Source organism: Pagrus major, chromosome 1 (assembly GCF_040436345.1).
Source record: "Pagrus major chromosome 1, Pma_NU_1.0".
Lineage (NCBI taxonomy): Eukaryota > Metazoa > Chordata > Actinopteri > Spariformes > Sparidae > Pagrus > Pagrus major.
Genome location: NC_133215.1, coordinates 20,701,707 through 20,763,294, shown reverse-complemented (window position 1 = coordinate 20,763,294; position 61,588 = coordinate 20,701,707). Strand labels below are relative to the sequence as shown.

The 61,588-nt window shown below is 39.9% G+C and overlaps 6 protein-coding genes across 13 annotated transcripts; 2 read left to right on the top strand and 4 right to left on the bottom strand.

The window, feature by feature from the left end:
* Positions 1 to 1,134: 1,134 nt before the first annotated feature.
* Positions 1,135 to 12,509, bottom strand: rhot1b (ras homolog family member T1). Of its 3 annotated transcripts, none has more exons than XM_073478134.1 (20): positions 12,183 to 12,509; positions 11,513 to 11,571; positions 11,301 to 11,382; positions 11,140 to 11,183; positions 10,988 to 11,041; positions 10,811 to 10,863; positions 10,272 to 10,380; positions 8,957 to 9,058; positions 8,769 to 8,867; positions 8,562 to 8,670; positions 8,333 to 8,453; positions 7,282 to 7,366; positions 6,652 to 6,797; positions 5,984 to 6,084; positions 5,538 to 5,668; positions 5,217 to 5,300; positions 4,474 to 4,596; positions 4,177 to 4,379; positions 2,200 to 2,410; positions 1,135 to 1,518 (listed from the first exon to the last, which is right to left on the bottom strand). In XM_073478134.1, the coding sequence occupies exons 1-20, from the start codon at positions 12,217 to 12,219 to the stop codon at positions 1,399 to 1,401; spliced, it is 2,073 nt and encodes a 690-aa protein (XP_073334235.1). In that variant the 5' UTR covers positions 12,220 to 12,509; the 3' UTR covers positions 1,135 to 1,398. The 3 variants fall into 3 exon arrangements, with proteins under 3 accessions (XP_073334235.1, XP_073334219.1, XP_073334227.1); XM_073478118.1 differs by having other exon boundaries at positions 1,135 to 1,516; positions 2,288 to 2,410; XM_073478126.1 differs by lacking the exon at positions 2,200 to 2,410 and having other exon boundaries at positions 1,135 to 1,516.
* Positions 12,510 to 13,950: 1,441 nt separating this feature from the next.
* Positions 13,951 to 20,700, bottom strand: LOC141002939 (arf-GAP with dual PH domain-containing protein 1-like). Its single transcript, XM_073474377.1, has 12 exons — positions 20,674 to 20,700; positions 18,852 to 19,045; positions 18,187 to 18,317; positions 16,888 to 16,979; positions 16,540 to 16,628; positions 16,304 to 16,416; positions 16,063 to 16,209; positions 15,752 to 15,835; positions 15,107 to 15,169; positions 14,908 to 14,985; positions 14,341 to 14,569; positions 13,951 to 14,225 (listed from the first exon to the last, which is right to left on the bottom strand). The coding sequence occupies exons 2-12, from the start codon at positions 18,937 to 18,939 to the stop codon at positions 14,197 to 14,199; spliced, it is 1,143 nt and encodes a 380-aa protein (XP_073330478.1). The 5' UTR covers positions 18,940 to 19,045; positions 20,674 to 20,700; the 3' UTR covers positions 13,951 to 14,196.
* Positions 20,310 to 24,211, top strand: tefm (transcription elongation factor, mitochondrial). The gene is made up of 5 exons (XM_073474388.1): positions 20,310 to 20,442; positions 20,741 to 21,225; positions 22,440 to 22,589; positions 22,764 to 22,942; positions 23,116 to 24,211. The coding sequence occupies exons 1-5, from the start codon at positions 20,397 to 20,399 to the stop codon at positions 23,372 to 23,374; spliced, it is 1,119 nt and encodes a 372-aa protein (XP_073330489.1). The 5' UTR covers positions 20,310 to 20,396; the 3' UTR covers positions 23,375 to 24,211.
* atad5b (ATPase family AAA domain containing 5b) lies at positions 22,850 to 31,055 on the bottom strand. 3 transcript variants are annotated; one of them, XR_012179666.1, is made up of 16 exons: positions 30,311 to 31,055; positions 29,873 to 30,223; positions 29,696 to 29,792; positions 29,518 to 29,600; positions 29,179 to 29,327; positions 27,938 to 28,100; positions 27,442 to 27,716; positions 27,235 to 27,328; positions 27,090 to 27,154; positions 26,284 to 26,482; positions 26,063 to 26,187; positions 25,146 to 25,960; positions 24,765 to 24,923; positions 24,291 to 24,416; positions 23,085 to 23,260; positions 22,850 to 22,938 (listed from the first exon to the last, which is right to left on the bottom strand). XR_012179666.1 is itself a non-coding variant. In XM_073474354.1 (14 exons), exons 1-14 carry the CDS (start codon positions 30,894 to 30,896, stop codon positions 24,299 to 24,301), a joined length of 3,279 nt encoding a protein of 1,092 aa, XP_073330455.1. In that variant the 5' UTR covers positions 30,897 to 31,055; the 3' UTR covers positions 24,134 to 24,298. The 3 variants fall into 3 exon arrangements, 2 of the variants coding, with proteins under 2 accessions (XP_073330455.1, XP_073330466.1); XM_073474354.1 differs by lacking the exons at positions 22,850 to 22,938; positions 23,085 to 23,260 and having other exon boundaries at positions 24,134 to 24,416; XM_073474365.1 differs by lacking the exons at positions 22,850 to 22,938; positions 23,085 to 23,260 and having other exon boundaries at positions 24,134 to 24,416; positions 29,873 to 30,220.
* Positions 31,056 to 33,639: 2,584 nt separating this feature from the next.
* On the bottom strand, positions 33,640 to 45,154 carry suz12b (SUZ12 polycomb repressive complex 2 subunit b). 4 transcript variants are annotated; one of them, XM_073468807.1, is made up of 17 exons: positions 44,871 to 45,154; positions 44,481 to 44,625; positions 43,944 to 43,990; positions 43,800 to 43,864; positions 43,565 to 43,633; positions 43,348 to 43,397; positions 42,672 to 42,757; positions 42,356 to 42,587; positions 42,003 to 42,108; positions 41,807 to 41,912; positions 41,254 to 41,431; positions 39,994 to 40,082; positions 39,532 to 39,675; positions 38,162 to 38,319; positions 37,608 to 37,806; positions 35,703 to 35,794; positions 33,640 to 35,546 (listed from the first exon to the last, which is right to left on the bottom strand). In XM_073468807.1, the coding sequence occupies exons 1-17, from the start codon at positions 44,883 to 44,885 to the stop codon at positions 35,234 to 35,236; spliced, it is 2,094 nt and encodes a 697-aa protein (XP_073324908.1). In that variant the 5' UTR covers positions 44,886 to 45,154; the 3' UTR covers positions 33,640 to 35,233. The 4 variants fall into 4 exon arrangements, with proteins under 4 accessions (XP_073324908.1, XP_073324925.1, XP_073324917.1 ...); XM_073468824.1 differs by having other exon boundaries at positions 35,715 to 35,794; XM_073468816.1 differs by having other exon boundaries at positions 39,994 to 40,079.
* A 1,006-nt stretch (positions 45,155 to 46,160) lies between these two features.
* On the top strand, positions 46,161 to 55,395 carry utp6 (UTP6 small subunit processome component). The gene is made up of 19 exons (XM_073476732.1): positions 46,161 to 46,424; positions 47,496 to 47,580; positions 47,665 to 47,706; positions 47,825 to 47,917; positions 48,014 to 48,061; positions 48,154 to 48,217; positions 48,387 to 48,505; positions 48,652 to 48,729; positions 48,887 to 48,968; positions 49,250 to 49,331; positions 49,428 to 49,606; positions 49,918 to 49,997; positions 50,160 to 50,237; positions 51,162 to 51,341; positions 53,342 to 53,422; positions 53,813 to 53,922; positions 54,096 to 54,162; positions 54,318 to 54,390; positions 54,822 to 55,395. Exons 1-19 carry the CDS (start codon positions 46,333 to 46,335, stop codon positions 54,974 to 54,976), a joined length of 1,788 nt encoding a protein of 595 aa, XP_073332833.1. The 5' UTR covers positions 46,161 to 46,332; the 3' UTR covers positions 54,977 to 55,395.
* Positions 55,396 to 61,588: the final 6,193 nt, after the last annotated feature.

Here is a 61,588-nt window from a genome sequence, read left to right as displayed (position 1 = left end):
TATTGCATGTTGTGATCAGGAGAGCTGACTGGGAATCACAACAACAGTCAAATGAACATCAAACTTTGCTATGACTCAAGAGTCAACTATCCATTGTTCAGCACTCCTGTCAACAAACTTGACTATATCCCTTTATTATTGGGGACATGGTACTGTAATTTCTTTATATTCATTCAGTCTTAAAACACTGGAATGTGGTCAGAAATTCTGAAGCATGCAAACACAAAATGTACCGAGTGGCCGTACACGTGTAGATTTTCAATATCTGAGCACACAAGCACACACATACATGCACACACACACACACACGGGCAGACCAGCATGGGAAGACATGAGAGAAAGCAGCAGACCTGTCCACACATCCACTGATCAAACTCTGACCAGCTCAGATGTACAAACATTAAAAAAAGCAAGTGTGCGTCCAAGCTATGGCCATGAAAGGCAAACCAATTTCCATCAGTGTGAATAATCGACTCTGATGTTTGTACGAGTTCATGACCAGGCTGTTAAACTGATACCTTTGCATTCAGTGTTTTGAGGATGAATCAGACATGGCCCTTTTGGACGAAGACAAACAAATTTACAGTCTACTATGTTATATACACTATTTACATGTTGTTCGGCCTAATAAAAGCATTAATGCTGTAGCATACCTCACATATCACAATCCCCATATCAACTGACACCAAGTTGTTCATTTCAATCAGCAAGCAACCAAAAAATAGCTATATATATATATGTATATATATATATATATATATCTCTATATATGTATATATATATATATATATATATATATATATATATATATATATATATATATATATATATACATATATATATATATATATATATATACATACATATATACATATATACATATATATATACATATATACATATATAATATATATATATATATATATATATATATATATATATATATATATATATATATACATATACATATACATATATATATATATATATATATATATATATGTATGTATGTATACATATGACTCACTCATAGGTTACCACGGCTCCTTGGCAGCTTGCCCTCGTTTTCAATATAAATATAGATTTATTACTTTGCAAATACTTGCAGACAAACAGAAGAAGCAAATTCGCAATTCTGGTACAAAATAAATATTTTTTTCTCTTTTATTCCTAAGACAAGAAATTTACAGTGGAATGAAAATTAATGTTTGCTAAAGAAAGCTTTTACCTTTTTCCCCCACGCAAAAAAACAAATTGGGACCCATTAAACTACAAAACCATGATGGACCTTGGAGAAATGTTTCGTTTACTAAACATAATCAGGAAAGTTGTGACTGGTCAAAGTAGCTCTACATGTACCATGGATGTAAAGAGAGTAAGACCCAGCTTGGCCGAAGATCACCGTGGTTTGAGCAGCACTCTGTACATGGCGAAGCCCAGTACTGCAAACACCGTGGCGCCGACACTTGCTCTGAGCCAGAAGGTGGAGCTCTTCAGGTCAGCTTGGCTCACATGTCTGTAAAACAGAAAGAAGAGATGACTATAGAGAGAGTGATGGGAAGGACAGTAAAGAGTGAGATACATACAATCAAACTGCTTCTCTCACACTGATGTCTTTCAAAGTTTGAAACAAACATGATGATGGACGTGTCAGCGGTGAGAAATGTAGCTAAGAAGGATGATGTGAAAATAAGTAACATGAACATAAATAATATAAAGGCAGAAAAGGGATGGAGCCATGAAATGTGGAGAAGCTGAAGCAAGACAGCGAAACAGATGAGGGACATGCAGGATTATATTTATGATTTGAGACAACAAGACCAGAAATAAGCTACAACATCATCTGTTAGATGAGACAGCTGAGGCACAGTGACATGAGCACAGAAGGCAACAACAAGGAAGTTGGTACTGACCTAATGACAATGACAATAAGCTCAAAATAGTGCAAAGTATATGCTTTCAAGTCTAATACAGGAAGCTCACAAGCAATGCCAAAGAAAGCCGAAAAAATGGTTTCGTAAAGAAAAAGGACAAATTTAAAGGACTCTGATGGCATGAAACAGGAAAAAAGAAATGTAGCAGGAAATAATGAAGCAGAGTGATTTAGAAGTACGTAAAGAACAAAAACATCAAATAAAAAATACATTTTTATGATATAAAATACAAATTTGCAATAAAAAATGGCAAACAAAAAAATATGGGACAAGCTTGGGGTGACGATGGTGGCAAATCTGAGAGGTAATCAGAGGTTGAGAGGCTTGTAAAAAGGTGAAAAAGAAAAAAAGACCTTCTGAGTACAACAGCGTAGAGTTTGGCCCTGACCGTCTGCAGCATCTCAGAGTTGAGGAAGTTCTGACACAAGCAGAAGGTGCACCGGTTACAAGTGCACATGCAGCGCAACCGGGCGTGGCTGAGGAGAGATACAGGGAAGACAAACACCAACACACGGTTTACATACAGAAACACATCTGAAGAAGAGACGCAGGATAAGAGTTAAAAGATGCCACCACCACCACGAAATGAATAGTTTGTGCTTCATCACCTGAGAGAGAGAACCCATGACAGACAACGAAAACAGATTTTCGCAACAATAAACCTTACTTTTGACAATGACACTATTTGGAAGAGGGAATCAAGAACACCCTTAAAGGTTATTTTGACTGGATTATTCTTAGTACACAGTATTCAGAGGGAACTCGAAATAAAAGTTGACACATTTTTTCAAAGAAAAGAAACTCTTTTCCCACAGAAGGATGTTACAAATATTTGTCTGTACTCGATAACATCATTTGAGAGTTATTTAAATTCTGAATGCTAGAGTAGGAGTTGTAATTATGTATTATACTGTGTGTAATTATGTACAGTAACTGTGTGATGTGCAGAGAGGCACTGTGTGTGGTGAGGAGTGACTGCAGCAGTGTGAGCCTCTGGGAGAGATCAACATTACTGCTCTGCAGGGAAACCCATTTACCGACGGTGCAAAACACTGTGACATCAGCCTGAGAGCAACATGTGCAGGGGGCACTGAAGTGTATAAATGTAGACTGAAGTGTATTATGTCTGATACTGACACTTGCTGAAAGGAGGGACAACCCCACAGGGAGAGGGTTTATCCTGAGTGACAGAAATTACACACACTACAGCGTTGTATTTCAACTGCAAATTAAAGGAAAGGATGGACTGCGAAAAACAAAAAAAACATCCCATCTATGCCACGTTTCCAAGACATTCAATTCTGGCAGGAAATCCTCACAGCGTACAGGAAATACAGAGAACTAAAACTTTAAATTAATAATCAACCGTCTATTTAACAGCAGCAAACAAGCACTCAGTGACTGATCTACTTCATCACCTCAGGCCACGGGGAGAACAAAGCATAGATCAGATGATCCACAGCTGATGATTTACAAGAGTTGTTAGTCAGCTCAATTCTCCATAGATCCAGGGGGATGTAAAAACAAAGCTATAGTTTGTGAACTAAAAAATCTCCCATATCCAACGACCACACAGGCAATTAAAAAGCAGAGACATTGTGTAGTCTGTTGAAGGAAAAGATACAAGATTGTAGCCTGCAGTTACAAAACTGTATTCTTTTGTAACTTCAGATGACTAAGAAAAAAAAAAAAAAAATCTTTTTCTGGTGAGAGAGACAATTTGTACTAACCATTATATCGGAACATCATAGTTCATTCATTAACTCATAGGTTAATCAACAAAGTGATAATAAAAGCATGTTAGCTTAGTTGCCAGTTTATTAGGTACACCTAGCCCAAACTAATGCAGTGAAAAACATGAGTCCTGCAGTAAATGCAACCTTCGTGAAGGTTGTAATAGTCAGTTTTTGTTGAAACTGTTGATTAATATCAGAATAGGATTAATCACACCAGTGCGTATAATGCAATACAGTTCAACAGCACCACAAACTAAATCCTGGAAAATCATCACAGAGTCGAATCAACATACCCCTGAAACATTCTCAACTAAGAGTGAGAATTATAACCTTCATGGAGGTAGGATTTATTGCAGGACTGTTGTAATATGTTACAGGATCTATCATTTTACTATTTTGGATTTTTATCAATTTCACTTTTTATCTCAGCCTCCTGTTTTTGTTTCTTGGTGTCTCTGAGACTGTTGCAAGTATGAAAAATCCTGTTCAGGTGTCTCTGTACTTACGGGTACATGGCCATAGTGGTAAGTTTGGTGTAGATGTCTCTGCTGGGTGCTGCTGCAGTGTTGCAGGTAAAGGACTGGGGAGGAGGCATCTTGTGCCTCCTGCAAAACTCCAGAGGACTGCAGCCATACATCTGTTTGACCTCTGGCAGGTCTGACTTGGCTGCTATCATCATACATGGAGTCTTGCTGTCCATGAAGTATTGCTGAGATGGGGAAAGACAGTGAAGATGAATGATGGTGGTTAAAAAAGTAAACATTTGTGTTCTGATGTAATGTGAGCCATACACACAGTTGTACCTTGAAGACTTTGGCGCAGTATTCAAAGGAGTAAGGGTTGCTGACATCATAGACCAGGCAGACAATGTCGCAGGCCAGATCAGCATCAGACAGGTAGTCGAAGTCGGGGAACACTTCATGAAGCTGAGGAGAGGAGAGGAGATTTTTTAAATCCAAAAAATAATATAGAGATAAGATCAGCTGAGAGTTAGAAGAACACTGTGGAGTTTTAATCGTAGCTGAGGGTGCATATTGCTTGACCAAAAGCACTTCTTAATATATGCACATGGGATATGGATTACTGTAAATTTTATAATATGTTGTCCAATTGGCAGTAAAGATTGAAACATACTAGAGCATCACCATGGCAATTGTGCTCCATCTGTCTCTGAGTGTGGGAAAAAACAGTGTTTCTTTTCACAAAGTAAAAATGTGCATGCAATATCTGGTTGTGATGTGAGCCGGGGTATTAATGTGCTCAGGTCAATCAAAATAGAAAAGAGACAGGACAAAGACCAACTCTTACCAATCCCACAAACAAACGAAAGAAGGTGAAAGAAATCCATGTCTATGTCAGAAAGACAGTTGACAACCTCACATACAGTAAAACAGCATGCATATTTTAACTATAAATATAAATGATTGTTTTTTTTTTATAATTGGAAAAGAATAAATTGAACATAAAAAACATCATATTACTTAATTAGTCAAAATTGCATAAAAATAAATCCCAGTAAGTCAAGTAATATTACTTTCATACTCACAAGAAGGTATTTCTCCTGGCCGTAAACATAAGTTGTGCTGATGGCATAGTAGGATCTGTGTTCCTCTTTAACTGTTTTTTGGCGCTGAGAGAAGAAACAAATGTATGAAATGTAAAAGCAGAATATGATATGACACTGACTGTGATTCAAGCAGCAATGATCAGCCTATATTAAATAGCATACTATCCCATATAATGCAAGAATGAGATTTCAGACCTGGAATACCATAAAGGAATATTTTCCAACATTTGGAAGATTGTAAAATATCTTGTGACGTATCTGAGAGCAAAGTATGCATCAAAATGCGTCATTTCCGTTTACCATGAGGTTGCTACCCAGGAAGGCTTGGAGGAAGCCACTCTTGCCGCTGCCAATGTCTCCAAAGACGTTACAGCGGAAGACACTGCGCTGGGTCTGCTTCTTCTGCAGGTCAATCTTCTTAGCTCTGGTCACTGCAGGGGGGAAACCACACACGGGCATGCATCAGAGGATCAGTCAAGGCTGCTGTTGTACACGACACATGGTCTGCAGTCAGTCAGCAAAACAGATTTAAATGTTGCATCACCGCTGTTATGACAGCGCTGATTCACTGATGTGATTACCGATGGCATAAATTAACACAAGACAATGAGCTTATGATACTGAATAACACTCAAGGTTTTACCAATAGACTGTAAGAATGTGTATGAAAACTTCATTATGGCTTTTATATAAATCTATGGCTCATCTTAAATATAAATATGGAAAAAATGGAAAATTCTATTCACCTGTAATTCCTGCTGCGTGAGACTCCTGCTCAGCAATTATTGAGTAACCAAGGTAACCCAAATACTCCAGGCATCGCTGGACATCCAAATATGTTGTTAACCTTAAAGAGAAGCAAGTTGAAGGTAAAACAGATTAAATGGGAGATTCATTAAACACAGAAACCAACCTGACTGAGAAATTCAAATTTTTTTATACCTACTCAAACAGGGACACACTTGTACACTGGTTGAAGTTGAAAACAATTAACAAAATAGTTAATTATTAACCAATACATTTCAGTGAAAACCACTATGTTTAAAATGTTGACGTGATCACAGCATCTTTTCTGAGTTTTTACTGAAATTTTTAAAGATGCCATAAACAAGGTGAGTTGGTACAATTACACCAAATTACAAATTAATTTAAATGGAATAAGACATGTGAATAAAGTTTGTTGTTTGGAGTCACAGGTTCATGAAAAGTATTTAAGTTTGATAATAAGCCCTGATGATGGAATTAATTTTTGTTTGTTGAAAAATGAGATAACTGGCTGTCGTTTCAGCGCATTCAGCTCAGTGTCCATGTGTCAGACACTGCATCTTTTTTTGATATCACAACTAACAGGAGGCGCCAAAGTCAGTAAAGTTCAAATTGTATTCATACTGGTTTTAACCTAAAGGCGACTTACGTCCACTGGGAGAGATACCCCTGGTAGGTGATCCATCCCTGTTCATTAGTGCAAACTGTGTTATTGACATCTGGACCCCAGGGCATGTAGGGAAAAACATCAAACAGATCCGCCAGCTCCTCTGGTGACAAGGCACAGTCACGGTCCTGATAGACACAAACGTTGGTTATTATTGAGGATGGTAAACTACACCGAAATAAGTAAAATGGTGCTCAAGCCAGGAAACATTTAAGATGGGATTTAAAAGATGAATGTAAACTAAAAGAACTGTCCATGCTCAGTTTATTTCAAGAAGTCACTCAGTGCACAGCAGTCTGTCATTTCTACATGAGAAAACAAACATGACTGGTGCACACACTCACAGTTGGACACTAATCACTACGACAGAGACCAGATCATGGCGCTAGCTGCTGCTTTCACTCTTTGACACTCTTCCTAACCTCACAGCTAATCCTACTGTCAATCCCTCCTCAGTGACAAGCAGTCAAATAATGCCTCAGCAGGTGGTCACCGTTGGCCGTGGCAGTGTATTTTTATGTTGTGCTTTGCTACGTACTGAGCAGCTTCTAGTAAGTGCCTCTACGGGGCAGAGGCTAAGGTAAATACAGAGCTGGGTGGACAGGATTGTACCTTGTCATGTTTGTCAAAGACGCTCTGGAGGAAGAGGTAGGCATTGTGGTTGAGCTCTGTGGTGCAGTCTGGAGGAATTTTCAACCTAGAGAGAGTGAAATATTGCAAAGTAAATGTTATAATCAACAAGCCCGAGCACAAAACAAGATAAAAATTACTTAAATTCTAACAATCAATCCTTCCCTGCTAATGTCCTTAAGTCAACTACTCAATCTAGCATCCTAGAGTCCTAGTTTTTTCCCAGTTTTTTAAATTGGTTTTTGCTTAGATGCCTGAAGTAAGGTAACAGAAGCTTAAGTGATTTTCAAGTTTTGCTGCAAACAAGTGGCTAAATGAGACTAAATGACATTCTCAAGGACATTCAACGTCATCAAGCTGAACACAGAGACTCATCTACTCACTAGTCCGCCTTTACATGCAAACTATTGTAACAACAGTACAGTGTGTATACTATAGTGTAGTAGGAAGCTCTGTGGTGGTGACGTCGAAGTCATGCAACCATGGTTTAATTCGTTTATACTTCTAGTGATCACATTAAAACTTGGTGGTGATCATTTGCAAAGATTAACCTGCTGTATAAGCAAGACATATATTAGTATAAGCATAGTTAAATGCTAATAAATGCATAATAAAGTATGTTTTAACCAAAAAAGCTAAGTAACATAAAAATTAAGTTAGTTAAACCCAATAAATGTGTTTGTAGTGCTGTTATAAACAACTTAAACTCATTTAAGTTATTTATACGCGTTCTTAAGCAGTCTATAAACTGTTTATTATAATTGCTTACAAATGTCACTTTATCTAACAATAAACTGTTTATGACGCTATTATAACGTTTACGAAGGACTGTACTCTTATAAGGACATTACAAATAAATTAGCACTTATTACAAGGACCTTAATATGAAGCGTCACCATAACTTCAAAGTCATCCCTGCAGTACTCCATTTCAAGGGCTTATCAACACTGAAAGTTTGATCAAAACGAGTACAGGCAGAGCGACACGCTCACAGGATAGAGTTGTTGTTTAAATATTGAAGACTGAGACTCACGGAGGGAAGAGGTAGTCCTGATTTAACTCCAGGTCGTCATCATATCCAAATCTCCTCAGCACGGTCCACGTGGTTTCATGGCGGCCTCGCTGGATGAACAGGGTGTGGAGAAACAGGAAGCCTGGAGAAGAAGTATCACAGAAAAAAACAAACAAAGCAGTCATATTTATGCACATGCACATCTCTGTCACATTATTCCTGAGGAGGAGGCCAGTCCATCCACCCCTACCTTTCAGAGAGAGTCCGTTGTCGCACACTCCGTCGTTCAAATTCTTCCTCACCACGTTTTTTACATCCTCCAACGCCTGAGGCTCTAGCGGGGTGTTGAAGCACGTCCGCTGTGAGACGTAGGACAAAAACATTAAAGAAGGTACTTTGCCAAAAGTTACTTTAATCCAATTGTGAACTTTGTCAGCTATGACAGTCATCAGTTTACCTGGAAGAAGTTGAGCTCATTATCGTTGAGAATCCCATCATTGTCTAAGTCTGACACTTTGAAGATTCGAGTCAGGGCTTTGACACAAAGTGACTTCATCTGGGAATCAGAGAGGCAAACCAAAATTCAAATTGGATAACCAAAACAGTGATGCAGAACTCTTAGTATATTTTAAAGTATACTCTTACAGCTTTCTTCTCTGGGCAGTAGAGAGGACCTGTGGGGTGCAAAACTGCCTTTTGGGCATAATAGAACAGCTCTGAGATGTTCTTCAGGTTCTTCGCTGAACACTATAAACAACAAAAAAAGGAAGTTCAGCTTTACATACATGTATAATGTTTGTGAACCATACAGTGCAGCTCTATAACAGACTGTATACAGCCTTGTAGCATATACAAACCTTAATGCCTTTACAGTGTGACACTGACAAAGTAGGGCCATCCCTGTTTACCTTCCTGTCTGTGTGTGTGTTTGTGTCTGCATACACGCTATAGGTGTGTGTGTGTATAAGCCAAGTCAGGCCCAGACAGGGTATTAACACACAGGATCTGTCTGAGCGACGTGCCTGGTCTAATTAACAGGTCTGAAGAAAGACAAGTGCCGCACTGTTAGGTGATAGTAGTCGGTGTTAAAGAGCAACACATGCCGAGGACAACAGGTTAATGTATACGAACCAAGACAGCAATCAATATAATTGACGAGTTCATCTATAGGCTGCAGGCTTCCACAGTTTGGCAGTTCACAATCAAATTACTGACAAATAACAAATTACATTAGGTTATACTTTTTGTCATTAGACCAAGTACAAGTACTGAGGCAATGAAATACTGTTTAGCATTTAAAGGTGTAGTTTGTAAAATATGGTGAGAATTCAAAGGAAGCTCCAAAAATATAGGGGGCAGTATGTGACCAGAGTAACCAACAACTGCTGCTAAACAGCTACATAGTAATGTATGTACTGTATGTATAGAGACATATAAATAACAGTGAGGGACACATGTGAATACACTAAGTAAATGAAGACCCTAAGTTATATACAGCATATGCAGCAAATACCTGTAGACACACTTTGCATGAGTGACACATGTTCAGTTTGGTTGATAGTGAGGATCATAAACATGTAAGAGCAAAGGTTGTAAAGTCCTTTACTTATAGGAGTCACTGTACAAGACATAAAAAGACAGGAAGATCAAATAAAATACAGAGAATTTGGGCCATTTACATTGTCATCATATAAAAACCATTCAATGTTTTCCATCGACTTAAGTGTCTTAAATTGACTGATAAAACCCCTTAAAAAGCTGCAGACAGACACAAAAAATGACTGTCAACCTAAAAACTACACTGTTCCTGTTGGTTCTCAAACAGTTGACAGTTTCCACCGAACTGTTATTGTTGAACTGCTCTCATGTTCCTTCCCTTCTTTATGTTCTGTTTAATGAGTCGACAATTGAAGAAGATATTGATTTCCATTTGTGTATATGTCCCTGTTGACCCCCTCACCTCAACACAGGTCTCTATCTCACTGTACTGGTTCATAATGGGCAGAATGGTCTCCATGCTGCTGTGCTCCACCAGGTCCGACTTGTTCCCCACCAGGATCAGAGGAACCCTGGACAGAAAAAACGCACAAACACAGCACTGTATTAACACTAATAAATAACATAATATTTAAATGATGTAACGCAAGTATACATTTTATCAAAAGAGTACTTCCTTTTTCTGTATTTGAGTGTTTCCCCTAAAAGAAGCTGGGATTCTGAGAGAAAATCTCCCACTATAAAAAGGGAGAATGAGGCTGAATCTGCTCATGTGAAATGCTTCTCCTCCACCAGCCATCAGAGACATTTTCCACCCGGTGACTATAGGTCATCACCTCAATCACTAGTAGAAAAATCCAATGCCTGGCCTCTTGCTATAGAAAATAGTCTTTTACAGACTTTCCAACGAGTTGTGACTCCTGGAAACAGGCATCCCATATTTCACTGTCCAAAACTGCACTGACAAAGAAAACGCTGGACTATTTTTACACAAGTTCATACCTGCTGTCCTTGTCTGTGTTCTCATTAATGAGCGGGATCCAGTGGCTCATCACCTACGGAAAACAAAGGCAGAAAAGATTTAAAAAATTGACAGAAAAAGATGACAGTCTCACAAGTAATGCTGTGTAACTGCTATATAAACAAATTATGGAAATGCTAGCAGCAGAGGTAACTCACCTTTTCTATGGACTTCTTGTTGTTAACAGAGTAAACAATGCAAATCACATTTGCCTATGAGAGAGAGACACCGACACAGACATCCATTAGGCTTTTACCTGAACTCAGCACTTCTCTCATAGCTAACAGAAAAGCTTGACACCCTGACTGACCTTGGAGATCTCCTGAAACAACTGCTCATCTGTCTGCTCTGCCTCTGTGGGAGAAAGATAAGCGTGCTCCAGTTAAAACCAGGAAAGTGTTCTCCTTAATTTATCATTTTTTGTCAGGCCCTGCAGAGTCAAAAAAAAAAGCAATCACAGGCTTTAAGTACCTGAGTAGTCCACAATGTGTGTGGGAACTCTCTCCGGTGTGACATCTGCAGGTATGGTGATTTCCTCAGCACGGTAGGGAACCTGGGACGAACACAACTTGGCTTTTACTTACATGTTTACAGCTTCAATAATACAGTCAAATCAATGGCATTACATTCCACAAAGGTGGGGGATGGCTTTAACATCTGACATGGTAATTATTTCTCCGTACCACATCTGGGAACTCCTCGCTGACCAGGGACATGATGAGAGACGTCTTCCCCACTTTGGCTGTGGAGGGAGGAACAGATTAAATCTTTGATAGATCTTTGCATACACTCATTACAATTAGCCTAACATTAATATTTTATGTGTAATGAAATTAATGTTCATTGAGCTTACCAAGCTACTTATGGACATTACAACTAAACCCCAGGATATTCCAGGAATTCAGTGAGCACAGAAAAAGACAGGAAGCATGGTATCTATTTTTGACTACGTATCCCTGCAAGACTGCAATGATTTCAGTGATCTGTTTGGGAAAACATGGGACACTCAGCTTGCACAATCTAATCTGTCTTTCTATAAGTTAAGGCACGAACATCCATTAATACAGTGGTAGCCTATTTGCCTAGTCTATGTGCAGCATGCATTGTGATGTCTGACTTTGAGTTGTATAACGGGGATGAGAAAAGATCTACCTACAGTTTTAAAAAGCTACAGCAAAGACATTTGTATTCATTTTTACACAATCATCATCATCATCATCATGAGACCCTGGTGTGGTTGTCAGCATCACATGCCCAGCTGGTAGCATCAGTGCAGAGTGAGCACTGAGGGCTGACGCTGCAGGCATTCACTGCTCACCAACACAATGTAGCTTAAATGACAGCTTTACTTACGCTCCCCCACTAATAATATCCTCACGTCCTTGCGCATCCTCTCCGGCGTCGACAAACTCGGCAAACGGGTACGTGTGAAACATCTATGCTCCCGTCCGGATGGAGGATACAGCCAGCCAGCTCTCCTCGGCCTGGCTCGCTTGCTAACGACTACGTTCGCATTTCGGCTCCCGCTTACGCTGGTTCAGAACAGACGGTACACCGTAAATATGAGTACAAACCTTCAATACACGGGTCTCTAACGAGCTGTTATTGCTATATTCTACCTGTCAGGTTCAGAAAGTCACACAGTGCTACTGTTACGGTGTCCAACCTGCTAATCCTCACACAAACTTGACTGTTACGACGGCATTAGCGGGCGCTAGCAAGCGTGCTCTCCGCCACGCCCCTCTGATTCAGCTGACAGGGTGAGCAAAGATCGTGTATTGTGAAAGAGCTCACGTTGGATGAAAAGTTGCCTATGTGCCGAAGTACTCTTGTTGAGGGCATGCTCGGTCTTTTTAAAGTAAGAAATACAACGAAAAGTCCTGACTGAAAATACAGACTGAAAAGTTTAAGATTTTCAGACTCAGTTTCGTTGGTTGGTTAGCGCGATGACATTTCTGGTAGACGTTTTAACTTTTTGTGAGAGTGAGAGTTCCTGTTTTTCTTCTAAGTCGACAGCGCCTGTCAACACACACCACAGGCAAGACAACCAGGTCACATTTTATTTACTGTTTAGAAAAGTGCTATATCACACAATGAAAACACTGTGCTACAAAACAGCATTCATTTATTCTCTTAAGTCAAAGTATTAAAGTATTATCTACTTTACATATCAAAAATAAAAGTACTGTTTGGGCTGCAGAATGGCCCCTGTCATTGTAATGCTACTTATCATCTGATTATTTAACTATTATAACATTGCTGTAAATGTTGTAGCTCATCTAGTTCAAGCTAATTTTAAATACCATGCTTTTTGTTCCTGTCACCTAAATGGAGTTAAAATTAGCCTAGAGTATTTCCCTGCAAAATGTAGTGGAGTAGAAATATAAAATAGCTCAAAATAGAAATACTACAGTATAAATACATCAAAGTTGTAGTTAAGTACACTGCTTAATGGCTAAATTTTCATTTTTGGGTGAACTCATCCTTTAAGTAACTGTACTTTCCACCACTGAAGACAACTAACAGCAGCTATTTAGATACAGCAAAGCCTATGTATATTTATTATACAATATATATCGCACAACATGTGTTTTTAAGCACAAATTTATTTAGAGACATTCATTGTGTAAACCCAATATAAATTGAAATGATAAAGACCTAAAAAAGGGTTGACATTTCATATTAGGTGTTACCTTATGGACCTGATCTTTCAGTTCATAGTGTACTTTACACTAGTAACAAATTAGCGACATGGTTAACGCGGAGTCTTCAGGTCCCATATGGATCTGGGGGACCCGTAGTCTCCACTTGGCCTGGTTGGTAATGTACCCTTGCCAATCACAATAACATGACAAAGAAGACATCTAGATAGAGGCACCTCTGCAATGGCTGATATCATCCTCAATGGTTTCCTGTGATACATCACTACCTTTGTTCCTGAATAGGGATATAACTCTGGAATTTCAGGAATCACTTGTGTTTTATATTTATTAAACTTATGAAGAGTGTTCAGACAGACAGCTAAAATGAAACAGCGTGTGAGAGAGATGATGAAAATGTGCAAAACGTTTACATCAACAAACTTACCACAAATATGGCAAATTGTACATGCAATCTAGTCCTTATTTTCAATAAATACAATATTTGGTTGCAAAAAAATCTTTTATGACGCGTCACAACAATAAATTCATGATATACTGCTTCTCCAAGGTGTTATATTGTAATTACTGAAACTGTAGTCCGTGCAAAGTGAGAGCTTGTCTTCATCCCCACTGCCACGTTCAAGAGCATCTTTTGGAAGTAAGGCTTTCAGTCTCATATGTCCCAAAAGGATAGTTATTACATCCAGCAGGTAGAACTTTTCCAGTCATTTTCCCCGTCTCAAGTTGGCTTCGTCTGCAGTATATTAAAGAAAAAGTGTGTATTCACATATGGACTTCATGTTCATACCATCTGATAAACACAGGAAGCTGTACAGTACTATATCAAATATATAATAACATTATCTTACTAGCATAGTCCTCTGGGGTCATGGCTTGAGAGATGACCTTTGTAATGGCCTCCAACCACTCCCTCTGCTCCTGCTCCTGCTCACACATGAACACAAACTGTCTGCCTGGGGTCTGCAGCGTGATGCCACAGTGCCACCGGCCTCCCCTCGTGCTCCGGCCGCTGATCTCCGAAACAGAGTAGCTGTGGCTCTCTGTGCCAATGAAGACAGCACCCAACTCTGTGGCGTCCTGACAGTGAAAACAAAGGAAAGCATGACTTTAATTAATCTCAAACACTACTAATGGTGTCGCATTAGGCTAATATCTGCATCTGATTGAAACCTGGAAATGTTGTCCACTTATAAAATAATGCAATTTCTTTCATTGTATTTCTCATAACTGTGTTAGAAGCATTGCTTAATATTCAGGTTAATATTTTTTTTTTTTTAAATGTTTGTATGTTTTTATTTTCTTATTCTTTACACACCTTTCACAGACACACACACACACACACACACACACACACACACACACACACACACACACACACACTCTCTCTAGACACAGTGGCATTATGTGTTAATTACCAGTGGAGATTTAAAATATAGAAGCTTTCTGTTTCCTGAGCACAGTGTGAACCATCTCTTCTTGAATGGCTCCCGTTGCTGAAAACACACACAGACAACGGGACATATAGACCCAGAAAGAGAAAAAAAAAATGCACGAATGAATTTGACAGATACAACAAAAGTAAACAAATCCAATAAATTCAGATACTTAACAGACCGTGGGGCCAGTTTTCTCCATGTACCCCTCCTTCAGGCAATGTCTTGTTATCTGAGGTATTAGCTGTGTAAGGAAAGACAGGTGACGCTGTTAACTGAACAAAAAAACTGAACAAAAATTGCATTTAAAGGGTAACTCCACCAATTTTACACATTAAAGTGTGTTTACAGGTCTTGTGGAGTACTGCAGCATATGTGGAACAAGTAGTATAAAGCCTGTTGTGGCTCCAAAGGAAGGTACATTTGATCTGATAAATTGCCCCCAGTGATGTCACGCAGTGCTTAAATTGCATTGTGGGTAGTGTAGGCACCAGATTTTGAAAAGGAAAAAGAATGTGTCGAATAAAAAGGTTTTATCCGTGGTTCTGCCGTATTAGAGGGCAATGTTAGACCAGTGGGCTGCTTTTCAAAACCTGGCACCTAAATTACCCATAATGCAACTTTGCCACTGAGTGACATCACTTGAGGTAATTTATCAGATTACATGCAGCTTCCTCTGGAGCCACAAAAGGCTTTATTGTACCTTTATCACATATTCTGTAGTACGCCCCAAAACTTGTTAACACACTTTAATGTGTAAACGTGGTGGAGTTACCTGTGACTTTAACAATCCATCTGAGAATTATATTTTAAAAATGTGTCTCACGTCATTATCATGAAGAGTGGGATGTTTCTTCTGCAAGTATGCCAAGCGTGTTGCCCGGATAGCATTGAACAAGGATACAATTATCTACAAGGCATCAGATACAGAAGAGCACATCAGGAATACATAAAAAAATGGAACTGGAACTGGGAATAAAGGTTTTACTGGGTCTAGATCACATCATCATCTTTCTCAGCTCTAGCATTAAGTTTAGGTTGGAGACAGATGTTACAGGTTTTGTATGCCGCGTTTGCCAATTAAAGACATTTTTTCTATTAAAGCGGAAATACAAACACAATAGCACTCGAGCTCACCTGTCCATTCTCATGATAAACAAACAGATTCCTCATACGTTCGTCGTGCAGGTAGGAGATCTGCAGGCCGTGAGCGTGACTGATCTTCTCTGGCTGGAAAACTGCATTCAGGTCCTTCATGGGGATGACCGCTTTGGGGACCTTGGACTTTGAGGAAGCATTTCAAGGGATTAGAAACAAAGCTGGTATATGCTCATTTAACTTGCAGAGTAAATGATGATCAGGCGAAAGAACTACTCACATCCTCTTTGATGAAGTATCTGAGGGTGAAGTCTTTGTGGGACAGCAGGAAGACCCTCTTGAGATACTGCTTGTTGTCTTTGCCCTTCTTCCATAGTGTTGACTCAAACACGTCTGTGTTAGTAGCATCAAATGAATAAAAGAGATGAGGAGAAACTAAACTGCATCTTAAGCACAGAAATAAATGCGAAGTTCTGAATATTTTGCTGATGGGAAGAATATAATAAGGATACTCACCAGAACTATAGGCTTGCTGAAAGTGGGTGTTTTCTCCTGTGAATTCTTCTCTTTCATACTTTGCACGGATCCATTGGTCCTTAAGAACACTAAAAGCAAAGCAAAACGCTCATTACGCTTTCCTCATGGATAAAACACAAATGGTTAAGTACATACCAGCATCTGAAAAGATATGGACCTGATGAATTGATGAATGAGTCTGATTCATACTAGCACCTCCACCTCTGCACCCAGCGCTTGGTGTTTGTTCCTCTTTCTAAACCTCTCCACTCCCATTCACTAAATAGACTGTTTGTTGATTCTACATTTTCACTGAGCTAATGAGGTGAATGTGTTGCAGTCACTCACTTGCAGTCTTTTTGTTGCGGCCGGTAAAAGAAGGCGGGGACATACTTCTCATAAATGGCTTTGGCTGCAGAATTTCCCATCTTCTGCATGAACTGCAGCCACACAATTGAAATTCATTAACTTCAGTTTTGTTATTTGTAGATCCTCTGTCTTGTAGAGTGGAATACTCAAACACATCCCACATGAGATTATAAACAAAACATGTATCCATGTTGAGATCAGAGTGTACGCTTGAACAATTGCCCATGTGTACAGAATAAAGTATCACGGTGGACAGGTTAAGATTCAAAATTTCAGTGTTTTATCTGTGACAGACAACGCTAAAAATAAAGAAGAAGAACAATAACAATTAGAAAAGGAGACAGAAAAAAAAATATATAAAATACACATTAAAATATATATACACTGTAAATAAAAATGTTGAGAAAAAACTGTCTTCACAATTTATTTATTTTTTACATCAAACTCAAATTCTTAAGTTTTACATTTAACCAATAAAAAGTTTTGCCATCCTACAATCCTTTGTTAAGTTAACTTAATTTCAGGAACGAACACAAAAAAAAATATTGTTCACGGTGAGCTGTGAACAAGATTTGTCATTATTCGGATGCTTAAGGTTGCAATTAAAAATATTAAATCATTATTCACTTTAAAGGTGCAATATGTAAAAATTGGCCACTTGTTAAATTCATACTCAGGACAAAACAAATAGGGGGCAGCATGTAACCACAGTAAGCACTAATTGCTGCTAACTGTAGCTGCTGTTAGCTAATTAGCTCTGTTAGCCGTGCAGCTAGCTGTCTGGACTGTGAGCTTGGAGTCACCGGGGCAGTGTTGTTGCATACACCTCTAGTGCAGGAGCTTTGGAAAGGGACGCACTGAGGTTAGCTTGTTAGCATGTTAGCTTCAGTAGATATATCTTAAACATAATACATAGTCATCATGATCTCAACACTGTTATTTCTTCACATTCTGTAGATGACTGTAGTTAATTTCTTAGTGTTTTCAAATAAAATTCTTACGTAATGCACCTTTAAACTGGTGTTTTCTCAGCAATTTTAGAAATACTGATTTTATTTGTTTTGTTTCCAAAACTTAAAGATTTAAGTTTTTCTAAAGAAGAAAAGCTGTTAATGTCAACAAAAGATGGTCGAAAAAAATATAATTTGTTGGAGTTGGAGTTTGACTTAAAACTCAAACCAAATTTTCAAAATATAAAAACTTAAGGTGAACAAAAAATCAAAAACTGTTATAAGCTATCCGTATAAAATGAATACAAACTACAAACACAGGCTATACCTCTACTAGTGAATCCTCCCAGCGATCCAGACGTATGGATTTCACTTTGCTGACAGCGGGCAGATTACGATGCATCCCTGAGCAGTTCAGGCACACAAAGACACCAAGAGTGTAGGAGGCCCAGTCAGGATCTGTGAGCGTAGAAGCATATAACAACATCTATAACAACATCTACACTGTAAGAAGGAACTAAATACACTATGAACTTCACTGTATAAGCAGCAAATACACACCACAACACAATAAACTGGGAGTTAAATTTAAACATTTGACTTCTTGCTAGTCTTTCACTCTCACACAATGACTTTATTAGCTGTTCTCGTCAGTGATGGTGGCAGACAGGTAGAGGAGGAACAGTGAGATCATGCCACAGAATATAACAGCAGCCACTTCCCCTTATGAAAGTTGATTATAAAACGTGACTTAGTTATAAAACAATACTAATAAATAATAATAAAGTTCTGTTCACAAACACCACATGGCCTCATGACACAAGTTATTGTTTACCATTCTTTAAACTTTAATCAAGAAAACGTGTTAATTCTCACAGAAATCAGGTAGAATGGTCTTTGTCAAAACATGTACAGTTGTAAATCAGTCCAGAGATGTATATATCATTTTAAAATGAATGTACTGTGGCTATGAATCTTTGTCAGCATACTCACCGGGAGCTCCACAGTCAGCACACAAGTTGTTACCCGGCTGTCGCACCAAATCTAGCAGGATTTTGTTGTTTCTTTCAAGACTGGCCATAGGTGAAGGTAGTTTGCTTCAGTCAGACTAACAGTAGAGTCCCAGCAGAAGAGCTACTAGGTATTATCTCCATATTGGTTCTCCACACTGAATGGTACACAGAGCTCTGTAGCAGGTGAAAAACATATTTCTTCTCATTGGCCAGACGCCGAGCATTTCCTCTTACCAGCACAGCATCATGAAGTTTATTGTTCTGCACACAAACGCAGAGGTCCAGAAATAACATAGAAAGGAAGTGAAACAGACGTCACCATATAACAGGGTGATTGACTTGTATGTATAGCTCATAGAACTGGTTTTAGTGAAGTATTATCATGTTGGGGGAGGTACACTGTATATATCTGAGATGAAATGTTGATCAACTCAGCATATTTTGCAGTTAATTTACAAACAGGGTAGACCTGACAGAATCATTTCTTTATTATAATAGATAAATCAGTATTTTCTTCTTGTTCCCACACTTGAATGTTTGAGCTTGACTGTGTAGAATGACGTACGTGCAGAGTTTGACACCAGAAGGCTGTTTTCACATTCATGGTTCAAAGTGTACATTTTCTTTCTGCTCATAAAAAAAAAAATCTGACTTCAAGAGGCGTCGAGCCGACAGGGGAGGAAATGTATCAGAAAGATATTAGTCAAAGTCAAAGAGTGTTTTATAGACATCTTGTCTGGAGGGGATGTTTAAAAATGTTCTTGCTCATCATGATTACTTAGATGTATTTAAGTATGTGAAGATTTAGGGACTCTACACACTAATTATTATTAACAGTTTTTATTATTTTAAAATGTTTTTGCACTTGTTATAAAGGCAGGAAACCTCATACATACCTACTCACATAATACAATATACTGTACCTTTACTGTTTTACATGAACACGGATTTTGATGACCTTTTGATTCCTAGTATAGCTCTGTATATATTTCATACATTATATTATTTACAATCACAAAATAACTAAAGCTGTGGAATAAACTGTTGCAGCGTTAAAGGTGCAATCAATAGTTCCCTCTGAAATGTGGTGGAGTAGAAGAATAAAGTGTCATAAAATATAAATACTCAAATGAAGTACCTCATAGCTGCACTTATGACTTATGTATAGATCTTGAGAAAATATATGTATATGTATATGTATTTCAGTGGTGTTTCTAATATTTACTCCCTCACTGATACTAATAAGTTTTGTAAAGACAAGAAAATTGTAGTAGCTCAGTAATTAACTCAACACCATATGAATTAGTGCAATGACACTGTCTTACAGTAGGTGGCGACATACACACGTAAAGTCGGTTCGCCAGCAAACACAAAGTAGAACAAGAAGCAGTCCGGAACCAATCGCAGTTGTGTTGTGGTGCCACGCCGGTCAGTTGAAAACCGCCGGACCACAACGAAAGGGCGAAGTTTTTTCACCTGTATGATGTTGTAGCCAAAACGATCGTTAATTTATTTCTAATAAACGATGATGTGGTTCGCCAGGCGCTTCCTATCATCGGTGGTTTATAGAAGTAGGTGTTTGTTGTGAACTGGCTGTCTTATACTCACTTTTTGTAAAAAGTTGCATTCGCCGACTAATTTAGCAAGCTAATTTAACTAAGCTAACGTTACTTTTAAATGCTAACTTTTGCTGTTAGTGGTTATATAATTATTCCCATCTGTATTACACATTTTAGGTGAATTCAGGCAGCCTGATATCTACATGTTGTCAACATTAACGCACACCGGGGCCCTCTGCTCACGTGTTGTGGACTTGCAGTAGTTTTGAATTTGTCTGGACATCATCTCCCTCCTGTATTTCCTCTGCAGGTCAGTACTCAGGACAGCCTGGATTATTCCTTCGTCCTCAGCACTGCTCCCTCCCCGAGCTGGAGCTGCGGTATCTCCAGTGCACATGCTGCTGGCGGAGCCGGGTTCCCGTCGCTGGCTTTGAGACCCTGGACGCCGTCCTCACCTCCACCTCCGCGCCTTGCAAAGAGGACAACAGACCGCTGGATGAGTTTTACACCACCGCGCAACGAGATGTCATCCTCGAGCTGCTCAACAAGGCCGAGCCATCAGAGCTGGCCGGCGTCAAGCTCCTGAGAGGCCGCAAGTCGCTCAACATTGTGGAGTACAGGATTAAAAACGGACCTTTTAAAAGCCTGGAGAGTGTGGTGAATGTCCCGCTGCTGAAGCACAAGAGTGCTGTGACGGTCTTCAACTCCATCCTCAACCCGGTGAAGAAGGGGAAGAAAGTGAGGATTCAGTTGGCCAAGTTTATCAGGCCAGAGGTCGACAGGTCCTGGTTGGAGGTGAGGTTCTGATCACGTGCATCTGTTAATTGGTCAGAACTGCCACATTTTCACCCACCTATGTGAGAAAAAAAATGCTCATTGTCGAGTTTTAAACATGAACATAAGTGGGGTGGCCAAGGAGAGACTTTCTTTATCTTAAAGATTTAAGGTGCAGACTCTGTGTTCGCAAGGATCCACCTTGCATGAGGATGATGGAGATGCCTGATCAGCCTCACACTGCTGCTCTGCTGTCATATTTAGGTTATACAAGGCTTGTATTGCAGTGATCTGGATCTACTGAGATGATCAAAGGAGTCATTTTTACGGTTTAGTATTGCAATTCTATAAAGTTGCAGGACTTGACCCTGACCTATAGTCCCCATTAAAAATGCACCATCAAGTCTCTATTATAGTGGAATGAACAAATTATGCCTTCTTATATTGTGATGCATACATGCATTTTTTTCAAGATACACATTCAAAACTACTTCAACACTTCACGTTGCGTACACATATTTAAAGCGTCATCATATTGGCAGAAATGTTCATTTTGTGCCGATGCTGATTTTATTTATTATTTATCAGCTGATACAGATGAGAAGTGGATATTGTTGGGCATTCCCTAGTATAGGTTAAGTTCCTACATTTCCCACATAATCGTTATCTTTGCTTGTTACACCCATGCATTTCAAACTCTACGCCCGTTTGTAATGCAGGACTTGTGTTATTGCTAATAATTCAAACTTTCAAATAATGTGAAGTAGAGCGGGGCTTCCAGTAATCGGAAGGTCACTGGTTCGATCCTCGGATGCCCTGGCTGCATGTTGAAGTATCCTTGGGCAAGATACTGAACCCCGAATTGATCAGTGTGTGAATGGCTGAGCTTAGAATTATTGAGAAGCGCCTTGGATAGGAAGCTGTATCGGCCATGTGCCATCAGTGTATGAAAGGGTGAATGTGACATGTGTTAAGCACCTTGAGTAGTCAGTTGATGCAAATCCATTTAACTTCCTTTACAAAGCTCATGAACCACATAAACAAGTTTTCAAATGATGTGTTGACTCACATGTAAAATCTGTGTAGAGGAAGATGGTCCTGGATAATTTGAACTGACCTTTGATTGCATTAGATGCAGAGTTAATCTCATTTCAGTTGTCAAACTGTTAAATGTAAAAAGAGAAAGCAGGATAATTTACAGTGACCCCCTGTCTTGATTCTGTATGTTTGTTCAGGATGCCAAGTCCATTGTGTCACTAGTATGTGGGACTAATAAAATCGCCTGGACCCACCTGAACCGTGGGATGACAGTCCTGGACTGGCAACAGCTGGACTGTCCAAACTTCTTGAAGGGAACATACATGGCCCCTGCCTACTTGAGTGACGTGAGTATGACTGTCAGAGTCCATGTTATTACTGAAATCTTACACAGTGACCAGTTGAGTATAGAAACTGGAAAATGGCCATTGTCCTTGTGTTTTAACTTAACATTTGGGTTGAAGTCATGGTAAGGAATTTGAACCAAGAGCACAATTTATAATTTTCTTTTCTGCCCTCAGGTCTCCACAGTTGTGTCACTCCTCCCATCAGCTGACTTCTACATAATAGAGAAGTCCTCCATCTCAGTCCAGAATACGGCTCTGTTCCCCATCATGGCACACATGAGGACTGTGGAGGCCATGCTGTTCGCTCTGCTGGAGCCAAGAAACCCCCCACCCAAGGCCAACATTCCTCCTAGGTGGGGAAAAAGGGAATTAATGATAATTATGAAATGCACCAAAATACTGTACAACAAACATGACATTCATCTCGAAATGTTCTTGGCCTTTCACCCTTTTTGTGTCAACTGTCTTGAGGTCAGTGAAGGTTCACAAACTCACTTCTCTCCTCCATTTCTTCTTTCATTTGCAGAGTTTTGAACATGATGCGCACCGCTGTGGGACGTCACTTTGGACTCATGGTGGGCGAGTGTCGGACCAGCGGGGCACAGACAGTCCGTAAGCTGATGACCGAGTCGGTGACTCAGAAGCTCCCCAGGATAAACGTCCCTCCTGACCTATTGGTGAAGTACAGGAATTCATTCAAAATTGGCAAGGGAGGAGAGGAACTGTGTGACGCCCTGCTTCAGGCAGTCGCTTTTTACGAGCTGCTCAGTGAATCTTCCAGTTAGCCACCGCATGCCGGAGTGGCATTCTGAGCCCTTGTGGACTTTTAGCAAACGATTACCTCTTTGAACAGATTTGGTGCTGGTTGATTTAAGTTAGGGATGCACCGATTGTGAGACAATTACTTTTGCTGTCGTTTATTTTGTTGTTATTTATTCCCTGTTTTTTGCCTATAAACAATGAAACTATTATTATATAATTATATTATAATAAATAAATAGTTTTGAATTCCTAATTACATTACTTTGAAAGAGCACAAATTCAAAATTCGATCATACATATGTATCAAACTACGTTAAACGTTACCTTTTTAGCCTTCTACCCATTAATGATAAGACATTTCAGCACTTACATAGCCTTAAAAAAAAAAAAAAAAAAAAAACTGATAGCAGAGATTTCACGAGCCAGTATCCCATGAATGTGCCGGTGTTAAATTAATGTGACACAACAGACAGACATCGGTCAGTGCTATTTGTGCTATCGTATTTGCCGATAGTAGTAAACAAGGGAAAGAGTGGCAGATAAAATGGTGCATCCCTAATTTAAAGTATTGTCTGTTCTAATTGTTACATTAAACACTCTAAAATGTTTTTTTGGGTTAGTTAGCATGAGAGTTGCTGAAAAGTTTTGTCATTTCTGCCGTCAATGTTCGATATGGACACTTTCATAAAGTAATAGCTGTCTTCCATATTCTAGATGTCTCAGGATTTTCACTCCTGTTGCTTTGAGTTAAAAAGGTTTTATGAAATAAAATATAAACATAATTAAAAAGAATATAGAATATTTTATTCACTTTTCATGGTTGCAAGTACATGTAAATAAAACATGATTTCTCATCTGAACTGAATTAAATTCATTTTACAGTATTAAGTTGGAGGCAGTAGTCGGGTAAAATGGATTCACAGTAAAATAAATACTGACTGCTCATGCTAATGGACGTGAGGCTCTTCAGTGTTCCAGACTTTTCTCCAGGAGAAATCTTCTGCCAGGAGATGAACGGTCGACTTTGAGAGACCCAGGTGTTTGCTGCTGAGGTAGTTCAGACACCTAATGTGGAGGACAAATTATTAGATTTTAGTCAAAGTTTTTGTACAAATGTTGAGTATTAGTTGGATGTACAACATCGCATTAGTAGTCAAATTAGGGTTTAATACTTGGCAAAAACATTTCATCAAACATTCATTCAAATTGAAGAGTTAACTGATAAGTTAGATCAGGGCTTACGAAAAAAATGACTAAGGAGGCAGATTTAAGATACAACTACCATCATTGTCACACTGACTAACCTAATGCGACAGTGTTTTCATTTATTAAAAACAATGCTATCATTCTAAACGACATCAGTCGACCTCCTGAAGTGAAAGTGAATATAAATCTGTATCGTGTCTGTCTCACCGGACTGGTTCCTCTTTCTGCCGCTGTGCTCTCTGAAGGCGACAGATGTAGCGGAGGACCGGTATGTAGTCCACACTGACAGCTCGCCTGTTCCCCAGCACGTTAAAGGATTTACTGGAGAGCACCATCCTGCTCAGCTCATACCTCCTCTGGCACACTCTGCAGGGGACAAGCACGAGTATGACGTGTTTGAAAAACAGACAATCTTTGTTTTCTGCTTTATAATGACGTACACAACATCATGAGCTTTGGGTGCTTATGACTGGACTGCTGAAATATAATGCGACACAAAACTCCATCAGTTATTTAACAGAGTGAAATGCCGTTGACAGTTAATGATCTGAATCAGTATTCAGAGGATCAGAAGGAGAATCGGCTCACCTTGGTGCACATAGAGGTTGAAAACTAAAGCTGAGGCTTTTGGAAGATGCAGGTAACATCAGTCTCTCCACTAGCCTCCCCCATCTCGTGTCTCCCAGTTCCTGTCTGTATTTTTGGCCTTCAGTCCATGCCTCAAAAACTCTCCACAGGTACCTGTGAAACCCCAAGCCCTCGACAGCAGCCTGAATATCCAACAGCCTCTCCTGGCTCCAACCTCTGCCCTCCTTCTCCTCCTCCTCACTCATCTCATCCAACAAACCGTCCTTTATCTCAACTCCTGTCCAGACAAACGCCTCGGGTGTGCATGAGCCTGGAACAAGCGGCGCTGCAGCCGGCATTGTGGCATCGAGGTATGACATGAGGTCAAAGTAGTCAGTCAATGCATCCAAACAATCAGATTCCACTTTGGCTGCGTTTTGTTCAGTCCTGTCTCTTGAACAAGCGGCTTTTGAATGAGTCCTCTTTGACGATGATGATGTTCTTAGAGGAGCTTCTGTCACACTGGAAGATGATGTGATGTCACACTGCATGATATATTTCCTTCTGCTAAGCCTGGAGATCTTCCGAACAGATTTGCTGTCAGTGGTGGACGCCTTCGGGCTGACATTTCCATCCAGCTGCTGGATGTGAGGATCAGGGGTTGCCAGCTCACTGTGCGGCCCAGAACAAGTCCCCTCGTCCAGGAAGTGAACTGAAGTTTCCTTGATGGGTAGAAGGAGCTCCAGGTTGCAGTACAGAAGAGGCACACCTCGTCTCCAGCTCTCGGATAGCAGCCTCAGGAGCTTCATCATGTCTATTTCAGACCAGAACTGACACTGAAGAATTGAAGAAAGAAAATATTTACAGATTAAACAAATTTTCCTCGGAAAAAAAAGCTTAGAGTTCAAATTTACTAGATGAATCTGATCAATACTCACCTTTAGAAGGTTTAGCACTTGGTTTTGGGTCAAAGGTTGCAGACCCAGCATGCTAGCAGTGCAGCCTGTGTCACATTGAGGAAGCTGGGAGTCTACATCATCTCCTTTTTTAGTAACATCCGAGTCTAGGTAGGGAAATTGAGAAAATTCCTGCAAATCTGTATTGATATGAACATTGTCTATAAGGGGGCTTGATTGTGATTAATTTTTAAACAACTTACGCTGAACACCAATCAGCTCCTTAGTTAAATCTGCTCTCTGAGATGCCCGTCCTCCACCACTGTGCACCCAGAGCTGCAGCTGCAGCAGGCAGCGTCTGACGTCACCTCTAGACAGTCTGAGGAGGCCGCTGACGTCTTCCAACTCCAGTCGCACATTCTCCGCCAAGGCCACCAGCTGCAGGTAGCTGCAGACACTCACCTTGGAAATAGATTGACTGGGTCATTCTTTGCTCATATTTGCAACAAGCACAGTTTGTTGAAGTCACAAATGTACAAGACAAGTGTGAGCTGCTTCAGGAAACATGCGTGCAGGGGTTAGGTTCAATTACTTTGAAATGTAATCTTATCTGAATACTTCTGGATTACTCCAAAATCAAACATTGAAAATATTGCACCTTATACTAAAAGTAGCCACTGTTTGTTAATCAAATGCCACATGGAGGACTTTGCTGTTGTAACACAAGAGGATCACTTACTCAAAATGTTCAGCTTCCATTTTCAATTGAAATAAAAAGGAATAAAAACTCCAGTTATCGGTAAATCATCACTTGGGCATCATCAGCATTGGTTATCAAGAAAAAAGTTTCAAAATTTAAAAATTGATATATTTTAAAGATGTGATCAAAAATGTGAGCAAGTAGTCCTTGACAATGTGACCATAATCTAATTAAACATTTAACTCTGGGCTGATTATAGTTACTTATTTTTTGTAATTCTGACAATGTAATCCCAATTACATGTAATCTGTTACTACCCAACCATGTTCACAATGAAGTCCTACAGGGGTGTAGAGATAAAAAACTTACAGCTGATGGGGTTTTGAAAATGATTTCCTCCAAGCTGCAGTTGAATCTCTCTCTGAATGAGGGATCTGAGGAAGACATTTAATATGCATCAGAGCTCGTCCTCAGATCGATTGTTCTCAAAATGACACAGTGTGTGTGCGTTTACCATTGGTGGTCAGAACGACTGGCCTTTTAGTGGTTGTCATGAAAGTCTTGATGGCAGAGAGGAAACCAACATCAGCATCGAATATGACATCAACCTGTGGGAGCAGACAGTTTGCAAAAGGATCATCTCAGACTAAACTTGGGTTTCGTGTGGTTTCATATCTATTAAATTATATGTCTCAGAGTGTGTAGCTGCCGAATGGTTTACCTCTTCAAACAGAATGAGTGATGTGGCTGTCTTTTTGTTCTGTGCCACTGTTTGATCAGAGGCTGGCGAGGGGCTGCCCGATGTCTTGCAGTCTGGTTTTTCAGACGGTGACGGGCCACCGAAGTGTAAGTGATCTGCTTTGGCCTTCATCGTAAAGTAGTTGGCCAAAGTAATTGTGGCTGGATTAGCTTTTAGTTTGCGCCTGGAGCGACCAAAACTCTGGGCTGCTCTCTTTTTTGAAGTAGAGGTGACATTCTTTGGAGGCACTGTTTTTCCTGTTTAAGAAAATAATACAAAAGCCTTTAAAATGTGTTAATATGACACTGAAACCTCGATTACTGTCTAGAGATATACATTTAAACACTACACAAACCTGACAGTTTTCACGTTTTCTTTAATAATTTTTTAGCGTTTTCAGAAGACAGTCTTTGTTGCAAGCTTGTCTAAGTAAGCAAGTTTAAAAAAAAAAAAGTGATAGATTTGAACAATGTCCCACCAGATAAACTCTCAGATTTCGGAGTGGAGCTGTAGTTGTTGAAGTAAGTTGGTTTCAGTGGGTCCTTCCCCGACATCTCCACAAGGTGGGACTGCGTAGCCTCTTTCAGCTGTGACAGAATATGGCAACCACTGCGCTGTGAGGAGCAGTTCACCTCAAATACCTTTTGAAAAGGAAAAGAAAATTTAAAGGATAATTCCTCTTATTTAAGTGTGACGTCCAGGTGATTATTTGCCCTGAAAACACTCTTACTTACTCTGTGATTCCCACCTCTAACTGTGAGTTACATATATCTGTGTAGGGCTGAACAAATAATCAAAACATTACTGAAATTGCAATATGGCCAAGTGCAATATCCCAATCAATGGAGCTTTTTTTTGGTAAAGGTAAAATGTGTCATAACATACCATTATAAATAAAGCATCTTGGTGATACAGAGATACCGACCCACAAGTCATATTCTCCAGATCTAAGGGAACATGCTTGTTTGGAACACAACCCACTCAAAAATCATTTTTATATTTTTTTTTCTGCAAAAATCAAACACAAAAATTTCCACTCCCACTTAAAGCGGGACTCACATCACATTTGATATATCGGTCGAAATAACTGCATTATATTTTCTTTTTCCATATCATTCAGCCCCATTTCTATTTCTGTGTAGAACAAAAAACATGCATCCTCAAACTCTACAAACTTGTGGCGAAAGACACTCAAAGAGGGTTGCAGATTGAGGAGTGAATGCCAAACATGACCGCAGTTTCATCTCAAAGAAGAAAAATCATGACGGTCCCGGGTAAACCAGATATACGAGACGTCTGATATGACACGTCATGTGTGCACGGGCCATTAAATTTCTTAAAGCATACAGGCATCTGTCATTTTGTCAAGGGGTTAGTGGCGTAGACACTGATGTCAACAGTGATGAGTGAAATGTTTTCTGTTTCTTAGCATTTAATAACTGTTTCTAAAGCATTGTATTTCATTTTTCATTACTAACATTATTTCTAGAAGGCACATCGTTTTCAACATTCTAGGTTAGGGTCATATGAAGTATGAAACGTGGTCGTATATTTGGGAATACTTTTACACAGTTCTCAGTGGGGAGCTACTACAGAGATTTCACACACTGTCAGGAATCACTGTTTGGTACTTCACATTTCTGGCATATTTAAAGATATTTTATGGATGCAGATAATCAGCCTTTAGCATCATGGATTCAAGTCCAGTTTGAGTCCAACCTTGAAGCCAAGCTCCTGACAGCAGGCATACACTGCGGCCGTCTTTCCCACGCCTGGAGGTCCTGTAATCAGCATGGTGTTACACAATGTCTCCTCTCTGTCGTCCTCTGTCCCAGCCTCACCCTGGAAGTCTCCGCAGTCCCATGAGTCTGCACAGGAGGTCAGTTAAACAACCAAAAGGCCCCACACATGGAAGATTATGTGAAATCCTGAGTTGTTCAAATAAAACTTTAGTCATGCGGATACCCAAAAATAAGCAGCCAAAGTTACACATTTAAAACCCACATTAAAAATTTGACTCTGGGCTGAGATAAAAGTGAGACAAATGCCAGCTCATACCGTTGCTGTTTTCTTCTTGTTTCCTTTCATCCAGTTTTCTCTTCTCATCACGGTCAGCTCTTAGTTTCCATTGCTTCAACCATCTGAATTCCAGAGAAAAAACAAAAGATTTTGCTCACACTGATTTTAAGTCCAATATATCAGTGAGCGGTAAGGGAGCTACTTATTCAAAGCTCACTTTTGTAGTTTAGTCACAGAGGCCGAGTTGCCGATGATTTCGCTTGAATGCTGAGGGCTGTATTTGTCTGTCCAGAGAACATCCTCAAAACTGGAATCTAGACAAAAGAAAGGGGATCAAATCTTAAATCCTGCAATTCAGATGCAATAAAACACGTCATACATATAACATATTTACCTCTTTGGAGAATATTGGAAGTGTTGAGTGACTGGCTGTGATACTCTGTGTCCTTTATCACTTCACACTTCGGCTCACAGTTGATCACCAGGCCTGCTGGGATCCCACTCTGCTGCCTCAGTCTGTAAGAGCGACTTAGCTTGCTGCTTCCTGGCTGCTTCCTGGCCGTCAGGACAGTACTTCCCTGGACACCCTGTGCTGATATGTGACAGTGACCCACAGCAGCATCACCCTCAGGAATGATATGACTAGACCTCATGCGTTTGGGCTCGCACTCAGAGCTTTCATTCTCCCGCTTCCTCTTCTCTTTGAGGTGGTTCTGTGGGGAGCTTATCTTCAGGGCGTTTTCTGCTTAATAAGGGAGATAGAGCCATAACTAGTCAATGCCACCAAGCTTTTTTATGAGTACGTTAATAACAGACTGTTGCTCAATCTCACCTGAATCCTGCAGATTTGATTTCTTCTGCAAAGTGATGAACACTGCTCGGACAGGAAATGCGGGGTTAGATGTTCGGATGTCCTCCAGACAGCTGTGCAGAGCTGATGGCGACCACTTTCTCTCTGTCAGGTGAGAGGGCTGACTTCTCACCTGTTGCACACCCTCACTCTGAGGAGGGAGCACTGATTTCTGCAGCTTCTCTGCAGACTGATGCAGCTTCCCATCACTGCCGTGTTTACTCTTTCTATGCTGTGTTGCACGCAAGAAAATTGGCGCAATTTTAACGCCTTTTGCGCAAAAAGTCTGCTCCTGAAGTGGGTTGACCTTTATGTTGGAGAAGCCTCCAGCAGCAACATCTGACCCGTGTGTGTCTTTTGGAGCACGCGAGGTTGAATCTGGGACCTCACTGGAGAGGCTCGACCCTGACAACACCACCGTTATCACCTCGGCGGCTCTCGGCTGGTCTTTACTTGGACACGAAGCATCTTTACAAACCTTGCTCCGTTTGAGTTTGTTTAGCATCGTTAAAAACTTCAAGTTTAAAGACTTTCCGGAGGCAACTCGGCTTTGGCGCTTGGCTGTCATGCATGATGCGTCAGGTAACGTCAGTTCGACGTCAACTTTGGCAAAAGCGTCAGTTTTCTGTCATGTTTTCACACCGAGCGAGCTAACTGTGTATTTTAGCTAGCTGAGTTCAGGGTAAACATTACACATAAACACACCAAACCTGAACACTGTGGCGGGTTGTGCTGCGTCGTGAACGTGAACAGAAGTGACGTGACGTTTAAAACGAGCGCGAGGTTTGGTGTAGCCAAAGATCGTATGTGTACAGACAGATCACACGGAGGCGCTCGTACAGTTTAGCAAGTGAACCGAACTGATTGAAATATGAATTCATACGTGTTAAAGCTACACGTTACACAAGCTTGTTTATAAGTGTTGACGGCGTAGATTAACTTTAAAGATCATATAGGACATTTTTTCCTCTAAACCCACAAATAAAACACTTTTTTTTCTTTTTTTTTTTTTACCTCACCCAGAATTACGTGCAGAGTGGCATCCCTTGCTGGTGTAACCTGATCTGTACATTTTCCTTTCCTTTGCTGCTGCTGTTAACTGTATTACTTCATCTTTATAAATCATTTCATTCATATATTCAAACAACTGGTATCCAGTAGACCCGATCACTACAGTATGACAGCGTGCTAACAACACCAGTCACTTCTGGTTGACTTTCAGTTGATTTGCATCGTGGAGAAATGTGAAATCAGCAACCTTGTTTATTTCTGCTGTCATTTTCAGGTGTTACTTTAACATTTAAAGATAAATAGTTAAACATGAGGGTCGGACCTTTCTGATTTTTCTGCTTTTTTATTTTGGGTACTTTAGGTCTCCAAAAGGGTTTGAATGCAGGACTTGTAATAAAGTATTACGTTGTTGTATATATTTCTACATAAATGAAGGATCTGATTACTTTAAAAAAATACGTGTCAATTATATATATCAATAATTGATTTAAGATTTCAACAGTAATTGTCCTTTGCCAAACTGTAGCTACAGAAAATTATCTTTTTCTCATTATCTTCAAAACATATTTTAAAAAAAATTTTTCTTCCAAAAATTGGATTGTTTTCCAGTTTTCTTTCTTTTCTGTTGAGCATCCACCTAAAATAATCTGCCATGCATACAGTGATTCAACACGTGACAGATTATTTCTTCTTCTAATTCACAGAAGGTGCAAAAATACTCAGTTCCACACCCACACTCAAATGTCTTTTTGCTAAAAGTATTCTATGCAAATAAAAAAAACAACTATTTAACTTAATTTGTTTTCTCCAAGAAGCTAAGCCCAAAAGACCCTTCTCGGGGGTAAAGTTACAGTTTGTATGCAATTCCTGTCTTTATTTGAGCATTTATTCTTGGTTATGTCAACTTCTCCAAGGAATACTCCACTATTAAAATGATCAGTCATTGGACCCTCAGTTACTAAACCTACAAGAAGCTAAAGCACATCATATTGTTTTCAGGGTTTCCTGAATTTGGAACAGAATTCATTATATGTATAACTGCCCATCAGCCTTTACAAGTTGTTTGACCAATACAATACCCATTTTCCATAATGTAGTGATTTATATTTACATTGATTATTCTTCTTATTACAGATGTAGTGACTACTGGTAAAAAAACAAAGTTAAGTTTGTGTTTCAGTGTCCAGGCCATTAGCACATTACTGCAATGTAAAATGCTGGACATTGAGAGAGTATGTCAATATGAGGCATTAGTAGGAAAGGTGCCGTAGTGCAGGACTGTTAGGTGTCTTGTTGCCAGGGGCTTAAATTGGGATTTATGTCCTTTGAAAAGAACACTGCTTACTTGTAAGATTCATAGTGGTGAGACAACATTAAATATGAGTTAAACTAGGTGCGTGTCAATGCTTGCTTTTAGTAAAAATTAAATAATGGTGTCAGTGTTTTTTTTTTAGTTCCCTTGTTTGGTACTAGGAAGAAGATGATGGGATACAAACTGTGCTTTATTGCCACATATACAATGTGGACTTTATATTAAAGTATTTTCTGACACCTTTGGGGAATGGAAGATTCTCAGAAGGAGAAGATTTGGTAACAGAAATAAAGGGGACTCTATAAGGCAGAATAGTTTTGCGGGTTTCTTCCCTGCAGAAGAAAGGCAGATTAGAGTCCGCAATTATTTCTCTCTGAAGACACTTTTTGTATCTGGAAAATTTGCAGTATCTGCAGTCTGCATGTCTCCAGTGAATACCAAGAGAAAAGACAGATTAACCAAAACTCCATTTAGCATGTAATTTGTATTCCGTGTCACCTCCTGTGAACATTCATTATGAAAACAGGTCTGATCTTGAAGGCTCATTAGGACTGGACCTCAGCCACTGTGATGCACCCTTACATCTTATTTACATTATCATATGCAACACTTACTTCAGGAAACCTCAGCAAAATTTAAATTCACTGAACCATTTTTTATGAAGTTATTTCAGTGCCAAAGTAAAACATCTAACTTGAGCTTGTCCACTCTCGACCTTGAAAACCTCAGTTGACAAAATAGTCTCAATTCAAGGTTCACTCCCTCAATCTCCAGTACGACTGGTCAAGCTCAATCTGGTGATGAAGGCAGTATGATGTGGTCAAAAGCTCCAGAGGAAGTTAGCGAATTTCAGGTTACGATTGTATTATGACAAGCAGCAAACTGTTTTGCTCATCTTGATTCTGTCACTACAAAATACTGTAACACAACCTGAGGATGACCGTTTGGGGCATGAATTGTTAAACCACCAAAACATTGCACACACAAATGAGGTCAAATGTATTTTATTTCTTTAAATATAAAAATCCCCTTAGCCAGAGTGTACAGTTCATAATTTTTAAATGGGGTGTTTTGACAGTAATGGTGAATATGTCTCCCTTTTTCCAGATGAATACAGAAACCCTCCACAAATGCTGGAGGGAGGAAAATATATTGTAAAATTTGGTTGTCCACATGGGAAGTCTGATGAAATAATGAATGGTGATCACCGATTTATGTGCACACTACAAAACACAACTACCACTGCTTTATCAAAAAAAAAAAAACTTGTCATGGAATGAAACAAAAGAAAAATATGCAAAAAGTATGATGAAAAATTACAGAACTAAGAAAGACTGATGGAAATATTCCCCTTTGGCATAAACTGCACCTAATAGGACAGACAACTGACTTGGACCTGAAAACCAAACCTCCAATAAACAGCATATTGCTTTAAGAGACAGACTGCAATCTGTTAATTATTGGATTCATGACGGGGCACAGCTTAACATGTGATGTGATTACATGTATACACATTTCAGTCAGCTACTGATACTCACAACCCATGTTTAAAAAAACATCATGATCAAAAAACTGTTGACTTTTATATGTTGAATGCTTTGCACTCAACACAATACATGAAGTGATGTGCTGCTGGTTGTTTCAGTAAATCTTAGGGAAGAAAAAAAAAAAAAAGTCAAGTTGAGTTCCCTGGCTCTCCTTGAGCTATTATCAATGCAGGCCAAAAGGCTTAGGGGTGATGAAGTGGATGTTTTGAAGTTATTCTCTTCCAAAGGATCTAAAGGCTTTACAATAAAACACTATTGTCATGGCAAAATCTACCAGCAAAACCCACAATCCATTGTGGGGTCCTATCACAAGCTTCATATACTCTAGACAAGTGGGCTCCAAGTGTAGAATTTTAACTGTATGACCCTTCAAATTAAATGTCATTCACAACAGTGAAATCAAACCCACTGAAGTTTCTCCACTGATGACAGTGGAAAAGCTGCATTTAACATTTGGCGCAGCATGAATTGAAAAACAAAAACAAAAAAAGACAATTCAAGGTAAGCTTTCTAAATACAAACACCAAGTGCTAAAATAATCAGCTAAAAAGGATAAGTTCTCAACAAGGTTATTGTGTATGTGTACAAATAATCAAGAGTGACAATGTTACCAGTACAGTTTTAACTGTAGTCTTGATACAGTTGTCTTGAACAAGGACATACCAAAGACAGTCGTGCCACATCAGAAGACTCTCAGTTTGTTCACACTCTCACCCCCAAAGACAGATACTTCAGTGGCACCTACAAAATGCATATTAAGTAGGCTCAACTTGCATCATCCAGTCCTTAAACTCCTGGGTTGTGTAGATGTGGGTGATTCACTTTTATATTGTTCATATTTGGTTCAATTCTCAAGTTCCATAAACTTGTTTACCTTGTATACTGGTCTGCTTCAGGTCAGATCCTCCAGTGACCAGTTCTGCCACCTATCTAAGCACCAAAGGGTTGGTAAAGTTCATTGCAGAAGAAAAAAAAACAACCCAAATCAAAAATAAAAGAAAAAAAGACGACAATCATTGTTCCATCCATCCAACATCAGTCTGTTAGTGCGCTTTTTGTCCTCTTGCCCTGTTTACCCCCAGTGGAGGTGACGACGTTGCCGTTGCAGGCTCCTGCTGATACCAGAGTCTGGTCCGGTTGCTCCTCCTCTATGTCCGGGAGCTCCTCTTGGATCTGTCGCAGACGGGCCATGGCGCGGTCGATGGTGGCCGTGCTCACCAGGTTGAAGTCGTGCATGCTGACTAGATGCAGGAGGAAGTTGCGGCAAAGGTTGCGGCGGATTATGTGAGCACCACGGTTCTCAGCGAAGAGCATGATGGCCTGATTCATCTGGTTGTCTGCTATGAAACTGCAGGGGAAATGGAGAAGAGCTTGGCTTCAACTGTACATATGAGATATTACAAGTGAATTTCTAAATGCACTGGATTTGATTTATGATATTTCTTAAATAATCAAGGAATGCTGTTTGAGGATTGAGTAATGCCCAGCAGGTCGCAGTAGTTACCATTGAACGTACCCATGCTTCATAACGTGCAGGTTCCACAGCTTCATCACTTCCTTCTCTCCCTCATTGACATCTGTGAACTCATCCAGTTGCTGAAAGTAAAAAAAAACAAAAACAAAAAAAACAAATTATTATTTTTTTTAAATCCCCTTTGCAACATTATACAATTATAATGATGCATTACAAACACTTTTGGTAAAACCCCTCCACACTGAAGAGTAGCCAATTACCTCGGATGTATTAATGAGAAAAGCTACAACAACGGCACTTAGCAGTGTAATGCATTTCCTACTTCAATACTTGCATGGAGTTTGTTTTTGAGAGCAATGTAACAATTTTAATGTTAATCAATTCATTTTAGGCATTTTCTCTCGGTCCTGACGGCGAAGTGATAGAAATAACGGCAAGTAACGTAATCAGCTTCAGGAAATCAATACTGAAGTGATAAAAATATAAGCGCAGGCTGAAGAAGTGCTCCATGTAGCAACTGTTTATGCTCTGAGCACCTTTAAGTTATTTATGGGGAGCAGGGCTGACCCAAATTCTTTGACTCTTTGTTGCCATGGTAATTCGGCACCAAAATCAGTACTCCAAAGACTAAATTTGATGGTTTTCCTCTCATTTTAAGACCTCAGAAACAAAAACACACACAACCACTCGTACTCCAGAAGATTCTAAGACTTTGATTGTGCTTGTTTACAGGCCTCAGTCAAAGTTACCACAATTCTTCCTTTGATTGATTTCATTGCTGGGTTCTCGCTCTTTCCATTAGTGAAGTGATACAGTTGTTTGAAAAGTTCATGTCTATCTGAATCTATGATAGTTAATAACTACGCAAGATGCTGAGAAAGTAGCTCTCCAGTCAGTCAATCTCAAGGATGTATCTCTGCAAAGCATTATAATGTAAGCTTGAGTATACATTTGGTCACAAGGTCACCTGCATTATTGATCCAGTGAAACTGCCAAGATGTCTTTTTGCATATTGACAAGATGTAAAGTAGACCTTTCAGTTTTCCTTGTCCTCCTTATATACACACACACACACAACACCACAAACTCAAAATGGCAATCATTACAACGTACTTGAATTATTTACTCTCAAGTTAGCTTCAACAAAACTAAATGAAGGAACAGCAGCTGACAGCAGCTGACAGCATCATGTAGTCCAGTGTAGGGTGGACTGATTGGCCTAACCATTTCCTGTGGAGATGCACGACCGGCAATGACCAGCGAGTTGGACAATCAATTTCAGATATATCCAATCCTGTGCCGCCCATATTTACACACAATCCACACCCCCCTCCTGATCTCTTGCATCACTGTGGCATATGTCATAGTTTGTTTAAATACTTCAGCATGATGGCTGCATGGTTGCTTTTTCTGAACGCAGGTAGCAATGCCACTCTGTAGCCGTTTTTCAATGGGGTATAGCAGAGTGTTTATTCGTCTTATGGCCCAGTTAATATATCGACGGAAATAAGGCACAGCCTTCTTAAGGTTATCCAACGATGGTACATTGGCTAGCAAGATGCTTGGCAGAGGAGATGTAGAGATGTTGAGATGGATGCAGAGATGGTCTTGCTTGTCTATGTGGTCAGGACAGTAGCTGGTGTTTATCCCCTTCACCTTTTTCTCCATGTTAACATTTTAATACCTTTACTAGCCAGGTAGCAGAGTTGGCAGGAGGAGCATTTACAAAGTGTTGAGTTGACCATTCCCCTATCCTGATGAGTTACGCAATCATGTTATCATTATTCAATATTATAATTAAGACTAATATTTGCAAAACTACACTAGGTCCACACCTTCTAGAATGTCTGGTCTGAATTAAAGGCAAGTGGTTCGACACCTTAATTGAACAGTGAAGCCAGACACTTAAGGATACAATGAGTAATGGCTTCTCACCGTTGCAGTCTTCTCTCTGAGCCACTCTGGATCCCTTTCATCCTCACTGTCTAAATCCATTTCCTGGGGCCGCAGGGGCATGCAGCTGTCACTGTGGAAGTACAAACGGTTGTGTCCGCTGACATAGGTCCTCTGCTGCTCCAACTCTCCGTCCTCAGTTTCCAGGAATTCGGACAGACTTGGTTTGGTCCTCTTAGGCCTAGGGGAAGGGGGAGAGAAAACAAATCCTGCATATACACTATGTACAATGGAAATCTTTCATTATTTGTTAGATATTACATACCCTAATTCTTCATTTTATTCAATACCATTTTTCTGGTATATTCTCATATAAACCACACGTATTTTCAGGACCTTAAACAAAAAACTCTAAAACAACAAAATAAGGCCCTCAGGCTGAATAGGTTAAATATGATATACAATACAGCAAGTTTTGAGTAAAAATGACACTTTTCTATTCTCTGGTTAAAGTGTTTCCCGCAAGCCTAAAATGAGTTCATCACACACGCCTTTGAATGTGAATACCGCTTTTGAAACGGAGGTCGTAGGTTTACCTGCAAACCAGTATGTGAGTTACAGCCGTCCTCTTCACTGGGCCATTGCGGCTGAAAGCAAAGCCAGGTTGGCTGTGGATGTCTTGAGGGTTGCCAACGTACGAGCCGTCATAGCACTCATTGATGGACACGTCTATCCTTGCTCCTTTGGGGTGAGGCTGCAGGTTAAAAAAAAAAAAAGAAAGGAAAGAAAGAAAATTACTTTAATTTTCAAGGAAAGGGTTTCAGCAAAAACACAGAGGGCCAGGTGCTTATTCTGATCAAGGGGAATCTGGCACAATCTGTCAGGGTTAGAAATGTGATGTTTCAAGCTTGTTCAAACATTATGCTTTGGATAAAAGTACATATTCAGACAAAGAGGGTGCTCCACGCTAGGAGCATCATAAGAGCGCAGAGATGGAGAAAGACGGAGAACACAAAAAAAAGCATGTGGAAATATACTAGTTTTCATAGACCACTTGTTGAACAGTTGTTTTGGACTGGAACTCCTCGAAAGTTGAACAATTTACCATATTCCTTTCTGTATAGTGCGAGTATCCAAGTGGCATTTTCCAACACCATTTTTCTTGCACACACGCACATACTGAGAGAATAGGCAAGGTCATTCTGTTGACATGTGTGTCTTAAAGGGATAGTTCACTACATGGCACTTCATTCCCTCAACCGTGCATCTGTATTCCTACGCACAGGCAGAATGTAGTGCCAAAGGAAAAGACTGTTTAACGCCAAAGAAAAGACAAAAACTTATTCATCCTACCACCAAGTGTTGTCTGAAGACTAAGATGGCTTCATCTATTCTTCAAAATCACTTAAGAGCTGCTGCATTTTTCATTACAATTTAACTAGTGTTAATTCCTTAGTTCATCAAATTAGCGAAGCAGTGAAAACACAGATTATCCCTCACTGTGCAGTGACAAGTTGCTCAGTCGCTTCATCCACCAAGCTGTCTGTGTTTTGTTTTCTTTTACATGTTAAACTCTAGTCTACGCTGCGTGGCCTAACCCAGGTGTAGCAGTTTTAATGTCATGACAAGACAACATTGTTTGCATATTCTTCTTCTCCTTCAATGTATATTGGTGGATCACAAACCAACTTTAAAAGTGGTGCATACAACCACCTGTACTGTATCAGAGTGTGTAGATGTTGCACCAGTTAGGTCTATGAAAGAAATTTGGCTTTGTATTATCAGCTATAATTACATAAATCACTATTTCTGAGTGGTGCTGACTGAGATATGGTTTTACATGCAAACCAAAGCTCCTGCAGAGTGTCTTCAGTTATTTCATAATTGTAGACTTGCTTGAAATCAGGTGGTTTCTAAAGACACATGACTGTCAACCACACAGCTAAAGACAAACTCTATTACTTACCACATAGTTGAAGATGAAGCGGGAATGGGAGAGTTTGAGGTGTTTGAGCAGGCTGTAGAGTTTGCTGCAGTTCAGGGTACACCAGGGACAGTGAAGATCGTCTCTCGCTTCAGTTTGCTGCCGTGTGTTATTATTGTACAAAAACTGAACAAGGACAGATCGCATTAGTTACAAGCTAAACCAGAGAAGGTCAACCCTACCACAGATATAAATGGGTGATTTTAACAGTACTGCATAAGAGTCACTGACACATTTTGGTACACAAACCTTGAGGACCAAGTTCCAAAAACAGTTAATAATTTAAGCTATGTTTAACGTCTCAAAATGTGTCAGTTGCTCCAAACATTTTTGAAAACTAACAGGCCACAAAAACATTTTGCATTTCAGTCACCTCACCAACATTTTCTAGATAATCGGTGTCCCAGGCCCAGTTGTGTGGTTTCTTACTGTTGTGTGGTGTACCTGATAAAATATACGTAGCTTCTGCCGCGGCTCACATGGGACCTGCTCTTTCCTCGTCTGAATGTCTGTGCTGACTGACTCTTTCACTGCTGACGGGAACAGATGGAGAGATTATTTCTTGGAGAATCACCAAATCATGAATTTGACTTGAAACATTCAACATGTAATTGAGAAAAATGTAGAAGTTGCAACGTCAAGACTCGAAAAGACTGTTTTGAAAGCCCCTTTCAGACAAGGAATAGGCAAAATTGCTTGCTTCATCTACCTGTTGAAATGACTTTTTGCCATTCAAACATGGGTCTCTTATGAAAATGTTGCATTATGGTTCTGTGCAAAATAGGACCATTGGAGCAGCAATGTGCGTGCAATATTTGGCATTTGGTATACAAGAGAGACAAAAAGCCCCATTGCTTCCTTCCACAACAGTTGGAGGGAAGAATAGTGTTTACAGCATACATGGGTTGCATCAGCGTTGGATTTTAAAAATGTATTTTACAGCTGAATTAATGTCTCGCTGTGGTTTAATTAATTACCATCATGCATCATGATTGCTGGAAGGAGGCTCAGCCCCATTTCTCACTTTCCTAAGCAACCCTGTAGACACCATAATACTTTTTTTAAAAAATACATTTTTTGATTTATAAACATTTAGAATCTGCTTCCCATTTCACAAAGCCTGAACAAGGCCTGAACAAGACCCATTTACTCAGATTCAGTATGCAAGCATTTTGCTGGATATTCATACGCACACAATTCATGACTTCTTCAGAAATAAGCCTTATTCAAAGAGTAAAATGTTAAACTGCCAGTACATTCATGGAGTGAAGTGCATGTCTGAAAGGGACTTAACAGTTATGACTCACAGAGTGCCTTTTGCCAGTTTCAGCTACAAATAGACCATCCCACACCAACATCACAGTGGGTGAAAAAAAATCCAAAACCATGGCCCATTCAGCTTGGCTGAGAGATGGTGTTCAGTTTTTTGTTCAGTATTCTCTAGGAACACTTTTACAGTACTTTCAATAAAGGAGAAGATGGAATTGTAAACTGTTTATGTCCCCTCCGATCCTTCATCTATGAATGATTTCCGCCCCCTGCTCTTAAATGTTATACAGGATTAAATGTAAGTCAAGTTGTAATAAAAGGGATTCTGTGAAAACTAATAATATTGATACAAATCTTCCATAATGCAGCATATTTTTAAATCAGCCTCAAATTAAAACAAAATTTCAAGCTACCCTGCGGCCGTTTTTTACTTACCCATGAGTGCAGCTCGGTGGTTGCTGGTCCTAGTCTCCATGGGGCCGGAGCTGTCGGAGTTGCGGGTAGAAAGGGGTTTGGCCACGGGGGCTGTGGACTTTCCACTAGCATCGCCTGTCCAACGCAGCATGAACTGCAATGTGGGTCCCTGAGAAAATGTCTCAAATGGTGGCAGTCTCTGCGGGACAGTCGTAAAAAGTGATGGTCAGTGGCATGGTGGTGTGAAGAGGGTTAGGTTTAGAGCTGCTATGATTAGTCCGTTAATCGATCAAAAGAAAATGAATTACCAACAATTTTGACAATAAATTAATTGTTGAGTAAATTATTCAAGCAGAAATGTCAAACATTTCTTGGTTCTAGCTACTTGAATGTAAGGATTTGCTGATTTCTCTGTCATTTATGATAGTAAATGAAGAGTCTTTGGGTTTCAGACTGTTAGTTGACAACATTTGAGGATGCCACTTTTGGCTCTGGGAAATTGTGATGAGCATTTTTCCAATTGTTTGACTACAAACAAAATAACTGATGGGAAAATAATCGATAACCCTCCTACCTTTCCATCAAGAATAGTTTCCCATGTAGCCCGCTTCTTGCTAACAGGGCTGTCCTCCATCCCTTGCATTGACACTTCATACTCCCCATCCAGCAGCTGCAATCTCCTGCAGAAAACAAGTCACAAGCAAAGACTTTTAAAGGTGTAGTCAAAAGGGCGAAAAATTATTTCACTATTTCAATGATTAAAATCTTACCTATTCTTGTCAAAGACAGTCATCTGTGCAACATAGGTCTCTGTGGTCTCCCCCTCGTCTCTGTGGGATGAACTTCTCTTCTTTCTACTAGGAGTATCTGTTACATCTTCGAACAAAAGTGCAAAAATAGAGTGAGAAATTTCATAACCAACCCCTTACAGTTCCATCCAACACTAGTTTTTAGATGATGTGCCCAGAGAAAAACTGGCTCCTGGCAAATAGACACTTGCTGAGCTATCAGCCTCCCTATTCTGATCTCATAACAATATGCTCTGTTCAATCATTCGTCCCAATATAAAAAACTGTACTTAGACAAAAACGGAACACAAAGAGCTTTGAGGTGGATTTCCTACCGATGTTCTCGTTGGCCTCTCCATTAACCAGACCATTAGTATCCCTCCTCCCTGTGCGTGACACCCTGAACAGGAGTGAATAGGACTTGACCATGTGGCTGTTGCTGGGCTCAAACTCATTGCTGGAGACAAGTAAGGAAGGGTAGGAGCCAGGCTTGGTTTGGTTAGTGTCAGGATTCAAAGGCACCTGCTTTTTACCTGTAGGCACTTGCTTAATTGGGCAGCTGACATCCTGAAACAAAAAAAGTACCAAGATTTAATCAACAAACACGATCACTAAGAATGATAAGTGTGGCTCACTAATATTTTACTTTACCTTGCGTTTTTTATGGCAGACTTTGACAAGTAGCACCTCTAAGGACACGGAATTTTGTTCATTTTCTGAATTCTGAGATGGCTTTTCTGTGTTGCAACAACGAGAAGAGTTGAGTGTCATTTTTTCTGTCCATTTCGTGACACACAACAAAACATTCAAGTGAAGGACACGATATTTATTGTGTTCTCCATGTGACGTCATCTACATTCACTCCTCCAGTCACTAGTCTAGGTGTGTGTGTCTTACTCTGTTTTAATCTCACTCTGGATATGATGTTTACATGGAACACAAGAAACCTGGTTATTAATATCACCATTTACGATATTCTAAGTTTCTGATCATCTGTATGCAGTCATGTCTGGACTTCTCAGCAACTATGTTCTGTACTGACAACGAATAATCACTGCCTGGATAAGGTGATTACACACCACAGTATCACAGTTTCTGTTGGAGAACTAGAGGTAGAAACTAGGGTTTCCATTAAAGATACTAGTGTGCATGTAATTGCACTCAGTGACAACTATAATTGTTGTAACGCTTGATGCCAGTCAGAGCATGTCTATAAGTTTAAAAAAAAATCTACATGCAGCCAACTTTCTAAGCCTTTGTGAACATTTCCCTTTAAATATATTAAAAACACAAGTTAAGTACTTGGTAAAGAATAAAATCTGCTTACCATCCTTATGGAAGAACCCAGTGAAGGTTAACTGTAGATGTGAAGACAAACTAAAGAGGCAACAGAAAAATTCACGTGTGAAATTGGGTCATATCAAGTACTCTGACTGTTACTGTGAATGGTGAGAAAATTTGTCGATACAGTTCCTCTGGTATTTTGGTCCCTAAAAATTAGCCAGCAACAAAAAGACACATCATCTCTTGTAGAGATGTGTTACCTTGGAGAATCCTGCTCTCCCTTCATCTTCTCCACTGTCTGCAACATATCATCCACTTTGAACACTTTCCTGGGAGGAAGGATTCAAAGATGCACAGGTTAAACATGAATTAAACCTGTGACAGAACATGAACTATTGTTTAGATTAAAAAACAAACAAACAAAAAACAAAACAGCAGGTATTTGTCATCTCTGATCATAAATCATAGCTGTGAACACATCATCAGCTTTCATACCTTCTGGCATTTGTTCGACCATTTCTGTGAGACATGAAGGTGAGCGTCCTGTGCAAAAATATGGGCTGAAAACCAGGAAAAATATAATTAAACACTCATTTTGAGTAGGCCAGTATATGTATGTATGTGTAGTTATTTGCTCACTGCAATCAAGTTCCTTGTGCGGAGAAATCTGTATATCTGAGTTGGTTCTGTAGATAAAGACAAGTGTTATAGTGATGATTATTATGGACAAGTTTGGAAAGTGTGTTCGCTCAATAACTTTTAATGTAGGTACCTGCTGCCACTCAATTTCACCATATCAGTGACTGATAAATTAATCCAATTTATTGCCAACACATGGCAAAAGAGGAGTTGTTCACTGGTGGTATCAGATTTGACCAAACATCCAAGGCACACACTAAATAATACATGTGCTTTTTATTGATTTTAGTCTGATAACTGACACTTAAATACAGTGATCGTGAGAAAAGTTCAGATACAAACAAAATCTGTGGCTCCCCATTAAAATACCAGTTAAGCTGTGGAGGCCTGTCAGCCAAAAGCAAATACTGAAAACAAAATAAGTCACATTAAAGTTTAACTGGTAGCTAAATGCCGATTAAAAGAGTGAGAAAGTTCTCCTCGTGTTTACCAAAACAGACAAGCCGCATTACAAAGTGTCGAGTGGTGAAATCTCACTTTCAAAGGCCTGTAGGAACAGCTCATGGTCGGCCTGAATCTGCTCCATCTTCGGCTTCTTCACAGAGTTCATCATTGCTGATGAGGCGGGGTACACGGCGCCGTTAGCTTTGCAACTCGCCCCACTCATAATATGACCTGAGTTCTGCGATTGAGACGACAACACATGTTAACACTCAAATTATTACAGAACAAACGGTGGCAATACAACATGTTAGCTTAGCCAGTAGGCAAATACTCGCGTTAGCAGTCGAGCTAGCTAGCTCAGCTAAAAGCACAATGCTAACATGTTAGTTAGCTTGGTATTTCAGCGCAGTCTTCAGACTAGGATTAACGAAAACCCCACAATCGGCATGCGGTAGATATAGCGCACAAATAAAGGCTACCCACCCTGGCCGATGGCATTAATTTGTTAGCCTCGCTGCCTCCAGCACAAGCCTGGCAGACTCAACAGCAGAAACCCATGAAGATGAAGAGGAGGCGACGAGACGCTGGCTAGTTAGCTAGCACTGCTAGCATGGTTTACTAGAAAACAACCCGTCGTACGCCGGAGGTCCCCTCGCATTCAGCTGTCACAAATTTCGTTTAAAGTTGGAGAAGGTGGGAGTATTTTCAACCAAATTCTCGATTATCTATCTGTAATTTATTGTCGGTGTGGTTTCCTTCAATTTGTACTGAACAACAGAGTATTAGTCAGTTGTCAGCCAATGGGAGCCGGAGTAAGAGAATTCGGCGCTGTGATTGGCTGCTGACCTCCGGAGATGACATACAACCCGCTCTCGCTTTCTGCGATTTTGCGGGAAATCGAGTTTATCAGCAAAGACATCAAGACGATCCTGCTGCTCCAACCTTGTGTTTACTGTAAATCCCATTAAGCATGACATCGGTGTCCTTTCTCTGATTGTATGTTGTTAGAGGAAATTATTCCACAGTTTAAACAGCAAAACTGGTACTATGATCTGTAATAAATCAACGATACACAGTGAAGAGCTGAAAGTTAGGACTTTTGGGTTATTATCAGGGTGTGTGTGGGATTATTACATCTTCTATTTCTATTACTTTTAGGACTTTTTATGCTTCAAGTACAAGTACTCACTGATGAATGGACATCGACTTATTTTATGGTATACACAGCACGCCACTGATTACCAAAAAACAAAATACCATTTTGTAGTATTATTAAATATTTATCAAATGATATTGTCATACTTTTTGGTATTCACTGCGTCGTATTTTAAACAATCACTGAAACAACTTTACAACAGCATTGTTTGTGCATACTGTACAAACAACTTCAGTACAATAAAGTACATGGTGATTAAAGCACAATACTTAAATGACGATTTTTAAAGTTTGATAGCAAAACGGCAAATAATAATTAAGAGGAAGAACGATATTTCAATTCAGTGAAGGAAGTTAATTATGTGGTTAAGAGACCCTGTTTTCCACAAACAGAGCAGTAAATTAATTTCTCAAATAGTCTAAACTCCATTACAGTTTCCACATCAGCACATCTATATCCATTTTTGTATTTGACTAATAAATGTGTTATTTGATGCCACTAAACAACAGTGAAGTCAGTGTGACATGTTATCTGTACAGTAAATCACTGCATGAGCCAGTTTGAATTTGCTTTGGCATCACACATTTTGGACCGTGTTTCCTGACGGAAGCATTTGCAGACGGAACCGGAAGAGCGACCGGTATCACAACTTCCACACATGTGTGGAGGAGGATTTCTGCTCCATCGCCAACAGTCTCATGGTCAGCGTCGATTTAAAGTTGACATCAACATCTGTAATATCACAAGAACAACAGTCGGACCTGAGCCCGTAACGACCGCGTCGACAAGATGGCGGAGATCGTTCAGCAGCGGATAGAGGACAGGATCCCTGAGCTGGAGCAGCTGGAGAGAGTGGGACTGTTCACCAAGAAAGAAGTCAAGTAAGACCACTTCTAATGTACCAGCACTTTCCTGATGTCTTCACTCAAAAGAACAACACATCAGTATAACAAAGGACATCGTTGACATGAGATGTTTTGGCATTGGGTCATATTGTAGGCAGTAACATGGAGAGATGACAGAAAAAACATGACAAGAACATCCATTTTGTCATCGTAGTACCCCCTCGTTCACCTCAGTAGTACTTATGCAATATTTGTGGATCTTAAGGAAAAAGAAACCCTCATCAATTTCACAAAGAGTGCACTGTTTTCATAAAACTGTACGTCAAAGTTTTGATTCTATAGATTCAAAGTTTCTCTGTAAGAAACAGCCGAGTGAAATAACAGATCCTGTGTTGTGAAGAAAAATAAATACTGGAGCTGCTCCACAGTGGAATTTAACTAAGTTGTTCAAGTACAAGTACTGTACTTAAGGTCAAATGTGAGGTACTTGTACATTACCTGAGTATTACCTTTTCATGCCCCTTTCTACTTCCCTTCCACTCCATTCAGAGGAAATGATTGTGATCGCTACTATATACAAGTATGTGACAGCATAAGAAATGTTTGAAGAGCCTTTAAAATGTGATTTTGTATTTAGAAATTAAAATTTAGAGTAAAGCTGAAACAGTTAGCCAACTGTCAGAAAATCAATTGCCAACTATTTTGATCGTTTAAGTCAATTTTCATGCAAAACATTTCAATCTTCCAGCTTCAGGAATGTGAAGATTTGCCACTGTTCCATTGAATTACTCGAACTAACTGAGAAAATAATGAGCAGATTAATCCATAATGAAAACAATCAATCGTTGCAGTACTTTTACTTGCAACAGCATATTTTTGCAGTGTGGTATCAGTCCTTTTACTGAAGTAGAGGATCTTAATACTTATTCAACCACTGCTGAATAGTGGAACAGTCTAAAGCTAAATCTACAGAGCACCTATGAGTACATTTTCGGATCCACAGCTAGAATACTTCTACTTTATAATTCATGCACAGCTGGCTAATTTAAGTTTTGATTCTCAGATTAACATCTCAGGGAAATGTTGTTTTTTTTATCACTAATTTAGATCCATAATTAAGAGAGCGACGGCCCTGGAGTACAAGCTCCACAGGTTGATAGTAAACAAAGAGGACTTCATTGCATACGTTCAGGTAGAGTGCCATAATCTTGTTAACATTTACTTAAGTTTTTAAATATGTTTAAAACACTAACTTCAAGATGTTGTTTAATTACAGTATGAAATCAACGTTTTAGAGCTGGTCAAGAAGAGAAGAGCGGTGAGTGCAAAATTGTTTTATCATGCGTTCATTCAAAGTAAATGGAGTGAGTGGCCGGCAGCTTGAGTATCTTTCACTTGACACACGTCATTTGAATGTGCCTATCGTTCTTTTGCAGCACATACATTACCAGTTCAAAATCGAGGAGATTGAGTTCCCCATCATCAGCAGAATAAACAGCGTCTTCAGAAGAGCAACAAAAAAGTGGAAGGTACCGTATACAAAGCATTTATACTGTGTTTTTGTTGTGTATCAATGAAATCATTGCAATTTTTATCCATCATGCCGATGTCCTCTTTCCCCACAGGATGATGTGCAGCTGTGGCTCTCACATGTTGCTTTCTGTAAGAAATGGGTATGTGATGATGTTATCATTAGCTTTACATACAACTCAAACACGGTGTCTTTATGTGCGTATAATGATCTTCTTCTTCTTTTACTCATCAGGCCACCAAAGGCCAGATTAGCAAGGTGTTCTCGGCCATGCTCGCTATACATCCTGACAAGCCAGGTACAGAAGATTTTGCTTTTCATTTGTTGTAAATCTCATTTAAACCTACCACCGTCAACGCAATAATCCCAACCTCAGGGATGTAAAAAGTATATGCTCAGGCAAACTAGGAAGAGGTTGTCACCTACAAAAACAAGTTAATAGTAACTTTATGCTGCCTCGTCTGTAGCCCTGTGGATCATGGCTGCCAAGAGTGAGCTGGAGGATAGAAGTTCCTCTGAAAGTGCCCGACACTTGTTTTTGAGGGCGCTGCGCTTCCACCCAAACAACAAGAAAGTCTACCAGGAGGTAAAACAAGCAAAATATATCTTTATTTTTAACCCAAAGTTTGTCAGTATCTTGCATTTTTAGACAGTGAAACCCGGTACTAAGATTCTTACGTTTGCATGAAAATATACTGAAAAGTCATGAATTTTCCAACATTTCTGTGTTAGTACTTCCGTATGGAGCTGCTGCATTGTGAGAAACTGAGGAAGCAGCAGGCAGAGCTGGAGAAAGCTGAGATGGACCTGGTGAGTGTGTCACAAATTGAAAACAAACTGTGGGAAACACAAAAAGTCAATATATATACACAAATACACGCACACGCACACACACACACACACATCCATGCTCAAAAGCACTCACTTTTTATTCAGTGCTTAAATACCCGTTCTTCACTCCTTCCAGGGTGAATATGAGTTTTCTCCAGAGATCCTGAGTGGTAAACTGGCTGAGGTCGTGTACAAAGATGCTACAGGCAAAATCAAAGGTGGGCTTTTTAAAGATTTGATTTTCAGTTCTGTGCAAAAACATGAATATAAAAGAAAGTGGTAATATAACTTGCAGTTTTCTCCTATTTTCTTTATGTCTTTTAACAACTAAGGCTGGGTATTGCCAGTGCTTCTAACTGAAATGTGTCTGTAGCGTCGAGTAATGGAGACCAAACCACAGGCTTTTGTTTTTACATATTGTTTTTGAACTGTTCTTCTAACAACAGGAATTCCAAGGAGGTAATTTAACCTTTGTGTTACCGATCTTTTTGTCCGACAGAAGCAGAGTTCGTCATCTCACTCCTGAACATAGCAGCTATCTTTGACTTCACCAAAGAACTCCAGGACCTCATCCTGCAAGAGTGAGACACCAGCTAATTTCCCTTTCGCTCTGTCTCAACCACAGTCTGGGTTCTTTAACTCAAACTTCATACCCTCTCCCCTCCCCTCGTTTGCAGCTTACAGGCCAACTACACAGAAGACAGCCTGACGTGGGATTTCATGGCTAAGAGGGAGCTGGAGGCTCCAGCGGCAGGGGAGGAGCTGCAGACAGCCAAAGGCCGGGCGTCCGATATCAACCGGCGAGAGGAGCGCTGCTGCCAGGTCTATGAGGAGGGAGTCAAGAGCCTTAACACGGGTAGGAGCTCATTCATTCACAGAGACAATAGACGTGGTAATTTGGCCTTGATGAGACTCAAAACTTTGCTGTTTGAAATTTGATGAGTAGTTATAATTATCATTTTATTACAGGGTCCTGTGGATTTTATAAAGTATGAAAATAACCTAGAACGTTTAAAACAACAAAAGCCTTTAATTACAGTTGAGGTTTTGCCACTTTGCACTGACATCTTTATTCCCGCTGCATGTGCTCTAGAATAAAACACTGCCCGACAACTTTATGTGTCAGTATAAGACACCATCGCTGTGCTTGTGTGCTTTGTGCTCCAGAGCCCATGTGGACTTGCTATGCGGGCTTCTGCTTGGAAAGGCTGAAGAGGAAGACCAACGTCCAAGAGCTGAAGGAAAAGGTATCAGAATATTGATTCAGTTTGAAATGAACATATTGAATTCGTCTACTATGACAGTCTCTTTTGAGGACACAGAAAAATGTTAGTGGCTACAGTGTGTTTGGAGGTGGGTGTGTTTAATCGGTAAATCCTAACACGGCTTTCTGTGTTTGTGTATGGCAGAGGCAGGAGAGGCTGCTGGGAGTGCTGCAGCGCGCCCACGACTCCTCTCTGCTGAAGGAGAATTATTATAAGGACTGGGTAAGATAATGGCTTCATTAAACGTGTTACTGGAGACATAGGGGCCCTTAAGCCTTTATGATTCAGTCTCCTTTCATTTGAATAATGACTCGTCAAATGTCTGTTCACACAAGGCATGTTTGATGCGTTTGTTTGGACTGCGTGAGGACAGCACCAGTCAGAGTCCGAGGATACAAAAAACACAAATGTCTTTGAATGCACGTCAGTTTCAGTCGTCTTCATCAGGAGCGACAACTGTGGTACTCAAAACACACACAAAAAAGGGGATGTCCTGGTGGTTTAAAGCTCATGCTGTGCAGCCAACTTGGTTTTGAATCCAGCCAAAGACCCTTCAGGCTCTCCCTCTGTTTCCTTCCACACTTCCTGTTGTTCTCTGGTGTTTACCATCTAATTAAGAGGATGTAAGTCCATAAAATAACACAGAATACCCTCTTGACACCATCTTGCTCAAAACTTTCAGTTCTTCTCGTCACCTTTAACAGTAAAATACTGACAGCCAGACTAAAAAACTCAACTGAAGACCTAAAATGAACAAAGACAACCCATTCGAGTCATCATGTTTTGCTTTGAGTCCACATCCTGCCTTAACACCTCAATTTAAGTCAATTTGCAGCAGAAGGCCTCCACTTTCTCAGTCAATATAGCAGGCAATGAGGAATGTATTGCTCCAATTAACCACATTTACCATCAAAACGGAGATTTTCCCTTTTAACTTTAAAGTTAGTGTGGTCACAACTTGGGATGGAGTACCTGGGTTGATCTGCTGTGGCTCATTGTGGTGTCACTGGTGATTGGTCAATATGAATAGTGTTGCTTAGTCCTTATGTGGGTATTAATGTATTCATTCCTATATTATGTATTTAGTTGCATAAAAACAAGGAGAAATCTTCTTGATTTAACTTCCTCTCTGATTTTCTAATAAAGTTGCAGATCCTGCTCTCATCCGGGGATGCTGAGGGAGCGGCCAGCGTTGCCATGGTTGCCACGCAGCGCTGCAGCCAATCGGTGTCAATGTGGAGCCTGAGTCTGCAAACGCTTATGCAGCTGGGGAGTGGAGAAGTGGGCAGGCTATTCCAGGAGGCTCTCACACACATAAATCCCAAGGTGCACAGAGTTCACATACACTTTGACTCTACATCATTTGTTTGGTCATTTTCTCTGCTTAAACTGACACCACATCAGTCGTTCTCCTAAGATCCAAGTATAATTGTTCTCCTTGGAGATTGAGACACACACACGTGCCACCAGCACTGCTGTACAAGTGGGCCATCTCCTTGGCCCAATTAGTCTCTATTCCATTATATTAAGTTCCTCAAATTGCTTCCTCCACCCCTTTCTACATCATGAGGAAAGCTGAAGACATGTTTAAAAAAACAAAAAAGCAAGTCTTCAGTTATAAACAGAACATGGAAAAACAGATTAATATTATTATGATTATTGTAGATCATTTGTGTAATTGTTAGTTATTTGAGGCCAGAGTCATGTTTGAGCTTAATTTAACATGACGGGTAAATGAGTAGGATTAATGCTGAACCCTACACTCTTGACAGATTTATAAGCTTTGGATGGAGAATGAACTAATCCATAAAAAATCCCCTGCAACACCTCAAATATTCGAGGGTAGTCATAATGTTTTTCCTGATTATTAAGCTAGCACTGATGAGTAAAACATTCTGAACACAAAATCTATTTAAAAAAAGACTCATTTTCTCCTCACTTATTGTCTCCCTGACTCTCTCTCTTTCACATTGTTGGCAGTACATCACAGTATAATGCTGTCTGACTTTGAATGCCTTTACTCAGCCACAGGCCCTTTATAGGAGCGAGCAGAATAGCTGGTTATTGTTGTGGTGCGCGTTTCACAAGACTGTTGCCCTGAGAACTAGCTGTGTGAGGAGGATTACTAAACTGCTGCTGATTAGGCGAGTCCTTTCTCTCAAGACAAACACTCTAAGTGTTGGGAAATGGTGTAAACCCCCTGGGGGTTGTGTCTGGTATGCCGAGCTATAAAATGTTTTCTTATTGTACGTCACAGAAGTTTAGATAATTTAACAAACATAATGTAGATATTTTCTCTTAATTGTGTACTCATGCCCTTTCTAAAGGCATATTGAGCTGTCGGGGGTGGAGCGAGGTGATTAGTCATTCAGATGTTGCACTAGATGCTGACTCATTACTCATTTTTAAAATCTCTGCATGTAATGGGGGAAACAGAAGCTCAATCTGCAAGCGTAAGACTAAAGGTAGATGGAGATATTGTACGACTTTGACAATGCTGGAAGAAGTACACAGAATGTTTACTGAAGTAAAAGTACAAATATCACTGTTTCAAAATACTCCATTACAAGTTAAAGTCATGCATTCAAAATCCTACTTAAGTAAAAGTACAAAAGTATCATCAGTTGAATGTATTTAAAGCCTTTGACTGATATTTTTGTTAATACAGATGCATCAGTATGTAAGCAGCACCAACAGAAGCTCCTCTCTCCCGCAGAAAACACTGCTCCTGAAACACCTTGTCGGGATTCTCGCCTTTAATTCCGCGACTTTGTGACATCACATTACCTCACATTTGGGTCCCGACATTTTCTGCAGTTGACCACTCACAGGGCATTTCAAGCTTTTTTAGCCACTTGCCAAGTAGCTGAGATGTTGTATTTGCCCGCTAGTCAAACTTTATTGTCCATAATGGAAAATGAAGTCTTATTAAAATCAACAGGGATTTGAACAGTTATCATAAGTTTAAGGTTATTATTGAAAAACTACAGTTATTTAAAGAACTGAGAAGTTTAGAGTAGAAGCTGTTTTTATGTTGTTTTTTTATTTAACTTGACTTACTGCTTTAAGTCAAAATGTTTGGACACCACTGATTTAAACTTTAGAAGTGTAAATGAACTAAGCTTTAAGTGTCAACTAAATGTAGCACAGTAAAAAGTACAATATTTGACTCTGAAATGTAATGGAGTAGAAGTAATATGTAAGTAAATACCTGAATAAAGAAGAATTACCCCAAAATTTTACTCCGCCACATGGGGTCTCCACGTTAGCAAGGTCCTGGTTAGAGACTGACTAATATCTGAATCTTCTCTATTGCGTTTTCACAGGAGAGTCTTCCACTTTGGCAGCTGCAGGTCCAGTGGAGCGTGGCCAACCAGAGTCCTGACGAGACAGAAGCCGTCTTCAAGGTAGTCCACCTGAATCCATGTCCAGCTCCCGACAGCATTTACAGTTTTCGAGTTCTTAATGACAACTGACAGAAAGAGCTGTTCCTTGTCAACATTCAGCACATAATGAGAAGCCTGTGTACATTACTTGGCAGGAAAAGCAGTTCAGTTTCTACCCATGCTGAAGATCTTACTAAAGGAAACATATATAAATGAATGGCACCTTAAAATAAAAAATCTATGCAGTGATCATATAAAGAACTGTATGCAGGTGCTGTTCTTGATAACACCTGTGGATGAAAACTTTAAGATGTAGCACAAACGATTAAGAGCCCCTCGTGTCTGCACAGTGTTTTGTCCTCCAAAATGAGACCGGCTCGCAGACAGTTTTATTTTCTCGTTTGTTCCCAGAGAGGCCTGCTGTCTGCAGTCACGGCTGTTGCCATGGAGATGAAAGAGAGCTACCTGGATTGGTCGTTCTCCACCGGAGGCTACAAGAAAGCTAGGAAGACCTTCACAAGGTGAAAACAAATAACTCTGGTCTGCTCGTTAATTGAAATGAAGAATAACACAAAAGTAACAGAACATTGAATTGGTCCCAAATCCCTGTGGACCAATGTCAAAATACATACTTGAGATTCTTAGTGCGTCTTGTCAATTTTAAGCTTTGAAAAATGTGTTTATTCTTCTGTAGCTTACAGGAAAACCGTCCCCTGTCCAAGGCCTTTTTCAACACAATGATTGAGATCGAGAAGCAACAAGTACGTATAGCAACTGCACTGTAGGTCACATGTGTCACATAATCTGAAATCTTTAGGTTTACGAATCTTTAGGTCGGATTACGAATGAAAAATAGTTTGTTACTGATAAATCAAGACAATCCTGAGCTGCAATAACAATGTTGTTTACTCTCCAGGAGACTCCAAAGATGAACTATTTGAGAGACTACTATGAACGGGCCCTGCAGGAGTTTGGCACCTCCGATGATGGTGAGCAGAGTTTATTAAGTCATTATATATTCACCCTCATGCTGATCGAAAGTCAGGTAAAGAAATATTTCTGGAGCTTCACAACTAAACAACATTGCAGCATTCTCCTAAACAACTGAAGTAGATGGAGACTTGTTTGAAAACAAAAAAAACAAAAACAAAAAAAACATAAAATGGCTCCAATAGCTCAAATAGCAGATTTTTTGGTGAACCTGTCCTTTAAAGAAAGGGAGTCGAAGGGAAAAGTAGTGTTAGTTCAAAATATTTATTCCTGTTATTCAAGTATCAAGGACTAAATTATAGGTTTCCAACTAACAAAACAATTGCAACAAAATATATATTAAGGATAAATACTTGAATGTTATTTAATCGGCACATCCTTGCACACCTCCCAGTTTTACTTCTAAGCTGTCGCTTTTATTTCCCTGCAGATCTGTGGCTGCAGTACATCCAGGAGGAGCTGGGACCTCTTGGACAGCCGGAGAACTGCGGCAAGATCCACTGGAGAGCCATGAAGTTCCTGGAGGGGGAGTGTGTGGAGAGGTTCACTTCCAAATATACTCTCCTGCAAACCGGACACTTATGAGTAGACCAAGTCGCTTCAGTTAAGGCCTTTCAGTTCAGCCAGCGTGTCTAGACGTTTATCAGCTGAAGAAGCAGCACGTTTTTGGAGAAGTTGCTCTTCTTGGTGCTGTGTCCATCCATAAATTGTTTCAATGCCTTCAACTAGAAAGCTGGTGTTGTTTGCTGCCCAGCAGGAAAAAGGGCTGTCGATTCTTCTTCAAAAGGTTCCAGCGTCATTGAGGAGAAATGTTCTGGCGTCTATTTACAACCTGTACCTACTTTCCTCTTTCATTTACAGTGGTTTTGTGCTGCATTTGATACCAGACTGATGTTGGAGAAATTTAGTATTCTAAGTCTGTCCAGTTCACACATTTATTTGGCTTTTATTTGAGAAAAGACAAACTTGTTGCTGTTATAATGATATTAAAACAGTCTTTCACACTGGGGTGTTCTCTGCTGTGGTCCCTCTGAGACAGTGACAAAACAAATGTACACACATAAACACACACTTTTTTCTAAACTCAGAACTCATACCACAATAGCTTCCTATAAACGTACATTTAAGTGTCTATAAGAAAAAACAAGTTTTATCCTCTATAAATTCTCACTTCACACATTGATCCAGTGTTTGAAGTCAGTACTAAGTATCATTTAAATTCCCACCTTTGTTAAAAAAACAAACAAACTTAAATATGAAGCAGCAGTAGTACTATGGGATAATTGCACATGTATGACAGCTAAAAAAAACTGTCCATAAACAATGTCAACATTTACAGTCTTTAAGGACACTTGTTTTATACAGATGTGGTACCTGCAGTAAAGTAACATCTATGAGGTATAACAAAACATAAATGCAAAAAAAAGCATTATGTAAATGGTCCATGATGTGGCTCTTAAAAGTCTAATAATCCAGATAACACACATGTAGACCTGTAACACTGTATCAAAAAGGACTTAACTATGTCTTTTCTCTGACACAAAAATTGAAAGGTTTTACCAGCTTACCTAAAGATCTCCTCTATTCACTTAAAGACATGTTTGTAGGAGATGCATGGAGCCAGCTCTGGGGAGTATCAAATAAACACATTTGCAGAAATTACACTCTCTGAGATATTAAAGTACCTCTGCACTCTCCAATCATCTCTGTCACAGCCTCTAGTTTCAGGGCAAGTAGCTTCTCCTGATATCTCAGTCAGGCTTTTAGGAAATGAGTGCAAACAATAAGAACATGAAGAGAGATTAAAAACGATGTGCTTTAAGGCAGAAGTTGTTATGGTGTGTTATTATAGTCGATAATGATCCCTTTAGAAGAAGCAACGCCCAGAGACATACTGTCAGCTGAAGTCTATGTAAATGTAGGTGTAAAACGTTTTTGTTGTGTACTGGTTTGCTGATAGATGAATTTACTATTCAAAAAATTGCAAATTGGCCAGTTGTTGCTGCTGATATAATGGAGCGTCTGTGCTGACGTTGGGTATTTTTATCTTTCAAATAGTTCCAAGTGAGCTGAGGACATCTTTTAGTAAACAGCTTCAGGCTGCAAATCTTGTAATGAGCTGCTGAGTCACAATAACTCATGATGCTCTAAATGCTTCCGGAGGCTTTTTTAAAGGATCAGTGTGTAGGATTTAGGGACAAAAATGTAATATAATATTCATAACATTGTTTTTTAGTCCTAATCACCTGAAACTAAGAATTGTTGGAGTCCGCCATGCTGCACCGCCATGTTTCTATAGCAGCTCAGAACAAACCAAACACTGGCTCTAGAGAGGGTCTTTCACGTATTTCGCGGAGGGTGAGACAAGTGGGGCTTTTCCATACACATGCTGGTTTATTTTGACCTCGTTTGACTCGGCACATCGGCCCAGTGCAGCATTTGCGTTTCTGTAACAACTGGGCTTCCTGCTTGAAGGTGTGTCTTTAAATGATGTCTTGAATAGTGTTAAATGGAGCAGGTGTAAAATAAAATCTACCTGCAGTATTATCAAAGAATAGATGCCAACAAAGCTCTGCTAGCTTGGTTATAAACACATTGCATTTCCTATAAATCTTTCACAATTAAAGTCCCCTGTTGTTTAGTTATTTAAAAGCTTTTACGATTGAGCAGCTAAATCAGGAAGTCTTGTGTCAATGCGACTCCCGAACCAGCTGAACGTGAACGTGACGAAGCAGTAGAATAAAGCAGATATCTGAAAGTACCAACAGGGCCGCCGGACAGAAACTAAAGCTTAAAGGTGCAATATGTAAGAATTGGCCACCTGTTGTATTCATACTCGAAACAAACGGGCAGCGAATCACAAGAGTGACTAACTGTAGCAGTCGTTAGCAAGTTAGCTCAGTTAGCTGTGCATCTAGTGGTCCAGACTGGGAACACAGAGCACCAGAGGACTGGAATGAGCCAGGGCAAGCTAGTTAGCATGCTAACTTCAGTAGATATCTCTGCAACACGATACATATACCTACAAAGTAAAACTGTCAGTTCTTCACATTCTGGTGATCATTTTCGATAATCTTTCAACATAAACATTCTCACATATTGCACCTTTAAACGACAACCACACAGAGACTTTTAAAAAACGGCTTTTCCTCTGGTCTCCTGCACAGACACCAGTCTCACAACTCAACACAACACAATCTGCAACCTCATCGCTGGATGCCACTAAATCCTACACACTGGATCTTTAAAATGAAAATGTAAGGATATTGAATACTGGCACATGAAATCTGTCATCTTCAGTACAAAAACTATATCTAAATCTATACATGCCGTTAAAAATCAGCTGGACCCTGTAGCTCCACATGCTCACCTCCTCCACAACCACTTCATTACTGACAGGGCATGGATCTCCATGTGTTGTCCCAAAAAGTTACATAAAAATGTGGCACTAAATGTTAAAAAAGTTACAAGTTGCTTAATTTCTTGATCATTTGTGGTGATTTTTTTCACATGATTTCTAACACCTAAAAGACAATGTGCCCTCTTACATGTTGGATGTACTCTCCAGCTCTTATGGGCTTGTCAAATGTACCCAATGTGTAAAAATTCCCCTTTATCTGTCCAGTGAGTGTTTGCTTTAACACGTTGGACAGAAATTTCTGTTTCTGGTCAGTCCCACACAGTCCACCCCTTCACACATCTTCAGAGCTTCTTGAAGAGGATGTAGGTGAAGAGCACCAACACGCCCGCGGACAGCAGGCCGATCACACACTGGTGGATGGTGATGACATTCTCCAGGGCGTGGATGCGCTCCTCCATGGCGTTGGTGTGGATGTAGTCATAAATGGAGGCCCCGATGCTCCACACCGCCCATACAGCATCCACCAACGCTTTCATAGTGGGAGAGACCATTGAGAGGGCCGCCTGCAGCTGGGCGCCAGCCGCATCCGCTGCCTATTGGCCCCTCGGCACTACAGAGTGAGAAGAGGGTGACACACGGTGCAGTGAGGGGGAAGCATCGTGTGGGCAAACTGACAGCCTCCAAAACAGCAACCACAGATTCATCTACAACCAGGAACACACTGTTTGAATCCTGAAGAACTCCATCTGAGAAGATTGTAAATGATTCTGGGAGAAACAGCCATCTTTATTCTCTTTCTGTCTCGGTTGTGTTTTACTGACCACAGTTTTATTTTTCATTCTTTTATCTATTTATGTATTTCAGTAGTGGAGAGTGACATAGTACGTTTACTCAAATACTGCTTTCTTAAGTACAATTTTGACTTGCTTGTAGATTATTATTATTATGCTGGTTTCTTCTCCACCACATTTATCAGGTATAGTTACTCTGCAGATTAAAAGTTTACTTCCAACTAGGGATGCAAATTATAAGCAATTTCTTTCAGTGATAGTCGCCTGCCCTTACAATCAATTATCAGTTAATCAGTAATAATATATGAAATATGTTGGACGTTTTGCCATTAGAAAACTGTCCTAACTCCTAACCTGATGTATGTTCGATGCAAAATCAGAGGAGTTAAAAGAACTGATGAAGTAAACACCAACTTACTTGAATGACAAACTAAATAACACAAAGTAATGACTTTGTTTTAATTGCGGAGCTCCAGTTTGTCGTTACTGGTCCAACAAAATTCAACCCATGTTGAGTACTCATCAACTGATATGGCTTTTTCAAGGCTGATACCAATTATTTAAAATCAAGGAGACCTATAACTGATATTAATTTACAGTAATAATAAAAATCTTATTGTAAACATTTAGAACAGCTAGTGATGGAAGAACAGTAAGATTTACTCAAGTACTGTTGTTAAGTACAATTCTGAGGTACTTTACGATGATCGGCCAGACAGATAATGTCTCTCCCTAATGATGAGGCTACTAAATGGCTGAAATGTAATAATATTAGTTTGTACAGGATGTCTTTTTGTATTTGTATTTCAATTCAATACATTCTCTCATGCCAGTATTTTGTATTTTATTTTGATTTTTTTGATAAGAAGATACTTTTTAATGTATTTTTGCCCAACTCTGACTGGTGGTTAATATATTCATAATTAGTTAAACTCTTAATAACAAATTTTCATTATTATTTGTATGATTGTATTAGCAAAAGAATTAAAAGGGTTTTTGTTTTTTTGTTTTGTTGCCTTTCTTCTTCACTATAAAGCTAAAAGAATATATAAATGGAAGAAACGCTACAAATATGAACACCATTTGTAATTTGTTACATATGAAACTACCCAGTGGGTCAGTTAGCTCCACCTGTCTTTGCTTTAACATTAAATAGCAGCTTTAATTACAAATGACTGATCACTGGTAATCCAGTTTAATATATAAAAATATACAATTATTCACCTTTTTACTGTTGATATTTTAAGTCCACGGTGCTGTTAGTACTGTGAGTTACACAGACATGTAGTGGTGTACTTTTACAGTGGGGTATTGCTTGTTTTAGCTGGAATAAAACTTTCAAACATCATTTGTGATTCTGTCTTCATGCTTTAAGGGTCTTCACAACCCTCTCCCTCCCACTCTCTGCTCCATTAGTCCACTGACTGCCTCCCTCAACACATGCTGACGTCATTACAGTATTAATAAACTTGGTCCAGCACATGATCTGCCATTTGGTCCTGTAATATCGGAAAACACCGAGTCACGAGAGCAACCTGAGTTTGAGCAAAATGAGCAACAAGACGGGAATTAAGCTGTTCCACAGAGATCAGAGCACACAGGCCAGTGTGGCGAAGATATTTATCAATGCGCTCAAAACTCACCCACGGCTGTCAGATGTTAACGTGACGATACAGATGTTGCTGAACATCCGCCCTGCTGTCGCCGGAGTAACCAAGTATCTTGTTTAGGAGACGCCGGGCTGTTCCTGTCAGGTTCAAAGTCGGACATTGCTACTTGGTGTCAAGTCAGCCTGAATTAAACACTTCCGGTCAAACCCTTAAAAAATAAAAGCGCACAATGTAACATACTTCAGTGACAAAGAGCGCTCAAGGGAGGAGGGGTGTGCATGGGTGAAGGTTCTGACGTCAAAACACATCAGATGTTGTTCAAATAAATAATGAGTCACTCGGGACAAAGTGTCAGGTCATTTCATTTTATTATTTCTTTTTACAAGAACACCGCTCCATTTCCGGCGTGACTTTGGGAAACTTGTCTACAATGAAGCAGCTGACTGAAACCAGATGAGAGCGTCACCACAGGCACTAAAAGTGGAGCATGACCTCGAGAATAGTATAGAAAATGTCACAATACATTGAAAAATAACGCAAATAAATGGAAATAAATTATAAATAGATAGAAAGAGAGAAAAAAATATCAAAAGAACAGAAAATCATAGAATAAATGAAGACTGCGATGGACTACAGAGTAGAAAAACTACGTTATGCAGCACAACCAGCACACAACAACACAGCGCAGACTAGAAAACTTGCTGACTTCACATGAAGCCACTGATTAAACGTGTCCAACTGAATCCAGCTGTCACGCTGTAATCACGCCCTGATGTGCAGCTTCACGTGATCAAACCCGGAGATCTTTGCACACAAACAATACAGGTTGTGTTTGACTTGACACATGTTAGTGAGGCGTCGTGGCGCGTCGCTGCCACCGGGGGTCGCAGCGCACTAACATGTTGCTGCTCGGGGAGGTAACATGAGAGGTGTGATGAACCTGGGATGTATATAGCCTCCTGAGCAGCATCGATAAAAGAGGGGAACACCTTGAGAGAGACGCAGACGAGCCGCCCCGGAGCCGCCGGAGACGCAGCTGAGCGCGGCGCTGGGCGTTGTGTGGCGCATGTGGACGGGCGAGCCAGTCAGTACACCGCAGGAATGTGTGCAGTTACAGGCAAACACACATGCTCGGACATTACTCTGTGTAGTGCTCTTGGCCGTTTTCAAGTCCTCTTTCAGAATAATTGGAAATACGGGGCCACATTGCTGCGCCCCCCTGACGGAAACCTATAATTGGAGACTTGCCAGTGACGCGCTGAAAATAACCAGGTTACCACTTTGCACCGGTCCATTTTGGGGAGGGCCCAACACGAGGGCGCAGCACCATATATCAGCTCCTTCCAGCTGTTTGGGAATACCCTGCTCATAATATCGAGGCTGCAGCATGGCAGTAGGACCAGCGGGCTTCTTTCTCCCTCCGTCTCCCCACTCG

Coding starts and splice junctions, on each gene's coding strand:
- atad5b (XM_073474354.1), bottom strand. CDS start 30,896: ATGACAGCCAAGCGCCAAAGCCGAGTTGCCTCCGGAAAGTCTTTAAAC. Junction 29,328..29,517: donor ACAAGAAGAAAACAGCAACG/GTATGAGCTGGC, acceptor CCTCCTGTGCAG/ACTCATGGGACTGCGGAGAC. Junction 26,188..26,283: donor GGAGCTGATTGGTGTTCAGC/GTAAGTTGTTTA, acceptor TTCCCTACCTAG/ACTCGGATGTTACTAAAAAA.
- rhot1b (XM_073478134.1), bottom strand. CDS start 12,219: ATGCGCAAGGACGTGAGGATATTATTAGTGGGGGAGC. Junction 11,572..12,182: donor GATATTATTAGTGGGGGAGC/GTAAGTAAAGCT, acceptor CTCCCTCCACAG/CCAAAGTGGGGAAGACGTCT. Junction 10,381..10,810: donor AACACAGACAAGGACAGCAG/GTATGAACTTGT, acceptor TTTTCTGTCCAG/GGTTCCTCTGATCCTGGTGG.
- suz12b (XM_073468807.1), bottom strand. Junction 41,913..42,002: donor ACTGTCTTTGACAAGAATAG/GTAAGATTTTAA, acceptor TGTTTTCTGCAG/GAGATTGCAGCTGCTGGATG. Junction 37,807..38,161: donor ACTCACATACTGGTTTGCAG/GTAAACCTACGA, acceptor CCCTTCCCCTAG/GCCTAAGAGGACCAAACCAA.
- tefm (XM_073474388.1), top strand. CDS start 20,397: ATGATGTGGTTCGCCAGGCGCTTCCTATCATCGGTGGTTTATAGAA. Junction 21,226..22,439: donor TCGACAGGTCCTGGTTGGAG/GTGAGGTTCTGA, acceptor ATGTTTGTTCAG/GATGCCAAGTCCATTGTGTC. Junction 22,590..22,763: donor CCCCTGCCTACTTGAGTGAC/GTGAGTATGACT, acceptor TTCTGCCCTCAG/GTCTCCACAGTTGTGTCACT.
- LOC141002939 (XM_073474377.1), bottom strand. CDS start 18,939: ATGGCCAGTCTTGAAAGAAACAACAAAATCCTGCTAGATTTGGTGCGA. Junction 18,318..18,851: donor TGCTGACTGTGGAGCTCCCG/GTGAGTATGCTG, acceptor CTACGCTCACAG/ATCCTGACTGGGCCTCCTAC. Junction 16,629..16,887: donor CCGCAACAAAAAGACTGCAA/GTGAGTGACTGC, acceptor CTTTGCTTTTAG/TGTTCTTAAGGACCAATGGA.
- utp6 (XM_073476732.1), top strand. CDS start 46,333: ATGGCGGAGATCGTTCAGCAGCGGATAGAGGACAGGATCCCTGAGCTG. Junction 47,707..47,824: donor TGGTCAAGAAGAGAAGAGCG/GTGAGTGCAAAA, acceptor GTTCTTTTGCAG/CACATACATTACCAGTTCAA. Junction 49,998..50,159: donor TCCAAGAGCTGAAGGAAAAG/GTATCAGAATAT, acceptor TGTGTATGGCAG/AGGCAGGAGAGGCTGCTGGG.